At 44.5% G+C, this 72089-nt stretch overlaps 2 protein-coding genes across 2 annotated transcripts in view; both read left to right on the plus strand.

The window, feature by feature from the left end:
- The first annotated feature begins 2977 nt into the window (after nucleotides 1-2977).
- On the plus strand, nucleotides 2978-40666 carry LOC146195481 (uncharacterized). Its single transcript, XM_084596812.1, has 11 exons — nucleotides 2978-2986; nucleotides 4960-5044; nucleotides 14096-14166; nucleotides 15177-15254; nucleotides 19445-19532; nucleotides 20891-20937; nucleotides 27871-27948; nucleotides 31965-32052; nucleotides 35031-35092; nucleotides 37071-37148; nucleotides 40519-40666. Exons 1-11 carry the CDS (start codon nucleotides 2978-2980, stop codon nucleotides 40660-40662), a joined length of 828 nt encoding a protein of 275 aa, XP_084452938.1. The 3' UTR covers nucleotides 40663-40666.
- A 20637-nt stretch (nucleotides 40667-61303) lies between these two features.
- LOC146195482 (receptor expression-enhancing protein 5-like) overlaps nucleotides 61304-72089 on the plus strand; it is an 11169-nt gene continuing 383 nt past the window's right edge. Inside the window, exons 1-3 of the mRNA XM_084596813.1 lie at nucleotides 61304-61418; nucleotides 64315-64408; nucleotides 65710-65848. Coding sequence (XP_084452939.1) covers nucleotides 61304-61418; nucleotides 64315-64408; nucleotides 65710-65848 — 348 coding nt within the window. The remainder of the gene's footprint in view (nucleotides 61419-64314; nucleotides 64409-65709; nucleotides 65849-72089) is intronic.

Consider the following 72089-nt stretch of genomic DNA (forward strand, 5'->3'; position numbering starts at 1 on the left):
TGCTTTACTTCAGATCAATGTTATGAAAGTACTCGTGTTGAACGTTTATTCCTGTTTTGTCATCTAGAGCGACCATATTTATTGTTTCCTTTACTGGAGGTGTGCAACTACGCGACGTGAACAGTTCGACTGGAAGAATTTTTAATGATAAATTTTCAAACCCCGGATCAATTTATGCGCTATGAAGGCTTTCGCCACTTTGTTTGACTGTTTCGTAAAGCACATTATTCATTGTTTCTCTGTTTTGGGTAATGAAGCTGAAGTGCTTGCTTTAAATTTTATCTTCATGATGCTCCTTTATTTGCATATTGAAAGCAGCTTCATTGATAACAACCTTAGTATATCTGTGCCGCCTAAGCATATCGCTACAAATTGTATACCCGTGGTTCGTTTTCCGGAGATCACCCCCGATCATCCGTGCCAAAAGTTTGTGTGCTCCTATTTACCTTAGCACTCCACATTGTACATTTAGATCAAGTGCAGCTTACTGCAAGTAATGCTTTCCGGCTGCTGAGCGGCAAGTTACGGCTTTTATACCGCATTAGGTCTGATGTTTTGGTCGTTTCCTGACCTTGAACTCCGATTATGTGAATAAAATATGTTTACTCTAGGTAATGAAATATACGCTGCGCTACATTCAATGTTTGCATGGAATATTTTTGTTTGGGCATCCAATTTAGAACCTCACCGGCATATGAGTTCTGGATTTAGCGGACCTCTGTGTGACAGATTTTGTTGGCCGCTTCTCCTTTTTGCGTGATTTTTCCCGTCAGATGACTAGAATATTTTTTCAGGTCAACTTCATGAAAATGCTTCCAAACTTATTGCTACAAAGAAGTGCCCCGATCCAAAATGGATGACACGTACTGTTAGTGCCCTACTGACTTCTGCCCCAGCTTTCATAGCCTTTACTCTTATATATCAACAAAGTGATATTAGCTAAATGTCCAAAACAATGAAGTCCTTATTCAAACTATTTCCAATCCAGTCAAAGTTACGATAGATCCACATCGCGGTCACCATAAATGTGAAAGTTCCATTATTACGCACAATTTTCAGCTGTCAAATGTTCAAACTTTTCCTTCCAACCTTTGCTAAATTACCCTCAAAAACACAATATACATACAGAAAGCGTTACGATCCGTACTGTGAATATCATTTGTGCTCAAAAAGGAGAGACTATTATGCTTGCTAATAAGTATGTAATGATGCTCTTTTTAAACTGTATTAGGCATATTTTGGTTTCTTTATATGCTCAAGAAATCCTTGTATTTCTTATTTATTTTATTTATTTATTTATTTATTTGATACTGCCAACTGCCTCTTGGCAGTCCAAGCAGGAGTGAGTAAGTACAGTCGGCACTACAAATCAAGGTAAACAAGAATGTGAGTGACAAGAAAACATAAGGAAATGACTTGCAATACAGATTATTGCGCGGGCAAAAGCAGCTTATACAAAATTACAAAAAAGAACATTAAAAAGAACAAAAAAAAAAAAACACACACACACATCTGCAAACTGCAAAAACAGGAGTCTGGACACTCTAAAATTAACATACTTCATTGCAAAGAGTGCACAGCAGACGCAAAGGATTCGACCGAGGTCATATTGGCGACTTCTTGCGGTAGGGCATTCCACTCTGCTATAGTTCGAGGGAAGAACGAGAAGCGATAAGCGCTAGTCTTAGCCTGTGGCATCACAATTGTTTTGCTATGCTTGCCTCTTGTTTCTCTTCTCTTATTAAAATTGATGTAGATGTCGGAATCCATTTTTGTTTGTTTATTAACTATATTAAACAACGTTTGTAGGCGATGTAGTCTACGCCGAAATTCTAATGTTGGGAGGCCGGACCGTGTTCTGAGTTCAGTGACCGAGGCTCTTCTACTGTAAGTATTATAAATAAATCTAAGGGCTTTCTTTTGCACGTTTTCAATGTTATTGATGGCAGTTTTTGTGTGGGGATCCCACACAACATCGGCGTAATCGAGCAATGGTCTAATGAGTGTCGTATAGGCAGCGAGTTTAGTCCTACTAGTGCAATGCTTCAGCCGGTGTTTAAGTAGCCATAGTCTCCTTAGCGACGCCGAAACGACATATTCAACATGAGCATTCCAGGTTAGCTTCGAGTCAATTACTACACCCAGGTATTTAAATTTGTCAACCGGCTTAATTGCTACATTGTTGATTTTATATGTACAAATTAATGGTGTTTTCTTCTTTCGCTAGAAATATGATTTGCTTGACATGTTATGCTTAGAGAATCTGCATTATAGTTTATCCATATTATTGTAATTTCGTTGTTTTACATGTCAGTGTTCCTGCGTAAAAATGTATAAAAGCGGGCTCGAATCACGTAAAGTGATAATTTCGCTTTTGTTCCACCCCTTTCCACTTCGAAGGAAAATAAGTTTCAGTTTCACTTGTCAGGGTATTCATTCGCGTGACAAGATATATTGCTGAGCTCTCTTCATTACTATAATGTATGAGGGAAGCTTACACAAAAGACAAATTTTAGTACAATTATATTTTACAATCAGTCAAGATCGCTTGTTCTGCCTTAGTATATGCAGGGAATTAAAAACAATGCAAATTTTTATCGCCTTTGTATCGCATTTTGGATATAGTTCAGCTTACGTTTTGGTCTATCCTGCTTACAGAAGCTGAGGTTCCAAATTCTGTAGGAGAAAACTCATGTCCGAGAAAAACGGTGCCAGTGAACGAAAAGGTGAGATTTGAGCGTTTTATACAGTTATAATCACTCGGCTTGCTTCTAATACTGTTCATAATTTGCGCGTTAAAAGGAAATGTACAAACTAATCACTCCATAGCGCCGAGTGCATAAAACGTGCGGTCCTTCCTTTGTGTCCTTATGCTAAACGGCTATGGCTTGGAAACGTTTTGTGTTTCTGGTTCGAAATCTCCTGTTATTTTAAACAGGAGATTTCGAACATAAAATGGTAGGGGTAACAATACGACATGGCAAACGTGAGAGTGGGCCAGAGAAATAACTCAAGTTACTTACCTTCTAGTAAAATCAAGAAGAAGAAACGAGCATGGGTAGGACATATAGTGCGAATAGAGGGCGATCTATAGTGGCCCTCTCTGCAGATGAAGTTATGTGATGTTAGGAAGATAGTGAGCGATCGGAAAGCATGGCGCGATATGGTCCATAGGGTTACGAAGAGTCAGACATGATTGAACGACTGATTCGAACTGATCTATCTATCTATCTATCTATCTATCTATCTATCTATCTATCTATCTATCTATCTATCTATCTATCTATCTATCTATCTATCTATCTATCTATCTATCTATCTATCTATCTATCTATCTATCTATCTATCTATCTATCTATCTATCTATCTATCTATCTATCTATCTATCTATCTATCTATCTATCTATCTATCTATCTATCTATCTATCTATCTATCTATCTATCTATCTATCTATCTATCTATCTATCTATCTATCTATCTATCTATCTATCTATCTATCTATCTATCTATCTATCTATCTATCTATCTATCTGTCTGTCTGTCTGTCTGTCTGTCTGTCTATCTATCTATCTATCTATCTATCTATCTATCTATCTATCTATCTATCTATCTATCTATCTATCTATCTATCTATCTATCTATCTATCTATCTATCTATCTATCTATCTATCTATCTATCTATCTATCTATCTATCTATCTATCTATCTATCTATCTATCTATCTATCTATCTATCTATCTATCTATCTATCTATCTATCTATCTATCTATCTATCTATCTATCTATCTATCTATCTATCTATCTACCTATCTATCTATCTATCTATCTATCTATCTATCTATCTATCTATCTATCTATCTATCTATCTATCTATCTATCTATCTATCTATCTATCTATCTATCTATCTATCTATCTATCTATCTGTCTGTCTGTCTGTCTGTCTGTCTGTCTGTCTGTCTGTCTGTCTGTCTGTCTGTCTGTCTATCTATCTATCTATCTATCTATCTATCTATCTATCTATCTATCTATCTATCTATCTATCTATCTATCTATCTATCTATCTATCTATCTATCTATCTATCTATCTATCTATCTATCTATCTATGTCTGTCTGTCTGTCTGTCTGTCTGTCTGTCTGTCTGTCTGTCTGTCTGTCTGTCTGTCTGTCTGTCTGTCTGTCTGTCTGTCTGTCTGTCTGTCTATCTATCTATCTATCTATCTATCTATCTATCTATCTATCTATCTATCTATCTATCTATCTATCTATCTATCTATCTATCTATCTATCTATCTATCTATCTATCTATCTATCTATCTATCTATCTATCTATCTAGCTGCCTGCCTGCCTGCCTGCCTTGTGTCTGTCTGTATGTCGGTAGAGCGGTACGTTGCAATGCTTTGGTCTCTTATTCGTAATTTTCACGTCTCGACGTCGAATATCGACAAGGAAGGAGACGCCTTAAGCGCAGGCTTAAAAAACGAATTTTAAAAAAAGTGTATTCGTCTACAGCAAAGTACGTATTCGCAGGAACTAAAGCGCTCACTTGACCAAATATTTATTCCTCGCGCAGCATTCACATATACAGTACAGCGCGCATGCGCAGTAACAAAAGCTTTCGTCTTGTCGCTATGTGAATTCGTCGTAGCACTGTGTGAATGTAAGCATGAAATATTAAGTCGCCCTACCAATGGTCATCTACCAAATGTTGCCTGAATGCCGCCTACCAAGAGTCGCATACAATCCTTGTTGATATTTTTACCTAAATGGTATTTTAAGCTGTAGAAATTGGCTCTCTAGCATCCAGATCGGGAGCTCTGTGGTCCATGTTTTTATATAACCGTGCTCTCGAGCAGCAGCATTTTACCTTAAACTGCGGTAAATAAAGTGCATGTTCTTAAGGAATATCATCTAATATGTTTTAACAGAGATTTAAATCTCGTTTCTTATTTTTCAAGTACGAGTTGACATCTGCTGAGAGGCTGTCCACTCCGTGGGTTTTACGTACAGGCCACTGCGTCGAAGGTACTTGCCTAGAAGCAGGTGAGTTGTACAACAGAACCCTTCTTTTAACGTGTGCTTCAGAGTAAGAGTCGTTAGGCACTGAGTATGACCGAAAGGAAATTCAGTAGCTTTTGAGGCCCAAAGGAATTCTTCAGTTTAAAAAATACGTCCCGATCTTTTATCCATAATCTCGATAAAAAAAGCAGTGATAGAGCGCAAATTTTATACCTTATGTACGAACGCGGGAAATTCTCGTACGTTTCTGGGAAAAGTTATTGAACGTGATTTCTGCCAAACTTTCTTTGTTTTATATAAGCATATATGTATGTATGTATGTATGTATGTATGTATGTATGTATGTATGTATGTATGTATGTATGTATGTATGTATGTATGTATGTATGTATGTATGTATGTATGTATGTATGTATGTATGTATGCATGTATGTATGTATGTATGTATGTATGTATGTATGTATGTATGTATGTATGTATGTATGTATGTATGTATGTATGTATGTATGTATGTATGTATGTATGTATGTATGTATGTATGTATGTATGTATGTATGTATGTATGTATGTATGTATGTATGTATGTATGTATGTATGTATGTATGTATGTATGTATGTATGTATGTATGTATGTATTTGCATTACCACTTAGCATATCGCTTCAGAAAATCGTTGGGAATGCCACCTGGACCGCAAGGCTGTGGTGTCGAGCATGAGTAGGAGGTTGAGAATTCCCGCATCAGATATGATTAAAGGCTCGATGCGTGATAATGGATCGCTAATGAATTCTGGGAGATTACCGTCATGTTTTGTGAAGTTCGAGAGAAAAAAATTATTGTACGCATTGACATTATTAGCCATTTCATAAAGATAGATAGATAGATAGATAGATAGATAGATAGATAGATAGATAGATAGATAGATAGATAGATAGATAGATAGATAGATAGATAGATAGATAGATAGATAGATAGATAGATAGATAGATAGATAGATAGATAGATAGATAGATAGATAGATAGATAGATAGATAGATAGATAGATAGATAGATAGATAGATAGATAGATAGATAGATAGATAGATAGATAGATAGATAGATAGATAGATAGATAGATAGATAGATAGATAGATAGATAGATAGATAGATAGATAGATAGATAGATAGATAGATAGATAGATAGATAGATAGATAGATAGATAGATAGATATTGTTACGACGAAGGTTTGACGTCGGAGCGCTGCACACGTTGAGGAGGCTGAGAACTCAGAGAGAGAGAGAATGCAGCAGACAACTGAGCAGTCCCAAACATCAACGCGAAGCATTTTGTCCCCGTCTGGTGATATACCAGCCACTGCCAAAAACGCGGCGCTACCGCTTAGAGAGACTTGTTCTTTTCCCGGTGAAGCAGGGGAAGATTTGATGAGTGACTCACTCATTTTGAATGTGTGAGCTAGTTCAACCGCTGGGATTTGGTGAATAAACTCGCGAATGTGGTATTCTTGACGCAGACCGCCCTGATATGGTACGACAACCACGAAGCCTCTTTGACCACTTGGGCGGGTTTGTAGAAGCTATCAAAGAATGTTTTGCAATCTGACTGTAAAGTGGAGGGCAGGCTGAGCAGTGACTTGCTCAGAGAGCTCAGGCAGCAGGTGAGACTTGCACCGCATACATCGAGGCATTACTGAAATTATGCAAGACCACCGAATGTCGTATCATCGAGGAAGACAAGATAAGCAATCTGCTCAAGGGCATTGCAGAAGACGTCTAACACTTCCTTACTGGCAAAGACAACTTCAGTTCGTTCACTGACATTATTCGACACTGCCGGATATTTGAGGCCCTCACGGCACGCCGCATTACACCGACGTTTGGGCGACTGGCAAATGTCACGAACGTGGCCAGCGTCGAAGAATTTCCATCTCCAAGTCTCCTGAGCGCCATTCGTGAAATCGTTAAGAAATTTCACGAAATAGCTGCTTGCCCGGGTTCCCCCTGGCTTCGCGGATGAAGCATACGCTTTTCAGCCCGTTCACGGACATGCCCACCAACCTCCAGCTATATACCAGCCCATGACACCGACTTCGCCGTCCGTGAAGACCTGGACACCTCGCGACCAAGGCCCAACCAGAGTTAACCGCAATTCTCTTATCAGCACAGAGATCCTCGGTCCTACTCCAACCGCGCACCACGCCTACCACGGGAACGCTACGTTGATCAGGAATCTAGATTTCAATATTCGTAGCGTCCAACCTTGCAACAGGCCAATTAAGCGCAGCTGTTTGATCGACCCATTCCCGAGTGCGACTGGTGTGGTGTCGCGGGTCACATTTCCCGCTACTGCAATCGGCGCTCATAGTTAAGGAGTCCTCCGACGGCTTCCAAGTGACGCGCCGTCCAGCCCTACACAAACAGCTATCGGCCACAACATCCCTCCCGGAAGGGCCGTTTTCAAAACGAAGAGCTCCACAGCCATTCTCCTGCGTCTGACCGTAGTGGGGCACCGCCTCCGTCATTTCCTGTGCGCCGTTCCCTGTCACCACGGCGCCGAACTCCACCACCTACGCAGGAAATCTGCCAGCGCGGCCAATGGAGTTGAGGTCGCGGGACAATGTGCGTTGCTGCCCATTATTCCTTCGTCTGTGTGCATGTTAAAGAACAAGAATAATGTGCTTGTTGATGGTTTACCTATGATGGCGTTGGTAGACACTAGTGCTACAGTTTCAGTAATGAGTTAAAATTTTAAGAACCTTTCGAAGAACAAAGTTATGTTTGTTTGGGAGAAAACTGCCAATTTTTATGGAGTAAGTGGAAAGTTATTGTATCCGGTTGGGGTATGCAGCGTTAAAGTTTTTTTGGGGGGCGCAGTATTTCCGGCAGAGTTAGCAGCACTGCCCTGATCTAAACACGATATAATTTTGGGAATTGACTTCCTGCGCATGTACGGCGCTACAGTTGATTGCCGAACGGGCGAGCTAAGTGTTAGGTGTTCTCTTCCACGTAAACGTTTAGATGAGACGTCAAATTATGAAGACGTTTTGTGTGTTTGTGATGAAGTCGTCGTACCGCCACACTCTGCAGTGTGCGTTTAGGTGCCCTGCTCCCGTCCTATTACTGACTCTTTTGAGGTTACAGTGGCGCCTCTTAATTTACAGTGCATAATGAAAAATGTGTTAGTGCCGCATTGTTTGGTTGTCGTGAAAAAGGGCCGTATAGGACTGTGGGCTATAAATTGCTCACCGGAACCGGTTGGATTTCCAGCGGGCTCTAAACTAGCTTTATGTAGCGCAGCTCTCCCGAATTATGTGGCTCTCATTACTCCTTCCCTTGATAACCCCGCTACTAACTCACCTGCTGATGAGATGCTTCTTCCGATGATCAGCACATAGCTGAACACCTCACAACGACAGATGTTCAAGAATCTTATGTCCCAGCGCATATCCGTCTTTGATTTCGAACAATTCGACGGCACTCAACACTTCCCGCTATCACGTGCACGCCACAGGATTTACACGGGACCTGCCCGTCCAATCCGCCAGAAGCCGTACCGCGTGTCGCCGTCAGAGCGCAAGGTGATCACCGAGTAAGTTAAAGACATGTTGAACAGGGGTGTAATTCAGGAGTCCTCCAGTCCTTGCGATTATCCGTGATACTGAAAAAAAAGGACGGAACTTGGAGGTTCTGCATCGACTACCGTCGCCTCAACTCCATCACTAAAAGGATGTGTATCCTCTCCCGCGCATGAAGGATGCCTTAGATTGCCTTTTCTCTGCATCTTAATTCTCTTCGGCTGATTTGCTATTGGGGTATTGGCAGATTCTGATGGACTCGCTGACAAAGAAAAAAGTGCATTTGTTACGCCGGACGGCCTATTTTAATACAATATGGTGCTCTTCGGCCTATGTAATGCGCCGGCCACTTGAAAGATATATGGACACAGTACTGCGTGGCCTCAAGTGGGAAATCTGCATGTGCTATTTAGACGAAGTTGTTATTTTTGGCCGGACTGTTACAGAACATAACACGCGACTCGCCATTGTTTTAGATTGCCTGCAGAAGGCTGGCCTTGTCCTGAACTCTAAAAAGTGCCGTTTTGGCGAGCGTCAAACGCTGGTACTCGGACATTTCGTCGACTGCGCTGGAGTTCGGCCAGATCCACAGAAGACGGCATCAGTTGCAGCATTTGGATGACCCCAGAATCAAAAGTAGCTACGCAGTTTTCTGGGGCTGGGTTCCTAGTTTCGACGATTCATCCTAAGATTGGCCGACGTCGCTTATCCTCTGACGTCCCTTCTACAAAAAGACGTCCTTTCGACTGGACCTCAGATTGTGACGCGTATTTCCACCAGTTAAAGATTCTGCTTACGTCGCATCCCATACTACGGCACTTCAACCTCTCTGCTCCGACGGGTCCACACTGATGCAAGGGGGATTGGTGTTGGTGCTGTGCTTGTGCAACGTTCGGCAACCGGTGAGCATGTAATTGCGTATGCAAGCCGTTCCCTCAGCAAACCTGAGCGTAACTACACTATTACGGAGCAAGAGTGCCTCGCTGTAATTTTCGCTGTTCAGCGGTTTCATGGCTACTTATATGGACGCCATTTCACGGTTGTGACGAACCAGCATACCCTGTGCTGGCTTGTCAACCTTTGTGGTTCATCTGGTCATCTGAAACACTGGGCCCTTCGTCTTCACTTCACTGTTTCGTACAAGAGTGGCCGCAAACATGCCGATGCAGACCGCCTTTCACGCATCCCACTTTATACGACCGAATGCGACTCTGCTGACTTCAATCACTACATCTCCTCCGTTGTACTCGAGTTTCCTGACGGCTCGGCTCAGCGGACTGCGCAAGAGACGCGGCGCGGAATTCCACAGCTCCCAGCCCATTCTGCCTCCGTGATGGCGTTCTGTACAAAAAGGCTTACTCCAGCACGGGGACGAATTTTCTACTTGGGGTTCCCGAGAGTTACCGCTCGTGCATCCTGCGTGCCATACACGACGACCCCACTCCCGGTCACCTGGGCTATGCACGAACCCTACATCGCGCCCGCGACAGGCTTTATTGGCCGAAGATGCGCCAGATGACTGAGAGATATGTGACGAGCTCCACTGAGTGTCAATGGCGCAAACGTCCTATGTCCACGCCACATGACCTGCTGCATTTAGTGACTCCACCACATGGTGCATTTGAGAAAGTTGGAATCGACCTTATGGGTTCCTTCCCAAAATCTTCCGATGGAAATCGCACAACCGTGGTTTGCGCCGACTACCTTACCCGCTACTGCGAAATAACCGCTCTCTCCATCAGCTACCGCTAACCCCGTGTCCATGTTCTTGCTTCGTTCCGTCATCCTGCGCCATGGACCTCCGCGAGTGATCATCAGTGATGGAGGTCGGCAGTTTACGGTAGATGTCGTGAAGGAGCTTCTCCGTTTGTGCTCGTGACATTTTCGACTCTCCACACCATACTACCCTCTAACGAACCGTTTGGCGGAGCGCACCAACAGCACACTCATCAACATGCGCTCTATGTACATTGCATCAGACTACAAGAACTGATATACAATACTGCCGTTTATAACATTTGCCTTCAACACTGAAACACATGAGACGACCCGGTACAGCCCATTTTTTCTTCTCTATGGCCTCTATAGGTCGTCAGGTTTCTTCTCTAAGCCCGTGAGCCTCGGTATTCCCTCGACACCATTCTTCCCTATTCCGTCCATGAAGAAACTTGCATCGCCGAAACTCTTTGTCGGGCCGAAGAAGCGCGCCATATCGCCCGTTTGCCGATTCTGACTTTGCAAGGGCGTTCCGAAGCTCGGTACGACAGACAGCATCGCCAAGTGTCTTACGCACCTACCTGGTGACGTAGTGTGGCGTTGGCGACCTCTCGACAAACGTGGTGTAGCCCAGAAAACTTTGGCGCATTGCGCTGCCCCTTACGTTGTCCTCGACCGTGTCAGTGACCTGAATTACGAAATCACACGCATGACCGCAATTGGTCGTCGCTCAGCTACAAAGGAACTCCATCATGTCTCCCCGATAACGCCATGTCAATCCCGTGGGAACGACTAACTCCCCCACCAAGGAGGGCTTCAGCTGTCCCGGGGGTGAAGGTAGCAATCCTGAAGACGAGAAAACACATAGAAGAAGAAAGGAAAAAGGACGTTGAGAAGATCGAGGAGACTCTCGTGCCATGCCGGACTCGTAACCTTTGACCAGCTGAATTCTTTGCCTCCTCGACCTGTGCAGCGCTCCGACTTCAAACCCCCGTCGTAAGAAAATTTTGAATCAGACAATGTAACAGGTACAGGGGCAAAAGGCAGATAAACTCTGCCTGATGGGGACCAAGCACCTGACAACACAATGCTCAGAAGAAGCAGTAGAAGTGGGGGAATGGGGTTAAACTGCCTAAAGCGACTGATCATATGAGGGAGGCTATAGTGGAGGGTACCAGTCATTTCGACCTCAGGGATTTCTTGAGCGCGCACTGACATTGCTCAGCACACTGTCGCTCTTATTTCCTTTCCATCGAAAAGGGGCTGCTGCGGCCTCTACTGATTGCTTTAGCCGACATAAAAATCACCAGCTGCAGTTTGTTCTTCGGCAGGGTCCCTAGGTGTTCACTGTTAAATATCGCAACGCGCTTAAATATTTTTATTGGAAGTCTAACGTAATTTTATTACAAGGGCAAACGTTATGAGAAAACATTGGTTATTGATAGATGTGTTTCAGCTTTTCGAATGACATATTTGTCAAAGCATCTAAAAATATAGAGCAGTTTCGACACAGTTGCTTAAAACCTAGTTTTTCGAATGATATGTTTGTCAAAGTATCTAAAAATATAGAGAAGTTTCGACACAGTTGCCTAAAACCTACCTCATTGGCTTTCCATCGAAAGTCCTAATTACTTATTCGGGGTGCCAGGCAGGCTTCATTAGCAAACAATAAACTTTGGAAGCTCGGGCAATTTAAATGTCAGAGTGTTTAAATATCCTAAGATGTTAGCATAAAGCTGAATGTGTCCGTAAAGGTATCTAGTGATAATTTATACTGTCCTCAAATAATAAAGGAGCAGTTTATTGCTAAGGCACTGCCAACAATTCAACCACTCTATGGGAGCGCCGCGAATTTTCTGAAATTAAATATTTGCCACACATTGCAAATTTGAGCCATTTTCAGCAAAGTATATAATAGTGCCCTTAAGACTGCGGTGGTCCATTTTCATATGTTTTTGTGCATGCCGGAGAAAGCGGCGAAGATGGAAAGATGATGAAATTTTTAGACGCAAGCGCAGGCGATTGCGTAATCCTGGCCACAGCATTGCGCCTCCTCGCCCCCGTCGACATGGGAGAGAAAGCACGCCGGCCCATGCATGCATCCAACAGCGCTAGACCCGGTCCTCTTCACTTCGTGTCATAGAGAAGGCTCAGCGCGTAGGTGCAGTGCATGGCTTTGTGGTTTTAGAGAACTCCAAACTTCTCTAGCGAGCTGGAGGAGAGGAGTGTAGGTTTGAAGCGCTGGACTGTTTGCGCTCTTTTTCTGCGTCTAGAAGTTTCGGCGGCGGTTGAGAGCGCGGCATGTGGAGATCACCAGTTTTTAACGAAGCTACAGTAGCGGTAGCAGGCAGGTGCCGGCTTGGACGAAGGGACGAACGGAGTTATGAGTTCATGTTTCAAATAATGCACCTGCTGGCGGGGCAGTGTGTAGCGTAAATCAGTCTCTTTTGTCAAGGGTAGTTGCCTCTCTGTCGTTTGTAAACACACTTTTTTTGCTTGTCTCTTGTTCTTGTTATATAAAGTTTTTTCTACTGTTACTATCCCCCCCCCCCCCCCATCTCTCCCAAATTCGTCGTCCGTCATCTCTCTGTGTTTGAGCTTACACGTCGCCCGCCAAATCGACGAGCACCTCGAAGAGCTTCAGAAGAACAGAACATGAAGAACCCGATTTTACTGTGCTTGCAAACATAATTGCCTCATAATATATAAGGTGACCTGCACTGATTACCCTTCTTTGTATCTACCAAGAACTACATTTGTGCTGTGCTGCGGATATAGACTCCCAGCTGCAATAAAACCTGGGTTGGAGACGTCTTAAGCTTGCATCTCTTCATTTGATGCTTCCTTGTATACCTCTGCTCTTACCCTAAAGGCTTCATCTGCGTGTGTCAGTGTGCGGTCCTGTATGTTGCTTTTCATTGTGCTAATTGTATCGTTCCTTCAAGGGCAATGAAGAAATTATTTATGTTATGTGTGATACTGAAGCGTCCTGGGGAGCATACAAGTCCCTTATTAGGCGAGCTTCGAATCCCCTGAATGTTGCTGTTCCTTAACTCCGTTCAATGGTGGTCATCGGTTCCTCTACGCAAGAAGGAAATTTTCTCGTACATTTAATTCGATAACTGACCTTGTTATGAGGAAAAGCTATGCTACAAAAATAAGCACTTACTGTAATGATAAAAAATATTCAAAGCAGAAAGTCAGCGATAGACTAAAAAGTGAAATGCCTTCTATAAAAACTAATAGTAAGCGGCAGAGATATTGAAGTGGTTTATGTGATACAACCAACGAGGAGTAAATCCTTTGGCCTTCTGGCAAAATTCACTTTAAAATTAATGCTAAAAACGTTCTATTACAATCTTTGGCTAAATATTAATCAGAGCCAAGGCAGGTGACCGGCATTAGGTTTTGGGAAATTCAACTTAATTTGCAGCTACGATATTAGCATGCGGTCGCTTCTTTCTAGAGAGAGGGCTCAAATTAGTTCGGGATAAAAGGATATTTTTAATATGCTTTCATGGTTTCGTATATAATGTGAAATATCTTACAGATACAACGATTACACGTGCCTGCAATGCTTTATTTTGTGGCAGTTGGTTGAATGGGAGATTAATGTGTATATGAAAGCAAAGTTGTTATAACAAAAGAGGAAGAAACAGACATGAGAGAAGTACTGTTTTTCATGTTTCATACCCTTTAATTCGCGCTAATAACCTTTTTGAAAAGCCGCATGTCTGCATTGGAAAACATTATAGTGCTCACGCATACCGTGTCTCAATTTTCTCCAGGCGAAGAATCCCGTCAGAGTGCCGTGAACGCCTCTTGTATTACCCTACCACGTGAAGTTCTCGAAGACGAGGTGATGTATAATGCACATTTTTCGCCATCACCTCTCGCCAAGCAATATGTAACACAAATGCAGCCTTTAATGGGCTTCTGTTGATGTTATTATTTTACTGTCAGAGCAGCTTTAGATAAAATTGAATCTTTATGCCTTGGAACATGTCGTAATAAAGTAGAATAGCTTTATTTTCAAGTACTAGTCTAAGGCACCAAACTATACAAAAACTTTATTCCTTTTCTGCAAACGTATTTCTGGGCGCGCTCGACCCTGGCCAATTCTCCGCCGTGAGAATTGCATTGCGACTGAGGACATCACCACAATCATTTTCGTCCTTATTCCTGCCTTTATCATAAAAGCTTCAATAATAAAATTTAGCTGTAGTCTAGCTTTAGTTAACCCGGTAGGTTGCGCAAGCAAAGCCGACGTAGCTTCTCTTTCTGTTCTTTCATCGTCTTCTCTTTCTGTTGTTGTTGTTCTTCTTTTCCTTTTTTTTTCTTCTTCTCCTCCTTCTGCTGTTGCTGCTTCTGCGACTTGGCTTGGTTACTGATCGGATTTATCCGATGGCTTGATGAGAAGCCTCATCTGGGGCCGCTCTAAAGGTCAAACATGGCTACCGGCCGGGTTTACGCGACGGGCAGAAACCTGGCGTAGTATTGCCTACGTAATAATATTTCGCGGTCTGTTTTTATTTCTTTTGAAGTAAAGTTTCCATTTCGGCTACGAATTTATCGTAAAATTCGTACGTCATCTAATATGAAAGAACTGTACTCGTGTTCATCGATTCCCGAATGCAAAGAAGTGCTAGACTTTTAAATATGTTGGAAATAAGTATGTTTTCTATTCATAGCTCTATAAGGTATAATTGTAATGCTCAGGGTTGGGCTAGGTTTCATGGATTGTTTGAATAAAGCATTTTCTCACTAATTGTGGTCCAATATATACGGCATTAAATGGCACTCTATGATTAGCTTCAGCACAAAGAGTAATAAACGACGTACTTCATTTTTGTTTTTTCGTTTCTCTAGCACTTACTTCCCGTCTGTACCTACTTATGCTACAACACTGGGGAGACAAGAACTGCAGAAAATGGAACTCCGTGTGTTGTGAGTATTTCGTGCATTTTGCTTGTCCGTTTGTTCGTGTCAACATATAGAGGCTGCTAAAAGATCAGGCTCCTAATGCAAAGGATTTCAACACTACAGACAGTGCACCGAGAAACGCACGCTGGTGCACCGAAACGTAATATCAGATCAAAAATTAAATGTTAGAGCTTGTACGGAAGAGAAACTCAAAATATCTGAATGTGACCGCCAGTGAATACACTGCCTACCCTGAAATTTATTGTCGTTTGTTAGAGTTTTTTTTTATTAATAAGGTTGTGAATGCATAAAAATCCTACTTCAAACTTCACTAACACTGGAATATTTCGTAAACACTAATTTCATTCAGATTTGCTAACATAAAATGCTGAAGAAAAAGTAAAATGGGATCGCATTGGTCATACTATTTGTACGTCGAGCTATTCCTTTTTTTTTAAACGCGTCGAAGAAGGCACTAAAGAAAAGTTACCTTTTTTCAGGGAAATTAAGAACCAAGTGCTGTGTGATTTGTTTCTGTGCACTACGTTCTCCAGCAAGTTAGATTTTATAACAAAGGCCCCCTTGCAACGAAGCAGACGTCTTAAATCATAACATTTAAAGATAGTAGAATAAAACCGTAGAATAAACATCGTTATAGTCGTACGCAGCCCAGACTGTTATTCGGCAATCTGTGACCGGTATGATATTAGGCATATTACAGTCCACGCTCAAATTTAGTCTTAACATGCACATATTCAGCAATCTGCGTACTCCTAGGATCTATATGCACTCCTACTTATCTTTGTTAATCGCCTGCAGTATGCTGCAGCCTAAGACAAAACAGACGAAAACAGAAGATGTAATATTTTTCCAGATTGAGAATAAAGCCGCATAAACAATGTCACGAAGCAGAGAAAAATGCCTGTGAAGTGGACGGGTGAAAGAAGAAAATCCACTAAAATGGCGAGAATTGGGCCTAGTTGGTTATTCATAATTGGTTTCACCGCGCTAACACATTGAACGACAGAAAAGACAAACACCACGGAGCGCGAACTAACAACTGGTTTTAATGGATGAAACGGAAGTCATTTTATACACACAACGTGGTCGTCATCAAACAAACATAAGCAACGAGGAAACATGAGGAAACAATCATCGCAGGGAACAAAGGCATACAGCTAGACACACTCTTCGCGATAATCTAAGCAAATCAACTTCTTTCGCAGACAACGACAGTGATACGTTGCTGATACACATATCGGCCCTGACGGATTTGATTTTAAACGCTTCTGTGATCTCTCTTTCGGTTTTATTATCAGAATGCGAAATAACAGCGGTTTTTTCAAATTGAGGCTTACATTTGCAGTGCTGGCAATGCGCAGCCAGCTTCCCTGGATGCGCGATTGATTTGCAATTGATAGCATGCTCATTTAGCCTTTTGTTTATGCACCGACCCGTTTGGCCGACATACTTCAATCCGCATGAGAGGGGAATGGAATAAACCACGCCTGTATCGCATTCGACGTGTTTCCTCTCATGGTTGGTGGTGCAACGAAGTTTGGGTGTTTCATCGAGTCTGTTTATTTTTGCGCACAACCCCGATAGCTTTTTGTGTGCCGTGAACACCACGGGAACTTCGTGTCTGCCTGCAATCTTTTTTAGACCGTGCGGTACTCCGTGTACATACGGGATGACAGTCGGACGCGTGATCTTCTTGGAACCTCCAGGGTCATTTTTTTCTTTATTTTTTTGCGGTCAATGTTTTTAGGATTTTTTTCTGAAATCGAGGCCAGGAGAATATCAGGCTACCCGCTATCTTTTAACCTTGCAACCTGTTGGATAATTCCTTGCTCTACCTTATGCACGCATGACTTCCTGATGCTCTGAATTATACATGTATTAGCGATGAACCGTTTGATTAATTTTGAGTGTCCAGAATCATACCTTAAAATCGCTTTCTCTCCTTTTGTCTTGTAAAGCCAACACGTGTGCTCTAGGCCCTTATGAATTTCGAGGTCCAGAACCCTAATCACCGATTGTTCAGGCAGTTCAAACGAGAATTTTAGTCCCTTGAACGCCGTTTCAAACAAATTAATAACGAAGTTGGGGTTTACAGTACTGCTTGCATCACCAGAAAAACACACCAAAAAATCACCAACATAACGGAAACATGCAAGCACTCCGAGGGATTCGAGCTGGTGCTTCAATGCCCTATTTCCTTTTGCCATGTACAGGTCAGACAAAATCGGCGCCAAGCAGGAGTCGATGCAGATCCCAGTGCGCTGCTCGAAAAGGTTCCCTTCGAATTCGACAAACAGAGATCCCAAGTACAACTGGAGCAAGTCTAAAAAAGCACGAACACTAGTACCGCATTGATTTTGGAATTTTGTGGGTCCAAAGTACTCCACAGCCTCCTCGACGGCGGTCACGGCATCAGGTTTTGGGATGTTGTAGTACATGTCCTGAACATCGATGGAGAGGCAACTAACGTTGCGGCCTTCTTTAGGAAGTCCACGACTTTTTCAGATCCCTGTATTCTGTACGGGTCATCTACTTCCAAAGTACAGAGATGCTGTTGCAGGTATCGTGCCACGCTCCTTTGCCAGGTTTCTTTGTCTTCCACAATCATCCGCAAGGGGTTGCCATCTTTATGGATCTTTACTGTGTAGAATGGTCGAGGACAAAGTTCCCTTTTGATTTCAGTTCCCTTGCTAAGCTCTCCAGGCCAGATTTTTCGCAAAGGCTAACCGCTTCTTTTTTCCTGCTTTTAACCTTTTTTGTCCCGGATGAGATCCTTTCAAAGTTCTTTAAAATTGCCTCCTGTGCCTTGTGCACGAACTGTTGTTTTGTTAAAATGACGAACTGTCCCGTCTTGTCCGAAAGGTGAAGCGTGAGGTTATTGTCTTTGAAAAAATAAATTGTTTCCTTGAAAAGGCGCCCACCTTCGTGAGGCCGGGAGTATCGCCTGGCTACCCCAACACCTTCATCAATCACGGCAGGTCTAAATTTTTCCTGTACTCTATTTGCGACAGAATGAACCATGCCCAGGAGCTGGGTTGACGTTGCATGGACCTGCACGGCAAACTTAGGACCCTTGTCAAGGGTATCCTTCACTTTTGTATTTACCTAGATTCCGGACAGGTTGATGTGGCCCTGTTTCCCATTCTTCTGCATTCCCTTCCTTGGAAGCGCCGCGAACGAATCCTTCCAGTTTTTCTCGCCAAGGAACTCGGCGAGGCCGAAGAAAGACCAAGCCATGGACTTGCACGCCCTTTTGTCCAGAGTCATTTCGCAGATCACTTGAATGTTCTGTCTGTAGAACCGAATCTGTCGCCAACTTTCGGCCTGAAGGATTTTACACAAGCGTCTGGCCGTCTTCTCTGTGGGAGCCATTCTTCCAAGAAGCGCCTCTAGCACTGGTGATGCGAGTCCTTGCTTCAAGGCGTACGTGAGTGTCATTGTGCGTGACCTTTGTTGTGCGATGCAGTGGACAAAATAGTAAATGCGGGGTAAAAGAGGAAGGTTAGGAACAGTAAGGCCCGATGTACTTTTTTGTCGTTCTTGTCTTTTCTTGCCTTTTCTGTCGGTCAATGTGTTAGCGCGGTGAAACCAATTAAGAAAATCCAAACTGCAAGAAAGATGACTCTCCCTCTCTCTTTTCTATGTTTTGGTTTTGCTTCAACTTCGTCATTTTGTTTTCCGATTACATATTCTTTTTTGTGTTGTTTCTTAAGACACTCACTGGCAATACCAGCGTTCTCGATAGCCTTGATAGCGCATTTCTTCAAGTACTCAGCTAAAGCATCATGCGCGCGAACTCGATACTATATAGCATAACATGTTAGAAAACAATTCGACATTTTGCGGCACAGAATATAGGCCATAGAGGAAATTATATCTAGAATAGCATCTGCAACCGACGATGACTGAGTGTTTGATTTCGCTGCAATCACAGATTTAATCATTTTTGAATACGGGGCAACGTAACGGAGCTACATATATTCTGTAGTTTCATATTAGTGGTTTTTAATTTCTAGTCCAAAGGGTGAGCTTCCTCCTTTGCTAATTGAACTCTTGAAATGGAGAGTCATTATTTAGAAGATATTCCGAATGCCGAGTAAAGCGCTGACACTGACTGAAGTTACTGCTCTTTTTTGCATGTGCTGATGTCTCAGGCTCTTCTGTAAATATTTATTGAAAGTTCTTTCCTACAGCTCCGGCGCAAATGGTTTGGAGAACTTCTTACAGGATATAAAGCACCAACGCGAGCCGGTATATGCGAGAATGGATCCTGCGTTGAAGGTGAGTTTAAGTAAGGTCATTCATTTTCACCACTGATATGATGCTTCAGGACCTAAACGCCTGAAAAGCGGAAAAAAAGAGGAGAAGAAAGAATTGTCGAACACAAATCACAAAAATCGAAGTACTCATCTGCAGCCACCAAATTCATATCTGCTTGTCTATTCCATCGTAATTAGTGAAGTCCTTGTAGCACTCTGGAGTGCATGGGCGCCTTCGGCTGTCAGTGTGGAGGCGCCATCATTTCTATCGAAATTCGCTTCTTTGCTCACTTGTTTTACTTTACCATTTTGGTGTGGAAAGCTAAAGCATGATAGATTGGCATGCGGAAGCTGCTGTGCTCTGTTTTGCAGAAGCTAACTAGGGTTATGATGCTTACATTTTAATGGTAGTTTATAGCTACAAGTGTCTATGAGGCCTGGCTTCCTAAAGTCGATTGCCGCGTTTCCATGCCAACATAATAGTTTGAGAGATGCGCAAGGAGACCCCTTTCATTTCAGAGGTACATAAAAAGAAGTATAGAGCTTATGCTTTGAGGCACCTATGTTACGTCTGTCCTCTATTAAAGCGATTGACGTGTGACTGTCTCCTGTCGACAAATTATGTATCTTCATGGCAAGTACATGCACTGCTAGCCAGCTAATGGTGGAGGGAGTTAAACGTGCCAACATATGCCAGTAATGTTTCTGGCCTTAGACTGCTAGACGGTTAAGAAATATCGCTTGCTGGGGCTTCAGTCTTCGGTGGCATCTGTATATATTTAATGCCAGAAGGTTACTAGGATCAAAATATACACAGATGCTACTGAATACTGATGCCCTGCCCAAGAAAGTTTTTAACCCTGTCAGCAGTCAAAGACTTCAAATGTTCTGGGCTAATGTTGCCGTGTTTAAGTCACTTGCACCATAATAGAATGCCTCATAAGATAGGCTGTCAGCAAGGAATAAAAAGTTGTCGAAACCCTATGCACCTTTGCCGCCCCTTCCAAAATTACATTTGTCCGCCAATTAACATAAAATAAAACTTGGCTGCACCGCTTGAACAACTTTTCTTTACTGTACATCAAAGGTCATTCTTTTTTTATTAAAGAGCCTTATATGAATGGACACCTGTCTGAAAAAGAGGTAGAACCTTTTGTTATATATTTCAACAATGACTCCATAGTACGCTCATATATTGAAAGATGAATCGTTTTCACAGTGGTCTTATATGCTATTTGGGCGAACGCACATTCTGGTGCTACTCGCGCGAATGAATGCATAGGTCTTTAAAGGGTTGTCAGTTTTTTACTTTGGAAGCAATAACAGAAGCATTGACATTTGGTTTATATAACAGTGGTACTCTTATTTTATTTCTTGCAGATAAGGCACAAAAATGCAAGCCTAAACTGATAGAGGCTACAAAGCAGGTATGTTTGTATTTTTTCATTAATGGTTTTCAAGGCTATCTCAACTGCATTTCCTGTTATAATGACGAAGTGGGTTTGCGCGCACGCACGCACGCGGAGAGAAAGAGAAAAAGGATTACAGAACGGCTGTAGAGCAGTCGATTGCTGCGTGCTGTCTTATTACGGTACAAAATATTTTGGCGATAAGGATATCAACTTAAATCAGGGCCTTGACTTGGACTGCTGACAGCTCTCATGAGCTTCTCGAGACTTCAACCGCCGCCGCCCTTCCTGCCGACTCCCTATCGTCCTCCCCTTCCGTGGGAGCAATGGTAGCGGGCGTACCACAATTACATGCTGGCGTCTGGGGCCTCTACACTTTTTCAGACCGGCGAAAGGCCACCCTGCTTAACTACTTGGGACTTGACGGTCACCGAATTTATATACATTACCGCCATCTTACCTTTCAGCGCCGACCGCTGCTGCCTCACACGCCATGACGAATTCAACGAGGCAGTTTGCATACTAGCGACGCACTACAAGCCCTTCGTAAATGTGATCGTTGCACGCTACCGTTTTGGCGCCGAGTACGAGCTACAGGAGAGACAGGTAATGAGTAATTCACTGCTCTTCGCAGCCTTGCGGGACTGGGAACCTTGCGGACGACTTGATTCGAGACCAGCTGTTGGAGAAGACCACTAATCACCATTTGTATGAACGCCTTTTCATAAAAGGCTGTTATTTGACTCTGTCGCATGCTGTGGCCCTTGCTTGACAGTGCGAGCAATCTTCTCATGAAGCAAAAAGATCTTTGAAGAGGTAGTTCCAATACAGTGTGTAGGATGCGAGCGCACATCCGAAAGGGCTCCTCTGACCTCTGGCAGCAAATGCAATTACCTTCCTGTGTACTTCCGGTGCACTCGTGCTATCACTGCCGGCCTACTACCCACCTTGCGAACAACTCTGTATGCCGAGCCCGCAAACGGAAGTGTCATCATTGCGGCGCAGTGGGCCATTTCGATTATATCTAAGTCGTGCAATTGCTCCGGTCAAGAAGTCGAAAATTATTCCTCCATCAGGGCTACAAATCTACAGGTTTCCACTCTTTTTCTATAGTGCTACCTGTTGCTTTCTCAGAAAAGCCTAGGGATAAACATACAATTGACATCATGAGACCTTTCGGCCAAACTTCTAGCGACTGTCGCTTTACGATCACGCGCATTGAGTACTACGGAAAGTAGGCGGAGATTTCTTTTACAAATACTATCACAACTGCAATAATTAAAAACTTCTTGGCATCTTCGCTCGTGAGAGTTACTGTCAAGAGATTTTTAGATCATGGACTGCAATGTGTATCCACTGATTTTCAAATATTTCTTCATGAACGGGGAATACACCACTGCTACTCCTCGATTTACCACTCTCAAGCCAGTAAATTTGTGGAGCGATTTAATGGGGTTTTCAAGGCATATCGAGCTCACTCTGTGCGAGCGACCTACCTTACGTACAGCTATCATCGACTACCTCCGTGTATACAGCTGTACGCCACATGCCACGAAAGAAATCGCCCCAGCTATCCTGCTTCATGGCTGGATGCCCCGCAAGAATACAACGTGGTGGGCCTGCCGGATCAGTGCTTCTCGAATAGTCCTAAAAGACGCTTAAGCTCTTACGCCAACGGTTGGAGGAGAATCAAGGCACGTACAAGCGTTACGCAGACCAGCGGCGCCAAGCACCAGGACTTTCAGATTGGTGACTACGTGCGAGTTCGCAAGCTGACCGTTCGCAAGCGAGCCGCAAGCTGGCGGTTCGGTTTCGGGAACCTCGAAGAGTTGTGGAGCGACATGGGCCCGCCTCATACCTGCTGGATGACGGACGTGTGTGGCACTCATCAAAATTTATGGCTGTTAGGCAAGCAGTTGTTCAGCGCTAACCTTCATACTCCGGCGGCTGTCTTCGCTGAAATTTTTCCGCCAACAAACTGCATTCGAGTGTCGACCAGTTCACGTTTCGGAAACATGGACCAAATTTCAACAACCCCATTAAGCCTAACCTCGCCTAACACTAATTCTGCTCATGTTAGCCCAAATGCTCTCTATTCCTTGTATTCGGCTTCGCCCTGTATAGAACCAAGCAGCACTCTTCAACCCACATGTGCCTCAACTGTAGCAACGTCTACTCTTCCTGCGCCCCGCAGAAGCACACATGAAAAATCAGACTTCCCGTAAGGTTCGAGTACTATGCAATGCTTTAGAGGGCTGTAAACATTCGCCAGAATTTCTATTGTTTTTAGTGCGGCGGAATTCTGATAAAGACGAAGCGTGTTTGCATGCTCGCGCGCGTAGAAAACGAGAAGAATCAATACAGAACGGCTGTAGAGCAGTAGAGTGCTGCGAGCGGCGTTATACCGATACAGCAATTCGAAGCCCAAATTTATGGGGCGGCACGATGTCAGGTGGGTTTATGAGGTTTGGAAGATTGCGGATGAAGTGAATGCAGCTGGCACAAGAGCAGGGATATTGAAGGAATACGATAGTCGCCTTCGCCTTGCAGAAGGTGAAGTCAGGCAGTTGCTGCTGGTAAAAATGAAGCGCCGTCCTTGCGTGAAGCCTCTCTGGGTCAAGTGCGATGAATTTGTGTGTCGAGTCAGAAAGGATTAATTTCGTATTCTTTAGTCACAAACTGTGAGGAGTGCGGAGAGCATTCCGTGAAATTTGCAGAACATAGTGTCTTCAGGGTAATTAGATTGTAGTTTTCAGATACTAAGCATATTACGCCCGTACAGGATAATGCGAGTGCTGCAGTGCATAATACTGATATGTTTGGTTGCAATGTGCATACCATTGTTATGCCTTAATTTCTCTAAACCTCACGTAGCCAAAGTTGTAAGTTGCAGCTATTCCGATAATTTCAAGAATGGAGGGCCCATATTTGAACTGAGGCACTTTTAACGCCGCAATAGAGGGCCGATCTTCCAAAACTATGGTGTTTGCGTTTCATATAAAAGACCACGGGCTCTGGAAGGTATAGTAGCTTACAGGTAACAAAACTGGCACTGAGTAGTCCTTTGCTTGAGGCCGTGGGCTTGGTCTATTTGGCAGAATTGAGTTTTCAACTCGGGTTTCTCAACTCAGATGTGAGGCTCAGGAGAATAAAACTGTACAGAACCCTTGCACTCTGATTCACATCTTGCTACCTCTAGGCCAGGCAGGCGCGCTCGTACGACTTGGTTAATCTGGGTTTTTAACCATTTCGGTGGACCCTTGGCAGAGAAGACTGTGTACTGAATAGTCCTTGTGAGATAATATAGACAAATTAGGAGATTTGGGTGGAATCGTGACGCACCGCCTAGACCTCTGCTTATACAAATCTGGATATTAGGCATGAAATGCATAAAGGTAAAAGTTTTCGCGTAGCGCAGTTGACCATGATGAAAACCCAATGGAAAACAGAGAATTGAATCTAAAAGTAGTGTATGCGTCAACAACACCGTGTTTTAAATCTGAGGTACCGCTATTATTTCGCGTGTGTTTACCGCCCAACTTGCCGCAGCATGCGATTCAAAATAAATATAGTGGGGTTCAACACTGTCCAAATTAGTTCATCGAGCGTACGTTCTCTAATATATTGTTTGGTAATGACTAAACAATGGCATGTCTATAATGCGCTGGTCAGTAGCCATACAAATTTATACTGCACAATTCCCCATATTTGAATGATAATAAATTGCATTAAATATTATCCATAAATGATTACCTAAACTAGCAGTTTATGCTTTCTTTCACCAGTAGCAGTCCAGTGATATACTACACAATATATTTTTGGTTTGCTCGGCTACCAAACCGATGTACCTAGGCTCGAACTGAACCGCCGCCATGTCAACCGCAAAGGCCTGTACGAGCTCTGCGATGTTAGTGCACGTTAGATATCCCCATGTGGTAGAAATTACAAGGTACCCCTCAAATACGCAGCTGTTTTCTTCTCTCTTTTACTCCCGTTTTCTCCGCTTTACTAACGGCGCGGTCAGGTGTACACCCAGAAGCATGACAAGTACTGCGCATTGCCTTTCCTATAATGCTTTAAAGACCAGCAATGATCTTTGACGTGAACAAGATGGGACAACCCTGAAGGCACCAGCCTGCGTCAACAGGGGTGAAAAGGGGTTAGCGCCTACAGTACTATATTTAACCAAAATTATGAAAACTGAATGTCAGATTTTACAGTACGCCTTATACGTTGTCGCTCTCATTGAACAACCATTAACATCCTAGAACGGACTGTAAATTGAAATCCCGTTACAATGACGGAGTATTTCCCAGGTAGCACAAAGCGGGCTATGAAGGGTGGGCCCCGGTGGGCCCGATGTAGACAATGCAGGACAGCCCCGGTGGGCTCAATGTGGGTGCTGCAAGAGGGGCCGACGTAGGCCCGAAGCGGGCTGTCGACAAAGCCCCAATTGGCCCCACTAGGGGCCGATGCAGGCAGCCCTTGCGGGGCTGCCCACATTTTTCCGGCATTGTTAAAAAGGCACGTCCCGCCAACTCCCCGCGATGGTCCTACTTTGGACCGATTTGGGCAGCCGCTTTGGAGGAACATTTTTTTTTTTATTTCAGTTAGCCCCTCAGAAAATGACATAGGACCAATGCGGGTTCTATAGCGCTAGCCACACTTGGGCTTGCCCACATTATTCTCATAGGGGTCCGACGTAGGAAATTGATAGAAAGCCCTAGTCCAAGTTTTCCCAATCAATATTTAGGCTCATAATTAAGTAATTACTTTATACATGTCTGCACTTTCTAAGCAGCCACAATATTAAATTTTACAATAACTCATAACATTCATCTAGCCGAAATGACTCCATGTACATCTTGTTCAGGCTATGGAGATGTGTGTTCTGAACAGTAATATTGTACTGCGAGTTGCAGGCTGTCCAAAGCAACCACATAAGAGGCAACAGTTAGCAATCAGTTTGTTTTAGTATATGTAGCGCAATTTGCACGAGCGGGAGAACTAAAGCCATGTAAATTTCTAATCGACTAAACATGGCCACAACTGCTATACAAATCATCTATAACAGTAATTTAGGGCAACATCTAATGCAAATAAAAGTTGGAAACAATGATTACGCAATTGCACGCACGCCTTCTAGCCCCATTACGGCCGATGTGGGACCTATAGCGGTTTTGTGTTGGCAGCCCCAATTGAGCTGGGTGTTGGTTTTGAACCTAAAGCCCACTTGCTATTGCACGTGCCTTCAAATTCCCCACAAGGGACCAATTTTGGTTTCATGCGGGCCCTCCCGCCTTCAAGCCCCATTACGGCCCATGTGGGATGTAAAGCAGTTTTATGTGGGCAGCCCCAATTTGGCTGGACGTTGTTTTTGAACCTAGAGCCCACCTGCTGTTGCATGGGCCTTCAAAGCCCCCACAAAGGACCGATTTTGGTACCATGCGGGCACGCCCGCCTTCAAGCCCCATTACAGCCTATGTGGAACCTAAAGCGGTTTAGCTAAGGCTGCCTCATTTGGGCTTCACGAGGGCTTGCCCAAATTGAGCCTTTATTCATATTTCACCTGCCCTCAAGTAACCTACAAGGAGCCGATTTGGGCAGCATGTGGGTATGTCCGTTTTCTTGCCCCACTACGGCCGATGTTGGTCCCACAAAGATTTAATGGGGGCGGCCTCACTTCGGATCTATGAGGGCTTTCCCATAAAATGCCCACATTTAGGTTGGATTGCCCTCAAATATCCGGCAAGGGACCCTTGTGGTCTGGATGCAGGAATGTGCTCTGCATTAGCCCAAGAAACGCCGCTATGGGACCCATGCAGGAGGAGCAGGGGCAAGCCCAAATGGGGCTTGCCCACATTTGCCCCATCGGGGACCGATGCAGGTTTTATGATGGTTGCCCCAGCCCCACATGCCTACATCGGACCTACTGGGGCCCCACAGTCTGTGCTACCTGGGTTATAAAACGCCCTGAAAAGAGGGCTGTATAAGGGGGGGGGGGAGGAGCGCGACCAATAGCAAGAGAATAAAGAGTCATGAAATTGATTTTCCGGTTTTAGAGAACACCAGTAAAGACCACCTTTAGTTAAAACTTATTGAATGCTTGGAAACTGAGCGACACAGAATATGCTACGCCATTTCGAACCAATTATTTAAAACGACCTTATAAACGTGTTGTGAAGCCTGAATTCCCTTCGAATGTCTATAGGCAAACAAAGAAGGAGCAAGGCTGTCCATTCCAGAAACAAAGAAGGAGCAGGGCTGTCCATTTTCGAGCTTGCATTCGTACAGTATTTGTGCTTGCGGTTCTATAGGTGTGTCTCAGCTGCGTTTTTAACCATGTGATTTCTGCAGCTGCCAACAGGTACGCCCTGGTGACAAAATCGGCTTTCAATGTAGTCTCTTCAGTTTTGTTGTATATATTTAAAAATTAGCGAAATTGCCTTTTCAGCTTGTGTGCTTCGCCCTCAAATTACAGGAAAAAACTGGAAAGCCCTAATAAGGGGTAACATTTGTTGCCTTTGTTTAGAGGGTGATAACTCTCCTGCATTCAAAATAAAACCTCTCAAACGAAACAAATTCATGCCCCCATGCTTTGCGCCTGCCGTTCTAAACCATAGCTTCCGATTGCAAGCGTGCACTGTCTGACCTGAATGTGGACAGTAAAAGAAAATGCCCGAGCTTTGCGGGCGAGAGGGAAAGTGGTGCCTGAGAGGTAGCCCCGTTCAAAGCTGAATGTAGCTAGTAATTTTGTTGCATATATCGATACCAACCTATAGCTATAAACAGAGTTCGTAGTATCAGCGTGGCTTTTAAAATCTTTCGCATCGAGTCTGCCGTTTTTGTTCTGAGACTTATTGCTTAGATTTTTTATTATTGATTTCTCTTCTGCTTTACCGGCGAAACGCTTTTCTTACAGAGCATGCAAAAACCTTCTTTTTGTTACAGGTGAGAGTGGTCAAAGAATGCACCCTCAAGTGCCCCAATGGAACTTCTGTGCATGTGCCAAATGGAAGGCAGTGTGCGGTAAGTCTGCCTCAAACATACATCACTTTTTAATAATTGCATCATGAGGTTGTAACTATACAAAGAAATTCAGAAATATATAAGGCATGTGCCTTCCGCGTTTGAATCACGCTGTCTGCTAACTTTTGTTTGAACACCTCTTGTATCCACTGAGGCATAAAGATTTGTGATCAGTTGTATATTGGCGCTGGCGACTTCAACGCTGATCAGGCAGCCGAGGCGGAATCGCAGGAATAACTGGCGAGCCAATGAGCTCTGCTGTCTTTGAGGTAGGCAAGGCTTCTAGAAACAAGGTGGCATAGGTTGATTTGAATCACACATCTGGAGTGTTAGATGCTGGCTGATATTGTTGAGATGACTAGTGGTTTCCTAGCAAGGGAATCAAGTCGACGCCCCATGCCACTCATTAGGGGAAGACTTTTCAAACTGCATCGTTGATGCCGCGTCTCCTGTCCATTCCGAGGGCTGCACTTTTTGGTAGAGCGCGGTAATTCAGAGGGTGGGCACTTGCGTTTAGTACCTAGATGATCTCTTATATTTCAGCTACATAGTTCCAAATAGCGCTCTCCCATGGTTTTCATGGGAAAACACAGTTCTTCGAGTACTTTATGCTGCCTTCAGCACAGTGTCATGTCTAGTCTATAGGCTGATAAATAAAGGCTATGCTACGGTAACACTGCTAGGATTATTTTATATGGTGATCTTTTTTATTTTCTTCTTATTACAGCTGCTAGGGTTACAGTTATGTTTAAACGTAAGTGGATAGCTAAATTTATATGATACATCAAGACTAGTAATTGTTTTCCATATTGTGAAGAAATGCTGCACATAAAAAGTACGCATCAAAAATTGACAAAAACGAGTGGAATACGAAAAGAATATAATACCCTCTTTTACCTGGCGGGGGAATATTTGCATAAAATCAAAATTCATGTTATCAAGACAAGCTCTGTAGCCGGGGCACTCTGGACATTGGCTGGACATTTCAGTGCTAAAAAATCAATATATTACACGAAGATAAATTTATAAATTTGTTGTTGCCTGCAAGTAATCAGTATCAGCGGAGATCAAGGGTAGAACTGGAGAACAAAAATGACTACACAGTATGAAAGAGCACTGAACAAGGCTAGAAGGGGAGCCTCATTTTGCAAGCAGAGCCAACGTTTCGACAAAAGGACTTGTCTTCGTCTGGGCAGCGTGATCATCACTGGCGGGGATTTAAATATAGTTTTCCTCCTGAAGAAGGAAAGGTATGGAGGGGGGTAGAGAGGGGGAAGGGTGCTACACGTACTCTGCCGAGTAATGTGTGTAATTGTTTTCAGTTGGCTATGTTTTAGATTAACTCAGGGAAACACTTTATTGAAAGGTTTCTTCTCCCTTATACTTTGTGTACTTTTGCACCGAGTAATAAATCTAATAATTTGTTCTGCTCGGCAACGCTTTAGATTCACTGAAAAAAAAATTCATTTATGCCTGTCCTTTTCACCCTCATGTATTCTGAATGCTTAATATCAAGCGCAATCGCCAAATATGTATGTCTCCATTTATATATAATGTCGGCTCCTTGACTAGTCTGCCGATCAATTTGCCAGCAGTGTTCCAAAAAACAAGGCTTGGGCCGATTTATGTGGTTTAATGTCCCAAAGCGACTTAGATTATGAGAGGCACCGTAGTGGAGATCTCCAGAAGTTTCACCCGCTTGGGGTTCTTTGACGTGCGCTGGTAACGCACTGCATACGGGCGCCTTGCTTTTGGCCCCCCCCCCCCCCCCCGAAAAACTGCCGTCACGAGTGCGATTCGATCCCGCATCCTTCGGCACAGTAGTCGAGCCCCGCCCTAATCCCTACACATATAAAAATAGATAATTTTGCTTGCTGACTTTTTGCTGCTTAAGACCGTAAGGGCTGCTTGAATGTTAGGCGGTAAAAATGTGTGCTGCCCTTTCAAAAGAATTTCTGATATAACAACCATGGTACATCCGCTCTATGAGAGAACACCAAATGCATGTCAAGCCAGTGTGTCAGTAGCATGCGTTCATTTATATGCGTAAATGCCCTATTTTATGCGTAGAACACGTAAGGAAAGTTCGTATAGTGTGGAGGCTTCCTGTTCGATGCAGTGAATCAGTCATGATTGCAGAAGAGAGAGAGAGACAAAAAAGACTAAGCGCAGTATTGAGTACTGTGCTGACAAAGGGACGATATAGTCCCAGTATAAGGCTTCAGGGTCGTTTACGTTACCACACCACTGCATTCTACTTTACCAATTTCGCAAAAACAGCACCACAGTCATATAAACGCAGTCTAGGTCATTATGGCAACTTCCGTTTTATAGCTATTTAGGCTCACATCAAAGCACCTTGTCATAAAATGCACACCAAACAGTTTCGCCCTAAGATATTGATCTCTATTGGTAGGCGAGCCTAATGAACAGCATTCTATTGAAAGCCGTTTCAAGGGTTCAGCCAAAACTATTACACGTTTTCGTTCAATCCAACTAGCACATGCTTCTCCTTTGCGTGTCTAACGCCTCATCAAAAACGTTTTCTGATAAAGGGCATACACTACAAGCCCTGCCAATTAAGTAAATGTCATAATCTTGCGTCACCTACCACCGCTGAAATATGAGGCGCCCGCGAAAACACCCAGATTTCTTTTGACAGTCCTGTACTTATGCAACGCAATGGTAATACGGCAATCATTGAGAGCTTTAGTGTGAAGGCGGTTACATGCACATCGTTGTTGTAAACTGGCCTCTAATCACTTATTCGATTACGTGTCGTGGAAAACTCACGCCGTTCACGCAGAATACAGCAATAGAACCTTTCATGACACGGTTAAAGTAGACTGAGCACTAAAAATGATGTTAAGGCGAGTCAACGATCACATCCAAGTTGCTAGAGTTTTATTATAAACTAAGGTAGTAGCACGCAATCCAGGGCACAGCAACCTTAAATAAAATCTTCATTGTCATTGGCGATAAATATCACTGTAAGCAGTGCATATATTAGGAGTAGTGTAGGAAGATATACATAATTTATAGTGAAGCGTCAAATGCATAATACTTAATTCAATTTTCTTAAGTAACCTATACTCGGCCAGTGGCTATGAATGATGTCTGCTTTTTAGTGCCTCCGGTAAGAGGCATTATTAACATCACCCAGTGAGGCTTTGGCTATTTAGGGCAGTCTTTCTTCTGTTCATCAGCGACTTCCTACCGGTTTACTTTCTGACCTAAATTCAAGAAAGAAAACTACAGGCATATTGAGAGCGACTAAACTAATCTTCTTTCAAAACATTTTCTCATTGTAATGAAGACGAGGAAGCCTTCAATACTAATTTATCTTTCATAAGTCAGCCAATTGCACCATTTTGTAATTATTCGTCGCTGACGCAGGCCATTTGCACATGCATTCAGGACTACGTTAGCAGCGGTTTGCAAAACAACGATAACACATGGTAAAACTTTTCCATTTGCTTCAGAACTGTGATCAAGGAGAACATTCAGGTCAAGGTTTGAGGGACTAAAATGCAACGGCAAGAGGTGGTTTTGTCTGTGACGCAATATCGTTTTTAAAAATTGGACGTGAAGAATGAAGAGGAAGCCACTGTTTCTAAGAATAAACGCTGTATTGTAAGGAAACAAGCGTCTGCGTAAGACTTGTTGCGATTTACGCCTTCTGTGTCCACGTGTATAACTTTGATCGCATAGTCAAGTACCTTTGGCTTAAAGTTTATGCCTAAGTTTGAGCATTTCCTTCAGTTTATTAAGATCTCACGCAAAATAAAGCTTCACGTATGTAGTTTCGAAGCCGTTTTACAATTTACAGCATCTCCAACATTTCGTTGCGCTTTAAAATCGGAAGTGAGGGAGATATTAATTTTGAAGTTTTAAGCACGTGGAGTCCTATACGCAGAACATGCAAACGATGCTTTTCGGACTGTATTGTTTTATCCTTCGCGCTTAAATTTGTTTTCGGAAGGATAGCATTTCAATGTGCTTCTCTGTCTGCGCAGTTAACAACGAAGAGACAATGGCTCCCTCTTTGGAATTTGTACGCAACTGCAACTGGAGTATGCAATGATGGCTCATGTGTACCCTACCGTAAGTGAGATAATAGTGTATGCGCGGCTTCGTTGCTAGCTACTTCATCACTAATACACTACACACAGCTGTGCTTTGTACAGGGTGTTCGTTTTTTCTACAATGATTGTGATTGCTGTTCTTCCTCTCATTCTTAATGTCAGAAGTATTACTCTTGTTTGTACGCAGGGTACCAGTATAATAAGAGTTGCAGTCTTGATGTATAATTTGCTTTAGCTCATTTGGACAGACACTGCTTTCTCAATCCAGCACGCGCATGGTGTAGCCGAACATGATTGAAGTCCTGGATCAAACACTTCTTGCATGTCAACACCAGTCTTCCTGCACGAAAATAACTATGATTTATTCTAAAAAAGCAAATGCGATTTTTTTTTCCAGTAGTGACAAGCTATATGTTGTACACATCCACAAATTCGCTAATTCTGGCGCTTTGTTCTTGGCGAAGTAACATGGCAGGATTCACGTCGCGGGTGTCAAGGCTGATATAGCCTTTGACCAAGAGCACAGGCCTCCTTTTTTCCTTTATGAAATAAAATATGTGCCTTATTGTTGTGACTGGAAATGGCCTTATTAAATAAAGTGTTTATGTATATCAGCACCTTCCAGCCTGGAACTTTCAATAACATGGCGGTTCTTATATCGCACTTTGATTTCAGTGTTTGTGTTGGTATACAGCACAGGAAAGCGCTATTCCTTATGCATGAGCTGGAAGTTTTCTTCCCTTGTTTGCATAGGGGTTAGGGGCGTTGTCTTTCGATGCTATCAGTTAGAGGTTAGAGTATATTATACATACCAGACTATATTTTCGTTGTAATCCGTATTGCTAAAACCCTGTATTTTGAAGATATTGCTACAACCCGGTCTCATGAGTCGTCTCTTTTAGAGCGCGTGAAGGAACATCGTGAAAGTGTTAACATCACAGCACAACAGGCATGATTTTGACTTTTATGGATCACTTTTATAGCTAACCTTCGCTGCTAATATCTAAGATTATGACGGCGCTTAAGCGTGCCATGTGTGACCAGCTTTGATTTAACGCCAGCTTAGTCGAAAAAAACTACAGTACTTTGTCAAAAATACGACAAAATGTCCTGTAGTTCTGTCGTAACCATCAGATTTTTCTGTAGTTCTGTAGTACTTTTCTGTAGTTCTGTAGTTTTTATGTAGTATATTTCTGTTGTCTGTAGTTCTGTAGCACGTTTCTGTTGTAACTACAGAAATTTCTGATGTTACGACAAAATGTTGTCACAACAGGTTTTCCGTCAAAAACCGCACAGAAATTCTGTCGTAACATCAGAAAATTTTCTGTAGTTTTTTTCGACTGCCACATCAATAGTCACTTCGGAGTTTATGAACGTCAGTTTCGCAATGCATAGTCATAGGTTTGTGAGAATTAAAGAGGAACCATTTCTCCTGAAACGAATCGACACCTAGCATATTTGGTGGCGAGTGGCACCGTGAGTGGCACCACAAGTGAAAGCGAAGAATACTAATGCGAGGCGCCTGGCCGCAATTACTCCTATAGGTGTATTTAGAAAATGGGTGTCCTGGAAACGCTCACGTGTGATCGGTGTGCTACAAAGCGATTAAACAGAGCTTAGCTTGAATTAGCTCTTTGAAGGGCTGTATGAACTACCCACACTGATATAGTAATTGATTTATTGGTGTATTGGGGAGCATATTGTGGTTAGCATTTAAGCCATTCAGGAAGGTAACTCAGTTTGCCGGGAGTCCTTGGGCCCTGATGGCATCCATAGCTGAAGTCACTGTCGCTGCTTGAACAGCAGGGTTAGAGCTTTTCATATTCGGCTCCCTCCGCTATATGGTGTGGTTATAACAGCGTGGGGCTTATATTTGCGGAAATGTTCGCAGAATTGTGTTCAAGTTTGCTGGTTATTTTGCAGACCTTACACGTAGTTAGGTAGCGTTTGTTACAGATGTGGTTGCTTAGAAAGAGGCGTGTGGCGACGTTTTGGTGTGGAGGCGTCACCAAGCATGCTCCAGGAATTTAGATAGCGTCGTGTGTTCCGCCAGGTGTTGGCGGCGGCTCAGCTTGTAGGCCTGTATTCTCTTGTTTTATTTTAAGGCTTTTGCGTTATTTTTATACGTTACGTGGTCTTTTTGTGCGCTAGCCAAAGTGAGGGTCTGAGGCTCTGTGAAGCTGCCATAAGGCAGCATTTACTTCAGGCCCCCACCATCATGTACACGGTGATGAAAATAACATTATTATTATGATTATTAATATTATTACTTGGATCCTGTAAGTTTTACCCACTTATCGGAAATGACATATTTAGACATTCCTTTGAGCTCAAAGTCATTCTCAGTAACGAATTTTCTGGAACAATGCACTACATTAACTTGGGATTATGAAAAAGCCAAAACATTTTATTTTTTATATAATATTAGGATACTGAATCAGAAGAAAGTTGACTACAATCAATGACAAGTTTTGCCTTTGTTTTCTTCAGTGTATAACCCCACAGTGAGATGTCTGATAAAATAAAAAAATAGAATTCGTCACGTGGTATGCAGCATTTCTGGTTATATACATCTCCAGCTGGGTGCGGAAGGTAGCAAACGAACTTCTCTCAGGGAAGATTAAAGCTGCATTCTTAGTGTGCGCAGTATTTCATTATGCCATACCGAATGCTTGTAGTTCAGAAAGTCGTTAATGCAAAACCACCAAATTCTGACTCCCGATTTCTAAAACACCAGTAATCTGTGGCACATCGTGACCTCTTACTTAATCCTCTATACTCTTTGCGGCATCCAATATAGAACAAATGCCTGCCGCGTTTTTTGTTTGTTACCTCTGCTAAGTTCTCTTCAGCGAGGCTAACAAGCCTGGGTTAATTAACCAACAAGCAAAATGTTTTTCTGAAATATGAAACATCTTGGCTTCACGAGTCGGAGCATTATTGAAAATACAGCATTCCCGCTCATTCTTATTGGCATATTTCTTTCTCTCCTTTCAGCAAATACAACAGCAGCTGAGAATCCAGATTGCACCGGGCAGAAGGTTTCTGTGAATGACGAGGTGATGCTTCCCCTACGGTGCATTATTTTTCTTAACACCACTTTCATAATAACTGTCACGCAGATTCAGAACTAATGGTAAGGCCACCTGAATTCACAGGAAGCGGGTAGCTGTGTAAAAAGAGTAATCTGTAAAAATAAAAAAGGGCTAGACAGTAACTTTTAAGCAGCATTTGAGATCAAATACGATGCTTCTCCAACTCAACAATCGCATGGTTGAAAAGGAATGTGACATGTATAACCTAATGCCGCAACAGTGCCCAACAGCCTTGACTACACCTTTGGTATAGGGTACGCTGAGCCGTTGACGCCTCAAATATTTTCGAATAGCTTTTTCCGGGCACTTATAAAGTAATGTTTTCTCTGAGCATAATTTCAGCGAGCAGAAGCGTGCTGAGGCTACGCAGGCTTCCTTAGGTACTCATGTCATTCACAGGGAAACTTTTTATTGCCTCAAAATATTTCTCAAACTAGGGTACCCTTGAGAAACCCATTACAGCAAACATCCCACGGTGAGATCTCTGCTTTATATTAATTATGTGAGATAAAACTGCAATGCCCTTCTAGATGTATGGGGTATCTGGTGCAGTAGCATTGAATTCGTGTTCAGACGTATTGACCAATGTTAGTAATGTACACTTAATTCGCGCTTTTTTTTTCGAACAGTTTGCCACAAGGCATAAGTTGAGCAAGGGGGAATGGGATGCAGGAGATAGAAAGTTAAAAGAAGGAGTGCAGTCCAGTTGTGCTTATGAATTCGAGAAGGTTGGCAGTATAGCGATTGTCCATTGTCCATTTGTCATAATCACTATCGCGATTGCGAAACGATAGTCGGCAACTGCTCCTTTACTCTCCACGCTGACTTGATGTGCGAAAGTCAAGTTGTTTCTGTCTCTACATTTTTAATTTAAACAAACTGCATGTAATTTTCATTCTTGAATTTGCTTAGAGACGTACAACATGGGGCTTAATAAAGCATACTAATACAGTGCGACAAGCAAGCATTTGCTCTTGGGGGGTGCCATAATTTCTTGAGTTAGGTCTTCGGAACGTAGCCAACACGTATAAGAAACGTAATATCACCAGGGTTTATATGTTCGGCTAATGCAATCGACGTTTTCAGCTATTGCAATAGTGGACGTTTTCTTCCAAGTCACTGACCACCAATTCGTCAGGCGTACGGTGGAATTGCTCACAAAACCGCCTCTGCTCCTCGCACTGTCTTGAATCTTATAGCATAATACGGTTCGAAGTGTCATTCCATGGCACGGCTTAAAGGAAGCCGTCATACAGTATTCCTATCTGAAAGAGTTTCAAGACTGAGGAAGACGGCTGCAAGGTTCCTAGTGCTGATAGTGACTGAACGTCTTAGCTCCCTGCGAAGCGACGGTTTTTATTCTGGACGCATGCGCTAGAGTGCGTACCTGTAACGTTTTTGCCCGCCGAGTGAGAGGAAAGAGATTTTGCGACGGCAATGAGGCAGAACTCCTTGTGTAGTATTCTAAGTACTGTCCTGCTGTTCTTCGAGACAAGTACAATTTGCTGCTAGCAACCATGAGTGCGTGTACTGCGTAAATATTACCTATTATATTTTCTTTGCTGCTTATCTACGTTGTGCCTACCACGATCGCTGGACGGCATATCTCTAAACAGCTTTTCTTATATGTCAAACAGCCCATTTTGAAACATTTATTGAGCTTTGTGAAACAGTACTCAATTGTTAGTCCAGGAAATGCTCAGTAAACGATAATTTATATCGCATGCAATTTTTCTGTTCTTTGAGTTTTGCATAGGTACTCTCAGCGCTGCGAGTGTCTTTCCAGCTTAAGTCCTTGAAAAACGGTGGCAGCGCTGCATACTGACAGCAAAACGTTGCCGTCATCATGAATATCAAACACTACCTTTTCCTAGCAAAGACAGCCTTTTTAGTGTCTCAATGAAGAGAATTTTTATATATTACATTCTTGCTTCGGTTACAGGTAACGCTGGCTGTTGGCTGCCAAGTTAAATGCAAAGATGGCAAGACTATTAACAGACCGGATGGAATAGTATGCTTGGTATGGAAGGCAGTTCCGTTTTTACAAATAGGAGGACAAATCGGGGTAGAAAATCTGAAATATAGCGGTGTCGACCGCAACGTTATACAACTGCAAAAGTGACATAAGGGACGCCTACCTCTAGGCTGGCGAATCATTATCGACTTCTCCTGGTGCCTTTACATGACCTGCAATCTTCAGTGCACGCTTAAAGTTTCACAATTCGTCTCCATTATTATGAAGTAGCCGGGTGCGATCTTTGGTCCTGCGGTATGTGGTATTTAGTGCCCGAAACCCAGCGCTTCAGCAGAACACTCTACATGCCAGGCAACATCCTGAAGCGTCAATCACAAAGAAATCAGAAGATCAATACTGAACTTGGAAGGAAAACGTTTTATTGGTCGTCAGTGGTGTTATCAGGCGCTATATCTGACCACTTGTAGAGTGCACCTTCCTACATGTCACATGAATTCGTCCGTCACCCTATTCTCAACGTATTACACAAGTCCGCCAAAAGCATCACTTAAATTTTGTTTCCGCTGAGTGCAAGTTGAGGCCAGCGTATTTGGTCGCATGCTGCATTTGTGGCTAAAACTGACTAAGAGTCAATGTTTGTTTATTTGTAATTTCTACCATATAGTACATAAATACTACAGAAAGTAAAAAAAGAAGACGGTTGCACTTTCAGCTGAAACCTTGTCAAAAACCTTGTAAGCATTGTAAAAAATGAAAACGAAGAAAACGTGTCATAAGAAAAAACTAGATTTAAGAAATTTGAGCGAAACATATTGTCACGTATTGGTGACAACGACGTTGGTAAAAATTAGGAGGCTTGAACTTGACTTGATAAACACTTTATTACTTATTTATTTTTATTTATTTATTTAAAATACCCTCAAGGTACAGATGTACGTTACAGAGGGATGGGGCGCATACAGGATATATATATATATATAAGAACAGAAGGTTAATACAATAAGAGTAAAAAATATCTGAAAACCAAAGCACATAAAAAAGAACAACGAGGTACATGGGTAACTTAGGACGACGGCATAGGTGTAAAAAAATAATATAAAAAATACAATAAGCAAAGCAGTATACAGTGAAGATAAGCAAATAACCATACAATAAGTTTTAATACTATACAAGAAAGTTTGTAGCGCGGATTTAAATTTTTCTTCTTCGGTTATACTTGTTAGGATGAAGACAGGTTATTCCAATAAGTACAGGTGCGGAGAAGAAGCGAGTTAGAATAGGCAACTGTGGTGGGCTGACTTGGGCCCGCAAAAGAAGTAACCAATCGGCGGCGGCCATAGCAACAATCGTGCTCGGTCGTCGTCGAACAAAGAATGCCAAAGAAGCCTGCAAACAAGGATCCACATAAATATTTAAACAGCGACTAGTACATTCTAGAACATTGCAGAAATATACGCAAGTGGCCGGAATCTTCGAGAAACATCTCGAAGCATCTTGCGCGACAAAAAAACTAATAAAGCAGCGTCTCGCGGCTACAAGCATGATCAAACAAAGAACATTTAATTGATACGCATGCCAGAATCAGAGTGATAAGGCCGCATCCCTGCGGCTGTCGAAAAAAGAACAAATACAGACTTGTATGGTTTGCAGCAATATAGTAAGATATATGCCAAATGCAATAAGTGTTGATGGCCTTACACATGAAATAAAAGTTCCACTAGGAGGAGCTCAAGGTGTAGCTGCCATAATTACTGCACATCCAAAAACTCTACACAATATCACAATATCTGTTCTATGTTCACCGCCGCGCTTTAACGGTGTGTAGATGTTTTGACGTCATGCTGGCCCACGAGCCACGATATCCATGTCTCCTTGTCTGCCCCTCCTTTACGGTCTCATAAGCGCTTGATGAAATAACAGCAGGGGTATTCTGATTACAGTGCCTCCAAACACATTGTTAAATAAAGTACAGCTTCACCAAGCGGAGGAAAGCTAGATGTAGGTTTTGTAGCGAAAGCTTCATTGCGCTAGGTTTTCAGGATGTCTGCCTGGCCCCGGGCCACGTATCCGTTGCCTAGCAACTGTCACGTGCAATAGACCGAGAGCTTGGCCAGGAGTTGGAGGAGGAAAGGAGAAGGAGAAGAAAAATAATAGCAAAAAGGAGAATAAAAAGAAGACGAAGTTGAAGCAGAAGAAGAAAGGAAATAAAGGAAGAAAAAGAAGAGAAAAAAGAAAAAAGAGAAGAAGAAGACACAATTAGGTAGTCGGTAGAGGCGAACGACAACAGCAAGTTGGGACAGAAGGTTGGTTGGAAAGTTGTGACTGCTCTACATTAAATCCAGTTGTCCGCAGAAAATTTCGCTGCAACAATAACAGCTTTCGCTCTAGCACTAGATTCAAGCCATGTTTAAACCCCCAAATTGTTCAGCGGTATTGATTATCGGTATTTAGTGCTAAACCTGGCAGGCAAATTCGCTTATTGTTGAAGCTTTACTCAGAAGGCTATAAACAATGACGTAGTCGTTTCGGTGGTGGTGATGGTTTAGCTACTCCAAGTGCGGCTATTCACACTAAAATAACGGCAGTGTAAAGCGGCTTCGAACTAGCCGAATTCTAACCCGAGTACTCAGGTTCAGTAGCCGCGAGTTCTGTCACCTAACTACTGAGCCACTGCGATGGGTTATTCTGCTTGTAGCAATAAAGTTCAAACGCGAGTAAAACCTGCACCATCTTTTGCGTCAAGCAATTCTGAGAACCCCCGCCTGAGGACCATTTTTGTGGATACAGTGCGTTCCCAAAGCAAGCGAATGCGGGCGCAGCGCGACGCAGCGCGATTTCAGAACGACCAAGTGAGCTGCAGAGTGGTGTCGCGTGGTCGTCGTCCCAGCAAAATAGCATCCTGTAAAGTTGCCGCATTATTTCCAGCGTGGCTTACCGGACTCACATTTCAAAGTGTGCCTTTTGAGCGCTTCGCGGCATTCCGCAGTAGACTACATTGAGACATACATGCTTCGAAGCCTGGCTTCTCGAACTCTGATTTCGGAATAACCTTTACAGTGTTTCGCGGAGGAAAGTAGCATGCTACAGTACGTACAATATTTTGAGACATACATAGTACTAGGCTCGGCTCTGATTTCCTGTTTCAGAGTTTTGTTTACAACGTTTCGCGGAGAGAAAACAGCGTGCCACAATAGGCTTATCATTCCGAGATATTCATGGTTCACAGTATAACACAATATTTAGAGATAGGGTAGACTGAAATGTTCAATGAATTTAGTTCCATTTGCAGTCTCTTTCAGTTTCTAAGAAGAATGTTTCAAATATGGTCTTTTATGTTAGTGAATATTTCTATTGGTCTCTGCTGTGATACCTTGCACTACACGTTTTATCTGACATTGACCCACTTTCCTTTTAGTTTGAATACAAGCTGCTAAAAAACGGATGGCTCAACTGTCTGGAATCATATCAATTCGGCCACTGCAAGAGTGGCGTGTGCGTTTCTGGACAGCATCCCTATGTCATCACCGTAGGCGCAAAGCCGAAGTACAAGCACAAATAAAATTATGCTGATTGTATTTTTGATCGTGTGGTCTCAACCGCGCAGTTTTTGTGTAGACAGCTCTTTTTACATCACAAGGGATACATACTGTACGTGTGTGCCAAGCCTTGAACACCTTTATTTCACCGTGTACTACCGACTAAATAGGAACAATTCTTTTATTTTCATATGGAGATAGTCCAGTGGATGCAATGCATGCTTTAAGTCATTGTTGCCAATCAAAAAAAGGCATTCTTAGCGTCTTTTCTAACGCTGTTTTCCATTGTCCTCTGAAGGAGCAACTGGAACGTTGAGGTCAAAAACATATTTGTTTTCCGTGTCTCTTGAATAGTATATAACCCTATTTATTATGATGGAGGTAAATGCATAGTTCAGATAGTCTTTGTCAAAAGTGAAGAGTCCGGGGTATCTGCTTTTGTGCCACTTCGTGCAGATTGTATTGAATTTTCAGTTTCCGAATCTCTTTATGGTGAGGCGATTATTTGCCCTACTCTCTCCAATGAAAAAGATCTCCACTAATGCTGTATCAGCCTCACTACGCGGCCCAGAAACAAACCGCCTGGACTTTGCAATTTTGACAAGGGCTGTACGTTGCACATTTTTCTGTCGCAAGTCCAGGCATTTATAGCTCCATTTACCAAGCTCATGAAGCCGCTTTTCTGAGTTAGCCTTCCACTCTTCTTAACATTTACCTCACGCATACATAAATAAGTTTTTTAGATAATAAGCAGTACAGTCGAATGGAGGAGAAAGAGAGAAAAAGTTTATAAGACTCTAGTTCTGCTCGTCAACTCTTGCCTGTGAGTTGTGGTCTATATATATCGCCTAACATATGTGTAATAAGAGCACCGAGATGTGTTTTCTATTCAAACCATATGTATAACTACGTAGTCTCTATAGTTGCCGGTTCTAATGCTATTTGTCACACACTATATTGTAACGGATGAAATGGTTTTAATATAGGTGAACTTCGTATGAAGGACAGACGCACACGGCTCAGAAAAACCCGTATCAGTCTGCGCGCGCCTCGCTTCCTCCGCTTCTTCTTCTGCTGCTTCTGCTGCTTCTCAGTGCGCCGCTACGCGGCGTAACAATTCCCCCCCGGGCAAACGATTCTCGTCGTCGAGAAAATTAGGTAGATCGAAGATGGCAGCGCTTCATGCGAGCCACGTGAGCAACTTGTGTCTTGCGAGATCGGCGGTTATCCGTCGTGACTTTGGCAATAACGTACTTCACGCCATTCAGTTGGTCCAACACAAAGAAAGGACCATCGTACTTGCAGAGAAACTTCGCATATAATCCTCGCTTGCAAATAGGCGTCCAAAGCCAGACGTAATCTCCAGGAGAGAAAGCAACTGCACGATGATGCAGATCGTAGTGGTCTTTCGAGCGGCTTTGAGGAGCCAGTGTGCGTAAGCGGGCTATACGATCGGCTTCTTCGGAACGGCATAGTATCTGGGAAATAGACGAATCGTCGTTGGGGGAAATTGGCAAGATGGTGTCTAAGAAAACGTGGGGAGTTTTTGCATAGAGTGAATAGAAAGGAGAATAGCCGGTAACTTCATGATTTGTAGTGTTATAAGCGCAAGTCACATACGGTAGCACTAAATCCCAGTTGCGATGGTAAGACGAGACCCACATGGACAGCATGATTGTCAAGGTGCGGTTGGTGCGCTCGGTGAGACCGTTTGTCTGCGGATGATAAAGGTGTCGAGTGTCGGTAGTGTGAACCACAAAGTCGGAGCATTTCTTCCACGACATCAGCAGTGAATAGTCGACCACGATCACTTATAATAACATGGGGTGCGCCATGGCGAAGAATAACGGAATGCAAAAAAACGACGAAACATCATCAGCCTTTGCGGCAGCGAGAGCAGAGGTCTCCGCGTATCTGGTAAGATAGTCAACGCAGACGATAACCCAGCAGCAGCCCTCTAACGTTTTTGAAAAAGGACCGAGCAGGTCAATTGCAATCTTTTCAAAAGGTGAGGTAGGTGGCTCAACTGGTTGTAAAGGTCCGGCCAACGTGGTGGTGCGTGCCTTAAAATCGTTGGCATTTTTCACATGTCGCAACGTATTGCTTGGTGGTCTTATAAATTTGTGGCCAATAAAAACGCTGACGAATGCTTTGCAGGGTACGATAGAAGCCTTGATGTCCAGAGGTAATATCATCGTGCATAGCATGCAAAACTTGTGCACGGAGACTTTTTGGGACGACCAAAAGGAGGGCAGCACCCTCAACTGAGTAGTTCTGGAACAAAATACCATCTTCGATAGTATACTGCGTTGACTCTGCTCTTCCTTATCCTCTTGTATAAGAGGCTGTTGTGACCGGTCGTTGCGTTGTTCTCGTCGACAAATCACCATACTAGGAAACGTCGACGCGATTGAGGCTAAACCCCCATTGAAGCAGTCTTCATCGTTAACGGAAGTCGGCAATGGATGCCGTGACAAGCAGTCTGCATCACTGTGATGTCGTCCACTCTTGTACGCGACACCAAAGCTGTATTCTTGTAGGCATAATGCCCAGCGCGCCAGACAACCAGATGGATCGCGAACTCCGATGAGCCAACATAGCGAATGGTGGTCAGTAACTATGGTGAAGAAGCTTCCATATTGCCCCGGGCTTCCGCCGCCGCTCCTCCCCATCGCCACAGCGTTATTCTCCGCCGATGCGTCGTGGCAATGCTGACGTTGGCGGACAGCGGTCCCCTAGCCCTCATCGGGGAAACTAACAGCCGCAACCTCGCGAGGGGAGGTAGCACACAGTCTAAATGTGTCAAAACCCTTACCACCACCGCAACTGCCGACAGCCCGTGCTTCTGACGCTGCCGTTAGTATTCACATTGCCGCACTACCGCCGAAAATGCCGCCTACCTTACCACATAAAATGCCGCACCAGATGAGCAGCCCCGACGAAGAAGCTGACACTGCTGACCTTGCCGCACTTCGCCGAAAATGCCGAAAGAGACGAGCCACACAGATAACGTTGTTAGCGCTGACCTCGCCGTTTCCATTGATGGGCTGGAGGTACACGCTCTGGTGGATACCGGGGCGGATTTTTCAATTATTAGCCAGAAACTGGCTGACATGCTGCGTAAATTAAAAACCGAATGGACTGGGCCAGTAATAAGAAGTGCTGGGCGCCAGCTACTGGCACCGACAGGGAAATACACTGCCCGGATAGGAATAGGAAACGCGGTGTTTGTTGGCAGCTTCGTTATTCTCCCTGACTATTGCAAAGATTTCATCTTGGGAATGGACTTTCTGCGTCTTCATGGGGCTGTAATCAGCATTCGTGACAGCGTCGCTGCCTTCCCCAACAATCATGAAGACCTTGGTTATGCGGAAGTACCACTGATGCCCTTACGCGTCGCCAATGAGACAGTGACATTACCTCCGCGATCATGCTCTCTTGTTGAAGTGAAGTGCGACATGGCGCATACCGGCGATGGTATCGCCGAAAGGGCAGTCGCCCTGGTACTAAGCCGAGGTGTTTTTATAGCTCGAGGGCTAGTCAACTTGACCAATGGACAGACCGAAGTGCTGCTGACAAACTTCAGCGACGAGCGTCAGCAAATTCCGAAAGGCACAACTGTGGCTTTTTTCGACAGCCTCCCAAATGCGCAGCACTGCTTCTCACTGCAACAGGAAGGATCAATGTGCAAGACGCCCGTAACCATCGTCGATGTGAGTCCAAATTTGTCTTCTTCAGAACGGGACCGTCTTTTGGATCTCATAGATCAATTTCGAGACTGCTTTGCTTCCGAATCGCGGATCGGCCAAACGCCTTTGACAAAACATCGAATCATCACGGATGACTCGAATCGCCCGATTAGACAAAATCCTTACCGTGTAGCTCCGAAAGAACGTGCAGCCATTCAGCGCCAGGTGGCCGAAATGCTTAGAGACGACGTCATCCAGCCGTCACAGAGCCCCTGGGCTTCCCCCGTGGTACTTGTTAAAAAGAAGGACGGCAGCTTACGATTTTGCATAGATTACCGCAAGCTCAACCAAGTAACTAAAAAAGACGTGTACCCTCTTCCTCGCATCGACGATTCCCTTGATCGCCTACGAAACGCACGTTACTTCTCATCAATGGACCTGAAAAGTGGATATTGGCAGATAGAAGTAGACGAGAGAGATCGGGAGAAGACAGCATTCGTCATTCCCGACGAATTGTACGAGTTTAAGGTCCTTCCGCTCGGTTTACGCTCAGCACCAGAAACATTTCAGAGGTTGATGGATACTGTGCTCTCGGGACTTAAGTGGCAAACATGTCTGGTGTATCTTGACGACGTGATTATGTTTTCGGCCACATTTGAAGAGCATCTACGCCGTCTGCTAGCTGTATTTCAGGCCATACGATCTGCGGGCCTCACACTAAAACCCGAGAAGTGCCACTTCGGGTACGAGGAGCTGCAATTCTTAGGTCACGTTGTTAGCCAAGAAGGTGGCCGGCCTGATCCTGAAAAGCTTTCCGCAGTCGCCAAGTTCCCGACACCTACGGACAAAAAGACATTGCGGCGTTTCCTGGGTCTTTGCGCCTATTACCGCCGGTTTATTGTTAGTTTCTCACGAATTGCCTGGCCATTACCTTCGCTGACGCGTGACAACGCTGTCTTTCACTGGGGTGAAGAACAGGAACAAGCGTTTAATGAGCTGCGGAGGCGTTTACAGACACCACCTGTCCTGGCGCACTTTGATGACGACGCCCCTACACTGCTTCATACGGATGCCAGCAACGTGGGCTTAGGTGCTGTGCTCGCAAAGCGCCAGGATGGTGTGGAAAAAGTAATTGCTTACGCCAGCAGGACCCTATCTAAAGCAGAAGCGAACTACTCGGCAACCGAAAAAGAATGCCTTGCAGTGGTATGGGCGGTTATGAAGTTCCGCCCTTATTTGTACGCTCGCCCCTTTCAAGTCGTTAGCGACCATCACTCGCTCTGTTGGCTGACGAATTTAAAGGACCCTTCAGGGAGACTCGCGCGTTGGAGCCTTCGATTACAAGAATTCGACATGGCAGTTATTTACAAATCTGGAAAAAAGCACAAGGATGCTGATTGCCTTTCGCGAGCGCCGGCCGAACCTTCCACTATGACCGATGAAGACACTGCGTTTTTTAGGTGTCATAGATGACGCAACGCTTTCCCAACAGCAGCGAGAAGACCAGGAATTGGTCCCTCTTATTGATTTCTTAGAAAAACGAACTACCGTTGTGCCTAAGACTTTCACCCGAGTAATCTCTTCATTCTTTATTCGCAACAACGTACTTTACAAGAAGAACTTCCGCCCTGGGGGAAACAGTCATCTACTCGTCGTCCCATCTGCTCTCCGCAGTGAAGTTTTGCAAGCGTGTCACGACGAGCCAACCGCCGGTCACCTAGGCTACACCCGCACGTTGGCTAGAGTCCAGCACGGATACTACTGGCCAAAACTGCCTGCGACAGTGAAACACTATGTACGTACGTGCATAGACTGCCAGCGCCGTAAGTCACCCCCTGTAAAACCAGCTGGCCTACTCCATCCTATTCAAGTGCCAACAACACCTTTTAAGCAAATCGGCATGGCCCTCCTGGGACCATTTCCGACGTCGACAGCCGGAAATAAATGGATAATTGTCGCCACCGATTATCTAACCCGCTACGCGGAGACCAAGGCTCTGCCAAGGGGTACCGCCGCCGAAGCACCTCGGTTCTTCGTGGAGAACATTGTCCTGAGGCATGGCGCTCCGGCGCTCATTATAACTGACCGAGGAACTGCATTTACGGCCGAACTTTTGGAGACCGTTCACCGCCTCAGTGGAACCAGTCACCGTAAAACTACAGCCTATCACCCCCAAGCCAATGGGTTGACGGAACGCCTCAATAAAACCATCGCAGACATGCTTTGCATGTACGTTGACGTGAACCACAAGAATTGGGATGAAATTCTTCCCTACGTCACGTTCGCCTACAATACGGCACGCCAAGACACCACTCGTATGACACCATTCAGCCTCCTTCACGGGCGACCAGTAACAACTATGCTGGATGCAATTTTGCTCTCGAATGCCGACTCCGACGATCTCGATCAGGACGCCGAGGAAATCGCTCAGCGTGCCGAAGAAGCCCGCCAACTAGCGCGTGTGCGGATCAAGAATCAGCAAGAGCATGATGCACGACGCTACAATCATAGACGCCGACATGTCATGTACGAACCTGGCGACAAAAGTGGGTCTGGACGCCTATTCGCCGCCGTGGACTCTCCGAAAAACTATTGCGGCGTTATTTCGGGCCATATGTTGTTCAGCGACGTTTAACCGACGTCACTTATGAGGTGGTGCCAGACGGGGTGTCGACCTCAAAGCGACGCCAGCAACAAGCCGACGTCGTACACGTTGTACGCATGAAGCCGTACAACTCGGACTTACCTTCACCTCCTACTCCCTTTTATGCTCATCGGAAAGATGCTTCTTGAGGAGGGGGGCAAATGCCGCCTAGAAGACGACGCCAAAGATGATGACTGGCACCACAAGCGCGAGCCTGGAAGAGAAGGAAGTTGGAGCGCAAGACTCGTCCAGGTTGATTATTAAACCCGTCCTATCTTTGGGTCCTCCTTGGCGTTCTATCGAGACGTGGCAATATAGGTATGGTCGGAACTTGTGCACAGCGAACACAACTGAGAGGCACTCCAATTCGGTAACTGTAGTTCTGTTCACATTTTGTCAACGTGCGGCTGGCATATGCAACAACGTGTTCAGCCCCACTATGCAGCTGCACAAGCACCGCCTCAAGACCGACGCCACTGGCGTCAGTGTGGACCTCCGTCACAGCAGAAGGGTCGAAGTGGCGCAGCAGTGGTGCTGAAGTTAGAGAAGACTTGAGCAGATTAAAAGAGGATTCGCACTCTGGGGTCCACACAAATTGCGAATCCCTGTGCAGTAGAGAAGTAAGGGGGTGGGCAAGTTGCGCAAAACCAGCATTGAAGCGACGAAAATAAGAAGAGAGGCCAAGAAAGCTCCGAAGATTTTTCAGGGTGCATGGAGATTCGAAGTCGTGTACTGCAGCAATCTTCTGTGGATCCGGCCTAATACCATCCTCGTTGACGAGGAACCCAAGAAATAAAGTTTGTCGCTCTCCAAAATGGCACTTCTTCGAATTCAAAATGAGGCCCGCTTTGCCAATGCATTCAAGAACTTTATGGAGCCTCTGACTGTGCTCTTGGAAAGTCCGAAAATGATAACATAATCAAAGTAACACATGAATATTTCCCATTTGAGGCACGAATGATAGTGCCCATAAATCGCTCGAACGTCGCGGGAGCGTTGCAAAGGGCATTAGATTAAATTCGTATAAACCATCTGGTGTTACAAAACCAAGCTTCTCATGGTCGGATGGATGTAGAGGAATTTGCCAATAGCCAGATCGCAAATCAACAGAGGAGAAATATGATGCCGAATGCAGACAGTCGGCAGCGTCATCAATGCGAGGTAACGGGTATACGTCTTTCTTTGCTACCGCATTCAAACGACGGTAGTCTAAATAAAATCGCCAAGAATGGTCTTTTTTTCGCACCAGGATCACAGGTGCGGCCCACGGACTGGAAGATTCTCGGATGATTACATTGTGTAGTATTTCGTTCACCTGTTTTTGAATTATCTTGCGCTCTGTTGGGGAGACTCTGTAAGGTTTTTGGCGAATTTGGGGTGCGCTTCCTATGTTAATTTTGTGCTGCAGCCGAGAAGCTGGGAAATGGCTTCCAGATCCGTTTGAGGCAAAGTCGAACACTTGGGCATGAGTTGTCAAAATTTCTTGCAGAATACGACGTTCACTAGATGGGAGCGGTTTGATGATCATGCCCTCAAACTCAGCAAAATATTCAGACTTGTCTTTCGCGGCTCCCCTGCAATCGGAAATAATTCCAATGGTATGAGTCACATAATTGTCAAATCTCGCGAGTGTCAAACCAGCTCTTCTGACACGTTCACAGCCCAGAGGTACGGGCGACCATTCTCCGCCTCCACAACGGAGCGTGGCACCAAAATATTTTTTTTTTTCGCTCCATTCGAGACATCCGGCTCGACGACAATTTAATGTTTACCCATGAAGGATTCAGATGACTTCACGGGGACAAATGTCGCCGCCATCGCAGGTAGCGGCACATCTTCCTTCAAGGCAAGAACTGGTTGATGACTCTGAGACGTTATCTACTAATGCGGGGATAATGTTCGGCTGCAAACAAATTTCACCGGCACTAAAGTCTAAAGTCGCACCACACTCGCACAAGAAGTCAACACCCAAGATAACGTCATGCATGGCACATCTAAATACAACGAATTCTGCCCTATAGCACTCGTAACCAATTACAACTGAAACTGAGCACAGGCCAACCGGAACTAAAGTTTCACTCTCAACTCCACAAAACGTAGTGTTTTTGTCCCACAGAAACATAACTTTTTGTCCAAAGTGGTTCTTAAATGAAATACTCATAACTGACACAACGGCACCTGTGTCAACAAAAGCATCCGTTTTAACATTGTCTACACACACTGACACTATGTTCTTTAGCATGACGATAGGTGGAGGTATGTGTGAAATTGACCGTCCGGCGACCTTACCTCCATCGGTCGCACCACATAGCTTCACAGCAGTGGAGAAACAAAGCGGCGACGTGGGGATGGCGAACGGGGTTGTCGCTGCGGTGGGGGAGTGATGCTGCGATCGGACACAGGGGAGTCATTCCGTGCGTGGAGTTCAGGGGAAGAGTGCCGATAGAAGGTAGCGGGTGACTGCTGCTCCCACTGGGCACCATTCGTGAAGCGCGGTGCTCGTTGGACAGGGGGTCGGGTAATTTGACGACGCGGGCAAAAGCGGAAGATATGTCCGCTGCCCCCACAGCCGTAACATACGGGTGGCTGGCGGCTCTGGTAGTTCACTTCAGGTTTCCTTGGAGTCAGAGATGGGGCGACAGAAGCGCGACGAGGAGCACCACGAGGCACTTCATCGGGATGGGCTGGATGCTGCTGGAAATAAGGGTGCGATGTTGGTTGCAGGGTGCGCTCCAACCCATTATTGTAAAATGGTTCGCCGTTATTTTGGGCAACCCATGGCGTGCGTTCCCATGGTGATACGCACCTCGATGTCGGGTGGTAGGGTACATCGAAATTTATACGTTGCCGCTGAATATCCAGCTCCTCGCGTATAATCCTCCTGACCATAGAAGCGATGTCTTCAGCCTCCGGAATGTCGATACCGGCAACAGTTGTCACATTTGAAAGACGGCCAAATTTGGGAGCTATCCGACGTGCCTTTAACGCCTGAAATTACCTGCACTGCTTGATGACATCTGCAACTGTGGCAAGGGTGTCCCGCGAAATAAGGATGTTGTACACATCCTCAGCAATCCCCTTGAGAAGATTCCCTACCTTGTCTTCTTCTTACATCTGCCGGTCTACAATGCGACAAAGTTACAATATTTCTTGGATATAACATGTGCAAGTCTCACCGGGCAGCTGGGCTCTCTGGCAAAGCTAATGCTCGGCGCGTTCCTGCTTCGCAAGGTTATCCCCAAAGAACAATCTCCAACAAATCGGTTCTTCAACAAATCGGTTGCAGGTCGTCAGGATTTCTTTGTGGTTATCAAACCAAGTATTAAACCAAGTCAGAGCCGTGCCAGAGGGGAAGAAAACACATTTTACAGACGTGCGATTGAGTTCCATCGGTTGTACTTGCTGCATCTTTCGTAATGTCGGAGCCATTCCTCAACGTCATCTTCGGGCTCACCGTGGAACGTACGCGGCTCTCGTAGGTGGGGAAAGGCCGTCGTCTCTTCAGGTCGCTGTTCATGAGTCTCCGTCGTGCGGGTGGCAGCCATTGAAAGGTACTGTTGAGGAGATAAAGGTTGCAAACCTACTACACGACGGCTGCGACGAGGTACTGGCGGCTCCAGAACGTTTTTACACAGCGCCTAGCACCAATTGTAATGGTTTCAATACAGGTGAACTTCGTATGAAGGACGGGCGCACACGGCTCAGAAAAACCCGGATCAGCCTGCGCGCTCCTCGCTTCCTCCGCTTCTTCTTCTGCTGCTTCTCAGTGCGCCGCTACTCGGCGTAACAATATTATTAAAAATACTTCTATTCGGAGCACGGACAAAACCTTGCGAAAGATCCACTTCGGTCTTACATGAGAATGTTATATGACAACTCTCGGCTACGCCGTCTGTACTTAGAGCTGCCTCCACCTTATTTATTTATATCGGAATGGGATGGCTCTACTCTGCAGAAAGCCTATATATATTCGAGCGAAAATCAGAGAGCCGAGATGTTATTTTAAATAGTGAATAACATCTAAACGTTATTTCAAAATGCAAAACACGAGAAAGAGTGAATTAGTTTTTGCTCATTGGTTACGTCCTTAATTTTAAAGGAAAACTCGTAGACATGTAGCACAGAAATTAAATTAATATTTGCAAACAGCTGTGTTCATGGGGCGTTTTATTATAAGCCTCACATGTGACGTGTTTCTTTTTGAAAGCCAGCCGATATGTATTTGGCCTAGACGTGTCCTGCTGATTCAAGAGTAACACTCCTTAGAAGTGTGCATTTGTTGGCTAGAGCTGTGGTGACAGAATATCTGCAGGTTTGTTAAGCCTCAGTGGGAAGAAACTGCGTTCCATCACTGCATATTGATGCTAGAAAGTGTTCCAACCAACATTATGTAAAAACACATCATGGTCCGCTTGGAATCGACTAATAATGCCAAACTTTCTTAACATGGTGTGAATTAAGAAGCAAATTGGAGCATCACTTCTGTAGCTAAAGTGCTCTAATTATTGCATTGCTTATCAACGAAAGGCTTAGCAGAGGGGCTGCTGTCCCCTGAGAATATTTAAGTTATTTTAAAGCGTCGCCATAAAGGAACTCTGCATGTTAGAAACAGCCGTGGAAAGAGGTGGATTCTCCTATATGAATATCAAGTTTGGAAAACATTTATTGTGAAAGACATTCCTATATAATATTCAAAGAATCGATAATCATCCCAACAGTAGCGAATAAAGCATTGAATACATGTCCCGTGCTTGAAAGGAAAATTTAAATCTGCCTTAGAAGGCTAGCTGAGTGAGGTCTGCCAGACTTAACAGCTCGAACCCAGAAGCGGCCCGAGAGAGAATCCTTGGATGCATTGGTTTCTATGAAGCAACCCTGTTATATGCGAAAGCAATATGACCGGAAAGAATATTGACGTTGACATCATGTACTCCTTCCCATTTCTCGGTAAGAATATAGTTTGATGCTGCACTTCGGCAAGACGCTTCAGCTTATGCGAGAAACCTAAGATTACAGTAGGGAGACATGTGAATAGCCGAGATCGAGACATAAAAAACCGGTTGCCGACTTTCACCCTGTCTGGATAAGGCTCGTGGAGCCTGTCTGAAGAGACCGGAAGTAGAGTGCTGCCTGTATTAAGGGCTCTCAGGGATCCCGGTGCCTCGGCGACATACACACCGGCGGGGCGCGCTCCACGACACCCATTAAGAATGTGCAGGCCCCTGTTCCTGTCTCTCAGTAGATACCCTCGATTTAACCTGATTTACGCAGCCTATAACAAGAAGAATACGATTGGGATGGGCCGCATTTGGCAAGCACTCGCAGATTATGACTAGCAGCTTACCAGTATCGCTCAAGAGGAAAGTATACAACAGTTGCATCTTGCCTGTACTCACCTATGGGGCTGAAACGTGGAGGCTAACCAAGAGAGTTCTACTTAAGTTGAGGACAACCCAGAGGGCTATGGAACGAAAAATGGTAGGGGTAACATTAAGAGATAGAAAGCGTGCAGAGTGGGTCAGAGAAATAACTCAAGTTACCGACATTCTAGTAGAAATTAAGAAGAAGAAATGGACTTGGGCAGGACATGTAGTGCGAAGAGAGGATAACCGATGGTCGCTGAGGGTAACAAACTGGATTCCAAGGGAAGGAAAGCGTAGCAGGGGGCGGCAGAAAGTTAGGTGGGCGGATGAGATTAAGAAGTTCGCAGGGGTCAAGTGGATGCAGCTAGCACAGAACCGGGTTAAGTGGAGAAATATGGGAGAGGCCTTCGCCCTGCAGTGGGTATAATCAGGCTGGTGATGATGATGATGATGACGCAGCCTTAACACATATAAAACAAAAGTGAACGGTAATTTCATATCGAGCTGTCGGTGGCCACAAGTTGGAAAACATGTCACAGTCAAATAAAGGTCCAATGAGCAACCAGTGTCAGGGAGCCCAGTTGCTATGAACAGAATTGAAAATTATAAATAAAAGTATGTTCAAAGCATTTAGGGTAATGCTACTGGTAGCCGAACGATAAACCAGCAACTGTGAACCAGCAACGTCGCCCAACATTTATTCTTTCATTTAGTCTCTCCTCGCCAATGATCCGTGAATTATATCGGCATACTTTGGCACTGGCTAATACGTCAGCTGAGAGTAGCGCGTTCACCGACAGCGCCTACCAAACACATACAATGTCACGTTGAGGGTTTAGCGTAGACGTACGTGCTCTCATTTGTAGGCTCGTGGCTTGGTGTAACATATTGTGAATTCAGGGAACCATGCTTTTTTGAGATCAAGCTACCGGATGGATAACCTACTGGCGCCTTAAATAAGACAATGTGGTGGGGCTAAGGAGGGCTCCTTCCCTAAGTATCCAAGAGAGAAGTGAGAATGTTGTAACAATTTATGGGAAGCTGGCTCCTTTTTCAGAGGTGACTGCGTCATGTACAGCCGGAATGTTAAGAAGTGAACCAGAGAAAATAAAAAAAGGTGTCCTATGGCGTACAATTCCCAGGGTGAAACCTAAGCGGAAAGTGGGCGATGAGCTTTATGGCAAAAGCAATGGCTCAAGGGCATCGAAATTGAATACATGTAAAACAATATGTTGCATACCAAATAGACAAATCAACTTTGATTTCATTTATGACTACACCAAGTGTATGTAGATGAAAGGTAGTGTCAAAAGGAAACGTACAAACACTGATCAAGGTGAGTAAAGAGCAGCGGTTCTTTATGTGCACTTGACGATCTCACTCGAGTCCCAAGAACACTGCGAGGAATTAGGAGGTAAAGCCTTTGTCACAATGCTGAAACCCACTACCAAGAACTGCCAAGCGGCTGCGGGTCGAGTGGGGTCGCTGCCGTTCCACACATGTACCTGCTGTGAGGATATAAGTTCCTTCGACCATGATAGATGAAGGGAGCCGCACTGGCTTCCGAAATAATAGTGTTGCGTTGGCGCTGTCGCTTTATTTGCACGAGGGCGCTTGCACCTAGCCGAAGCTAGCTGAAGCGCAGCGTCATCTCCGAGCACCCCGAAACCGACGCTCACAGGGCAAATACGCCAAGTTGCAGTGGCAGTTCAAACGTTATTCATCACGTTGTTTTCGTGGTGCAATGGCTAAGCCGTAAAGAAACCATCGCGGTTTTCGCACTCTGCAGACAAAATAAACACATAAGTCATCTTGCCGCTATGTGACGTACGTTTTTATCCTGTATGGTTACATGCACTTTCTGGCTTCCAGCTTTTAGGCACTGTGAGCTTATCCAATGCTTACTCATCTCTCCACGGTTAGAGGCCGTTGTCTCAAGTTTGGGCGCAGCAGTGACAACGTTGGGAGAAGCAGCGTTGGATTGCAAAGTGGTGATAAATTAGGACGCTGTTCTGTATCTTTTTCGATGGGAGTGTCTGAGCGGGAGCACTAAGCGTAGCCAACGGCGCACATGGACGTGATGCTGGGGATGAAATATTTAAATCAACAACATTCAGTCGCACTGCGTCACATTGGGCAGGGCATTGGGCAAACGCGCCTTCTAGGTGTCTTTCATCTCGGTGTACGCAAACTGCGTGATCCGCTGCTTTGTTTCAATATATTATTTCTGAAGGAATAGCTGGACAGCTTTCGCCGTCTATCATAAGGCTGGCTATTCTCAGCCTAGTTTCCATGTGAATCTAAGAGGGCTTGGTGCGAACTCACAAGAGGCAGCCAAAAAGCTACCTCTACCACTTCAGGCTCCTACTTGGCCAGTTTATACAACTATAGCGGGACAACAACACAAGAAAAGAAAAAAAGACCGCATTAATGGACAGGAAAAAGTGCATCGCCTCAAAGGTAATCCAGCTCTTGGCAGATGTCAGAAACAATCCACTGATGCATCGCAGCCACACTGAATGTAAATATTAAATTAACACGCTCGAAAGGCTGCTGAAAGTTGGGGTAATCACTGAAGTCAACCTGCGTAGCTGCTCATCTGCTCTGCAAAACCAAGTGGCAAGCTTAGTTTCGGTAAGTAAAAATGCTTGTAGGCAGCAGTACAGCAGAGGGCTAGGCTTTATTTTCCTTTAGGCGAATTGCCAAAGAACTCGACGACTACAATTTAGGCAGAGGGCGGGGGTGATGTTCGATATATCCTATCAAAATACCACAATGCTGAACGATCGCACCGCTGAATAATCTCAGACACGCAGTACCGGCGAAAATGAAAAGCACAACGAAAGCAAATTGATGGCTAACCTGTGAACTGCGGGTGTGAGAATCGACTGCCATCAAGTAATAAATACAGCAAGATTGTACATCCTTTCAATATGGCAGTACGTGTGTGCTGGTTTTTTTAATTCTTGCAAAGGAAGATGGTTTAGTTTTTCTCACTCCTCAAGCTCTCAACGTTTATTGACCAGGGCGACGCCGCGCGTGTGACTAGCACTGTCACGTACTGCCACTTGCTGGATAAGGAAAGATTCGATAAAACTTTATTTTCCGCTCTTCTGTAAAAGCTGGATACACTTAGTCGCAAAAAAACACAATAGAAATGACACGCCCGAGGGAGACAACCTCACTGTCTATATATCGTACGGGAGAAAATTAGGCGCAAAGGAGACAAACACAAGAGAGGAGAAAGTACAACGCGCTACTGGCAACTTATTCTTTTATTGAAGTTCACACACATTATCTACATACATCGTTACACCTCCTATAAGCTCCGTACATGTCAGAAGGCAATATTATTATCTAACAATAAATTCCATGTTTAGCATAGGGTGACCTAAAACCAAACAAACACCGATTACCCTTTAAAAACAAAATGACACGTAGTGTATAAGTCCAAAGCAACATAAAATAAAACAATAAACGATAAAATCCACGTTTGCCAAAGGGTAACTAAAACCGATAAAAACACCGATGACTCTTTAAAAACAAAATGACACGTGGTGTAAAGGGCCAAAGTAACATGTTGGAATGAATACGAGGAGAGCGGAACTTAAAGGTATAAAAACCAACCTCGAAACCCGACAAATCATGTAATATCCATAATCTTCTTCAATGTTTAAGCACTAAGTACGTTGTGCAGCCACAAGTCAGGCAAACAAAACTTCTATGATGATGAGACCCAGTGATATGTTGAGAAGTGAAGACCAAATAAAAAGCACGCGAAAACATAAAAACCAGAAGAAGCACGTGTAACAGCTTAAGCATTCACCAACGGTTTCGTCATCTAAATACACACAATATATAATAGCACAACTCTTACTCGTGTTCTTTGTTCAGCCCAATGTTTCCAAAGAAACTTTCCTCACTCTTATACAGGGAAACGGTGGCATCGCTTACACACTTTTGGCCCTTTTTTCTAATCCAAAAAGCTATTTAGTTCACTTTCAACATATTTGCGCCTTCGGTCCAAAACCACCGTCCTTTCTAAAATTGGTTTGCACTGGGGGAGATCACAGTCCTTGCAATGCAGCGGCAGATTAAACCCCGCTCCAGTGCTCATTGAACGTTCATGCTCCATTAACCTTTCATTCAAACAGCGTCCCGTTTTCCCAACGTACGTCTTACCACAAGTGAGAGGAACCTGACAGAAAACCTCTTCATTGCACTCTACGTATTTATGCCCATGCCTTGTTCCACATGTTCTAGTCTTTCCGTTTCTCTGATATTATACGAGGACACAACGCGGCCAGTTTACAGGGGGCAGAGAAAACTACTGGTACCTTAAACTTGGAAACTACTTTTAGAACGCAGCTCTTTGGCGGCCGTTCCTGGGTTTCGTGGCGGCGTCGGCGTCGGCCTCGTAACCAGTTCCGCCCCCCTTTCAGCCCCCTCGTTCGTGCCGGCGCTTTGGCCACCGGAGCCTCGCAGGAGGAGGGGGGAGGGTACACTCAGCGGCGAATGATGGGGGCAGGAGCGCGCGCAGCTACCGGAGCACATTAGGAAAAAAAAAGGGGGGGGGGGTCGCCAGAGGCAGCGCTAGCAGCGACTGACTGACGTCGCTAGCTAGTCAACACAACGTGCTGCGTAGAACACCGTCGCCGCCATGCAGAAAAAGGAGACCCCCCCCCCCCCCCTCTTCCTGAGTGGAGGCGAGGATGCTCTCCGGTTGCGGAAACGCCGACCCGCTCCGCAAGTATGCGGGCGCACCGAGACGACCGGTACGGAGGGGGATACAATAGCGCTCGCATCCTTAATCCGCAGAAAGCAACCGTACAGCGGCGGATCACAGTGCGTGCATCCCGTTCTCACTCGCTTCCAGGCTCGCTTCACTCGCTAGCGGAGTGAGCGAGTCGAGTCGCTGCTATCTGTTCGTTGCGCAACGTTCCTATGGACCCACGCGCTGCCTCCCGCAACCTCCCGATAACTCAATTGCTCTCTTGACAGCCAAGAACTGTTAGTGGAGTGTTTCTTGAAGGAATACGTGTGAAAAATTAAAAAAAAAAGGAAGTATGTAATTGTGCTTATGTGCCTTGCTCGAAATCCTTGCCTCTTTTTTTTCTCTATTGGTTCACGGGAAAGGAAAGGCGCAGTATTTGTCACATTTGTTCTGTGGACACCTGAACCGCGCCTAAGGGAAGGGAGGAAGGTGGGAGTGAAAGTGGAAAGACAGAAAGGGGAGCCGTAGTGGAGGGCTACGGAGTAATTTCGACCCCCTGGGGATCTTTAACGGGCCCTGACATTGAACAGCACACGGACGCCTCTTCGTTTTGCCTCAATTTATCGAAAAGATGAAACAGCTTATGATAATAATAATAATAATTGGTTCACAGGAAGGGAAAGGCGCAGTAACTGTCACACTTGCTCTGTGAACACCCGAACCGCGCCGTAAGGGAAGGGAGGAGGGTGGGAATGAAAGTGGAAAGAGAGAAAGAGAAGCCGTAGTGGAGGGCTACGCAGTAATTTTGGACCACCTGGGGATCTTTAACGTGCGCTGACATCGCACAGCACACGGACGCCACTTCGTTTCGCCTCCATCGAAACGCAGCCGCCGCGGTCGGGTTCGAACCCGGGAACTCCGGCATAGTAGTCGGGCGTCTTACCACTGCACCACCCCGGCGGGGCTGCTGCGCTCAAATTTCGCATTAGGAAGTAACATAAACGTGGGCATTTTTCCCTTCCCTTACGGCGCGGTTGAGGTGTCCACAGAAAACAAGTAAGACAGTTACCGCACCATTCCCATCCTATAAATCAATCAATTAGGCAACGAAGGTGACTCAGCTACAGAGCCAGTAGCAGGACCGTGCATTTTCTTTTCCTTCTTCCTACATCCGCAACAAGAGAAAATAAAGAAGAAAGAAAAAGAAAACTGAGAGAAAGACGCGCGTCGCATAGCCGTCGTCCATCCACCACCGAAACGGTTGCGGGTGCAATGACGGCCTACAACAGATAAGAATATGGTGGCAGGTTAGCCCCCGCCGGAAGCGGCAGTGACCTACGAGTCCCAGCTCCGTAGGGCTAGGAGCAGCCACCTCTCACAATTCTCCGCGGGCGCATGTACCACGCTGCAAAGAAAGGGAGGAAGATGTGAGTGAAAGGAGTGAGGTGTCCTAGTGAAGAGCTACGATCCACCGCGCTGTAATGGCTTTCGCCTTATCACACTGCAGTTGTCTAAAGTGCCCTCAATGATTTTTGTATGCTTTTTTTACGTACAGCCGCCCTGATTGTCAACAATATAGCACGAGCGTCGACCAAACTGTTGCACAGCGCCTTGTAACGGCGATAAGCGTGCAACACAGCGAGAGTTCGCGCACGCGCACGAAGAGAGAGCGTCTTCTGCTACGCTATTCGGATCACAAAGACACACGCCCTGTCACAATATCTGTTTGCGACGTTCCACATTTTTGCGCATGCACGAACTCTCGCCGTGTTGCACGCTTATCGCCGTTATAAGGCGCTGACCAGCAGTTTGGTCGATGCTCGCGCTATATTGTTAAAGATAAGGGCGGCTGTACCCTACCCTTATACTGTCTTATTTTCGCCACTTCCTTTCCTTCCCACCATTATCGTTTCATTTCTGCCGGCAGCAGCCAAGCTGCTAAGAAGTGCGGCGGCTTTCAAAATGTTCTTTGTTTTGTTGTTGGAATTACCAGGGGAATAACAACCGAAAACAGATAGCTAATAAAAGATAAAGCGATAAACAGCGCTGGTGCGCGTGCCTGTTGCTGTACGCTATTTTAGTTGCAGCTATTTCAATTAGGCGAAGCCGAGCTGCCTCTGAATTGCGAGCACCAACCGAAAATGTTTCGCCTTGGCAGCATTTCATCGAGTTCCGAACGCTGTCCGTAGAGAACGGACAGGAAAAATTCAATACCCGTGCTACAGGCGGTTGATATTCTTTGCGAAAAAAATTTGCGAGATGCCGTCTGGGGAAGAAAAACTAGTTCGACGCAGTATTCACCTGAAATTTATGTAATTATGAAGCAACATGCATGTCCAACTTGAAGACTACGATGTCAAATAAATTGATTGTGAACTTAATATTTAGTCAAACAGTACCACCATCTGCTTTTTAAAAACACGCATCTCGCAAGCTTTTGCTGCCGCTAATCAATGTTAATTAGGTCATAGGAGCGACAGTCATTCCTTAAATGAAGCAATCTTGCGACAACAGATGATATATAAAATAATTGTCCAGTAAAGCAACTTTCACTGAGTAGCTGGACCGTAAACATCACAAAACCAGACCAAACCAACCAAGTCATTTGGGAACACTATGCCAGAAGGTTTGGCATTTTTCGAAAGCGCTAAAACAACATGGACGGAAATGAAACATACAGGGACGAGCGTAACATCCAAATGCTTATTTCTTGAAACCAAAAATGCTATATAGTCCTAAAATGCTTCGATGACACAGTTGAAGTCTGCATCTGAGCGATAACAAAGTGTAGCTGCTTGGGCTGAAGGAAAAAAGAAGACGTGTGCAAGATTACGTAGATACGTCAATACACTGTTTCTTCGTTCTCGTTGTTGTTTTAGCGACCTTTACCAACTAGCCTGATCCGCCACCCTTTCATAAGGTCACTGTTCCATAAGGATCCATTGCAAATTTTTCTCTTTCATCCGCCAGGCGTCAGCGTGACGGCACCATCAGACAAACGCAGCTAGGGGACCGTCACAGATATTTCAGGATAGCAGCTCTCTCCTCCGACGATCAGTCATCACCGCTGTCTGCAAGCAATAGGCAAACCGGTGGCAGAGTCATGCAGGCAATGCTAAAATCCCATCGCCAGACAGTCAAAGCTACCGAGCTTGAAAGTCGCGGTTTTGTTAACCGACAGCAGTTAACTAATGAACAGAACCCCGGTGGAGTTGTGGCAACTCCTCGCAGTAGCCGCTAGAACAGTAAACAGAGCATATGCATGATCAGTTGGCGCAAAAAATGTGGTGCGAATAGCATTGCTCCTAAAAATGACATGAAACAGCTACATTCTCTTGCTTTCATGGCTCAAACTATTTGGGTAGCCCACACGTAGAAATTATTCAAGAAAAAGTAGTTCGAAAGCTGTCCTGCATTGTTTGCTTCATCGCCCTCGTGATCAAAAGTGCGTCCCCGCCTCTTTACCACATAAAAGCTACACAATAACCGCAATTAAGCTTGCAGTCCTCGACGGACCATATCAGGCGCATATAGTTCGGTTAGTTTTGTCCGAGTATCTTGACTGCTGTAGAAAATCTTTTTTTCTTTCAATCAGTAATTTCAGGACGCAAACATTTGCACACGCAAACTTGCCTCGTGTACCGCGGGTGCGAACGCACATACCAGCATGGCAGTTGATCTTAACTTAGTCGCTACATGGTGCTAAGTATATCGGTATCCATGAGTATCAATATCCACCTTTACATCTAGTTTGACAGTTGAACGATCTCTGGAAACGTTTGATTTCTCCTCGCATTCCCTTCGCTCAAAACCTCTCGCTACATATATCCTGACATAGCCGGCCTAACCCACAGCCAGGTTTTTACTCGTCTATGAAAGCCAAGCTGTTTGTTCTAGTTACATAATTGGAGTATTAGTAGGGTGAAATAAGCAGGTCACTCAAAAGTATAACGTGCTATTCTATCTTGCAAGATAAATACCACGCATTAGTTACTGCCCTTATATTGCTGCATATTTAGTACCCATGTCACACTACATTCATCAACAGGATTATCAGCTATGTAGGGCTGGGCATCATGAAGCTGAGGAGTACGCGTTTTTAAGCTTGAATTGAGATAATGACTGGCAGATAGCTCGCTCATTTGATCTCGCTCCTTATGTGGGTAATGCTAGATTTCCACGAAACGACACCTCCAGCGCAATGGCAGAAAGGAACCGCCTTAGCAAAGAAGACAATGAAGAAGATCGTGAAAAATGGCCGAGGTGCACCAGGAACTGTCCGCTGTGCTGCGCGAACGAAGCCTGCTGTCCGGCGTCCTCGACAAGGTCGAAGCCGTCACCAAGATCAAGAGAGAACTGCTCGTTTACTGTGAGTATGTCGAACATAGAACCCCACTCCGTTATCAGCGCAGAGATTGGCGAGTCAATCACCTCCCGAGGTTAGGATGCGGTTGTCTATCAGATCATTTCGTATAGGATCGTAGGTTTTTACGATTACCGCCTGGCGCCGCATTGGCTTATCAACCGTCTTGGAATTTAGTCAGTTAGAGACAGTTTTTTTTTTAACTGGGTACAAGCGCGAGACAGATATCTGACGCAGCTAGCCAGCTTTCGCCTACAAGCTGTTTGATTTCAAACCGGAATCTAATGCGGAGACTCGCAGCTTGTGTGTATCCACAGTTTTCCTAATATGTATTTAGATAGCTAGTGCTGATACGATGTTGTCGGTTTAAAATGTTCTTGGAAGACAACGCTGTTAGAACGAAACACGGAGAAGTGTGAAGCTACGGTCGTTGTACCCTTGTCGTCGATGGATACCATGGCATCCTCTAAAAGTAACTTTATCCTTTTTGACTCTTCTCGCAACTAGTCTACATTCACTTTGAATGTGACACATAACAGATTACAGGTGGAATGCACGACCTATGCTATCTCATAGCGAGAATAAGCGCCTTGAAGAAAATAAGGCAACTGTAATTATTTCGCGAGTATTTTTCGCTCAGCAGGCTAAGGTTATTTATTTATTTTATTTACAAAATACTGCGGACACTGAGTCCAAGCAGGGTGGGTGAACAAGTCAATCAAGGTACAAAAGAAAACGCAACACTTCAAAAAAAGACAACACAGTATAGCAGGAATTGGTTAAAACTCATGGGACAATGGATTAACTAGCTGATTCCAATCTGTTATTGTGCGTGGAAAGAACGAAAATTTGTAAGTGTCTGTTCTAGCGAATATAGGGGTTAGAGGACTGGGATGGTGTTGACGAGTTTGTCTGGTTGGTGCCGGCGTTAAGTATGATGACGGATCCAAACCGAGTTTGTTATGTAATAACTGATAAATAAACTTTAATCTAAGCTTTCTTCTTCGATGTTCAAGTAGTTCAATTTTATTTGTCTCCATTAAAGTGGTTGGGGAGTCAGACCTTGCATATTTATTAAAAATAAACCTGACAGCTGTTCTCTGTATTCTTTCCAGATTTTTTACGTTAGATTTAGAATACGGGTCCCACACTATGCATGCATATTCGTGTTTAGGTCTAATTAATGAAGAATAACAAAGTAGCTTAATGTTAGAAGGAGCATTTTTTAGTTTATGTCTTAAGCAGCACAATTTTCTAAATGCAGCAGAACAGATATTGTTTATGTGCAAGTTCCGCGATAGATTGCTACTTATGGTTACTCCTAGGTATTTGTAGTTGGATACTTGTTGAAGAGGGAGAGAGCCTAATTTATATGTGTAGCTATGACGTATGGTTTTTCGGGTTATCGGCATATAAACACTTTTATCAGCATTCAGAATCATGCCCCATCGGTCGCACCATTCGAAAACGTTGTTCAAGGCACTGTCCAGGTCACATTGATCTTCCCTATTTGTAACTTCTCTGTATAGAATACAATCTTCAGCAAACAATCGAATTTGCACCGGTGGGTTAACAACTTCAACAATATCATTGACATACAAAAGGAATTACTAGCGTATTGAACGAATTTCAGTGTTTGTTTTTCATAGTTAGCCATTTCTTGTTATACTTGGTCCAGCAAAATAATAACACAGTTTCGAAGACCAGGGCAAATGGTCCATTCAGCAATATGAAACTGCACAGCAGTAGTGCATATTCAACCACCCATGATGTGACGCGGTGCTAGCTAAAGTAAAGCCAAATTGTGAGAACTATTCAACATTACAGTGCACTGTTCACATGATCAGACATCGCTTTGCGAAAGTGGCTGGCTCAGAAGCGCTGTCAGCGGCAATCTCGACATAAAGAAGGCGAGACCTTGCATCGCCTGATGAACGGTGCGCGGTACAGTAGTGCATATTCAACCACCCATGATGTGACGCGGTGCTAGCTAAAGTAAAGCCAAATTGTGAGAACTATTCAACATTACAGTGCACTGTTCACATGATCAGACATCGCTTTGCGAAAGTGGCTGGCTCAGAAGCGCTGTCGCCTGATGAACGGTGCGCGGTAGCCCGCTGAGCGCCATGTTGCGGAAGGAAGTGCGTCACCAAAGTCTGTTCAACGTAGAAAACTTCCTGATAACATACAAAGTTTCCCTATTAGCATTTCATTTAATTAAATATCAACGCAGCACACTAATTTTGAATATACTTTGATTTCTATATATCTCGGTCTCTCTGTGTCGTTTATCTATGTCAAGCTTTCTGCTCGGTATTTTCTAAATAAAAAATATTTTTCAGTGATATCGAAGATTACTCAGTGTTGCATGTCATGCTCAGTTCAGGACTGTTGGCGATCCTTGGAACTGACTTCACAAGGTGCACGGGTCCATCACTTATGCGAACTTTAGAAATGACGTGGTTATCAGGGATGGTTATGAGCATCAATATAACCATCATCACTTCGCTGGCACGTAACAAATGTGAAGTTTGGTGTTGTCCACCGATGCCCGTTTAGATGCAGGCAAGGTGGTAGGGTTGCTCCGAAGCAACGGTGGACGCTGACCCGGTTGCTTTCTAATTGTCCTTCATGCTTAGTAAACTTTAGTCCGCCATATGAATTCTTACGTCGTACGTTTCGCGCATATACAGTGCCCCGCAACACGTAAAGTAGAAGTAAAGTTTGTTCCGAAGATCCAGTTATTTGCTGGCTCAATGGTATTCTATAACAACGGCCCTACTCAGAAACCGTTTATGGCTTTTTGTGTGGTAATAATGAGCCAAACGTTCATAAAAATAGGGGCCAACATACGATCGAGCAGAATAGCCTGGTATGAAACTATTGTGTGGCTTTTGCGCAGTGCTAGCAGGCCTGGTCGTCATCCTCTTCCTGCTAAATCTGGCCGGGGCGAGAGTGACGCACCTCATCACCACCGTGTGGCCTGTGCTGGGCAGGTGAGTGGCGCACAAGTGACCGCTAACGAGCAGCGCAGCATTACAAGTCGGAGTTCCAGCCGCATCTCTCGGTGAAAAACAGCAAACGCTACAATTTCTATGCGCCGCTTTACGAACGAAACATAAAGAAAATAAAACGTTTGTGGTAGACGTTTACATTGCTCGCTTGCTTCTTTACTTATTCATTTTTGAACCAGAACAGTACAAGTAATACCCATTGGAATTTTAAGGAAAGAGGAGAGGGGAAGAGAAAATAATAAATATCGGAGCTTTCATTGTGTGCTGTCGATGCTTGTTCAAATAAACACCTTCTAGCACAGAAATGTTTGCAGCCATAAAAGCTCGCTTCATACGAAAGTCGCTCCAGTTTCAGTCCAGTTGTGATACTGCGCCATAAGAATGGACTAAATTCAGTAGTCTATGATAGTTCGCATTACGGACGGCATTCTGCTCAGCTCAGGGGGCCTTTCTGGATATGTGAATGTTTCGATAATAAAGCGCGAAGCCAGCCTTAATATGCCCTTTTCAAGCTGTCCAAGAATACCTTGCGTGCGTGTAGCTCAACTTAGGAGGACAATGTACGCGACGTTGGGCAAGCCGTTCGCTGCGCTTTTCCTCGAGGAAGTAGTGGTCGCATCCAAGCTGTCCAGACGGAATCGAAGGACACGATGTACATCTAGCAAATTTTTCTTACTTTTTTAAAAATAATTGCTTTTAGCTCGGCGACCGAAACAGAAGCAGCCTTTATTCACGCCATAGGCGTAAGAAAAATGCGCGAACTCTCGTTATTCGCTAACCCAGTAAGCCCAGGTAGAGACAAGAGCCAAAATGTGATCCTTGTCGACTATAGCTAAGCAATAATGAATTGCAAACACAAGTGAAACATATGGTAAACGCAAATTTAGTCAGAAACCTGCACTGCTGTTGCCACAGGCAAGTGCGGCTCGCCTAGTGTCTGCTAGCAGTGCTGAGGAAGGCGTCGCGTAAATGATTGTATCATCAATTGTATTATCAATTTGAGACCACAGTCAAGTGAAAATGTACTACAAAGTAACTACTTCCCCTCACTATTTCCTGCTCCGATGGGAAGCAGGCAATGCGTATCCTCCATGAGGGCAGTGAAAGAGCAGCGCATTTATTTCCTTGGCGCGTAAGTGGGCGTCGCCATTGCGTTAAGCGCTACACTTGCGCCTGCAGGATCCGTAGGATGGTAGTTTGTGGGTGGAACAAGCAACAAACGAACATCGTATACATATAGTATTCACTTTAATATTTTCGTGTTTCTTTTGTTTGCCTCGCAGCCTCCGAGCCATGGACAGACAGTCGGCCGACTTGCAGGAGAAGTGGCTCGGATACTGGATACTGTACACCTTTGTCAACAGTTTCGAGTGGCTCTTCGTGAGGCTTCAAAGGAAGATAAAGCGAATATACGTTTTGAAGGTGAGGCAAGTGGTTCTCTTAGCCGTGCAGGAACAACAGCTAGACTGGCTGTGCTATGACAGTTATGCGGTGTCTTTAGCCGGGCCTGCTCTCGGGCTTGTCGTCCTAATGCTGTTTGCAATGATAACGAGGAAATACCATTGCTTAAAGACCAGTCGATTTTGTGCATGCCTTCAGCTATATTATTCGAATTAATTGTCTGCAATATATGCTTCTCATTATAGGTGTGTAAGAAAAGTTGTGAACTTACATGATGTTTAAATACTTCATTGAAATCACATTTGGGGAAACAATGAATTTGTACAGATCGGCATAGCACATGGGCTTTGAGGGTACATAAACGAAATGCATTTAGTACACAAGCTAATCAGAAAATTCTTACCTCAGGGCTGAAAATTACTCGCACTGTGGCAAGTACAACACTATGAATGGGCTGCACATGCAGCCGTTGTCCATTTTCTGTATGCGCGGTTACGCCTCATGTTTTAGTACTTCGATCAATATTTGTTCCATTCTATATGCATGATATTAACGCTGCGTATGAAAGCTGGTATAGAATTTCAAAAGAGCGGAAAGTGCTATGTATATTTTCTTGGAAAATATCTATTAGTCTAAGCCATTCTGATCGTTACTATAGCGCAGTCAAACAAATTACAAGCATGACTGTGAAATGAGAGAAGTGTAGTTTCTTACTGAGGCTTCAGCGCAAATAAAACACAAAATAGATTTTCAAAGAAAGCAACAGTGATGTCTCACAACTAATTTAAGCACAACGAAGGGAGATAATGTAGGGCATGAAAGAAAATGAAAGCAGCCCGGCTATAAATGTGTCGTGTAGCATAAATTAGCGCTACAGAAACAAAAACAAACAATATTTCCTAGATAGATTTAGCATCTGAGCATTTTAGTGCGATATTTCAGCTTGTCGCTTTATGTCCAAATGAGGTGTATACTTTAGACATCCATCACGTTCTCGATATATTTTTACATTTTTTACCCTCTGGCATGCTCCTGTCTCGCATTTTGTCAGAAATTAGATTTTTTTAGGAGAGGGCAAATATTTGAATTTTGCTCATAACGGAATGAAGGCTGTGAGTGGTATACAATATTTGCGCCGAAACTACAAGAATCATAAAGCAGCGTAGTCCCACTAACACTGTAATTGCCAAAATGAAGTTGTATACATTTTTTGTTCCTGTATTGTGGTGCATGATAAAGAACGTCACTAGCGCATGCAGCAACTTCACGACGCCAGATGTGGTGATAGATTCGGGAGCGATCTCATATAACTGACTATTTCCATATCACTCCAAAGCCTGTTTTACCGGAACATACCATGTCCTGTATCAATCTAATACCGGCGCGGCTGGCCTTGAGTACAGAGTTTGAATGTCCGGTATAGCGTTCATATCGGAGCGAAGAGTCTGGTGTGGAGTTTGTGCTGTTGTGCGCTGTCCTATGTAAAGCTTGAACAAGTATATGTGTCCCGGTATGAAGGAGACGCCCCAAAGACGATGTACGGTTCATAGTTATTTCAGTGCACAGATAAATATCAAACACAAATACTTTACATTATATCATTTTAGTATATGCGTGATTCCTGCGTTTTTCTGTTAACGCCTCGAACCCATTACACCAGCGATGCGCGTCCCAGTCCTTAAGTAAGCTCAGCTCAACGCCTGTTCTGCGTTCGTCCCCTCTGGCGTATAGTTTGATTGTTAGTTGCTATCACTGCCGCTCGCCCGGTCTATTTGTCAACCTTCATATCTGTGGCTGAAGAATAGCTTGTAACGCGGAAGTGCTTTTGACATCGGTGCGTTTCGATTTCAACATGACACACATGCTCCAGCATAAATTAAACACATTAGTGAGCATCGTATTTGCACTGATAGATTTAGGGTACGCAATGGACGAAGTAGCTACAACAAATACGCTTTGATAGAACGACCGATTTGAAACACCACAGCAAACGTAGTTGCAAGAGCATGAATTTCCCAATTTCTTAAGTATTTGTAGTTTGCTTTTAAAGTTCTCAGTATGTAATAACAAAAGTAATTCAGTAACGCTTCCTGAAGGTTTCCCACATGCTCAATGGTTACGAAATAAAACAGCGCAAGGAACGGGACGAACCACGAAGGAAGGGAGACAAAGACACAGCGCCTGTGTCTTTGTCTCCCTTCCTTCGTGTTTCGTCCCGTTCCTTGCGCTGTTTTATTTCATTATGCAATACCAACTAGCCCGGCATCTTGCACTTCTGAACTAAATGCTTAGTCTGGATGCAATTATCAGCATCGCTGCTCAGCTGACCAAACGTGTAGTGAAATGATTGGTTTGCTTTGGTTTATTGGGTTTAACGTCCCGAAGCGGCTGAGGCTATGAGAGACGCAGTATTGGAGGAAATTTCGACTACCTGGGGTTCTGTAACGTGCACTGACATCGCACAGCACACGGGCGCCTTGCTTTTCGCCTTCATCGAAAAGCGGCCGCCGAGGCAGGTATTGATGGAATATGATATATGTAATGGCACCTGATGCTTATGTATGCCGTAAGATTCATTGATTGAACGTCCTTTATTGAATAGGAGAATAGGAAGGCTCATGGTTAAGAATGGGGGTAAAGGGGAGTAGAGAAAATCTTAGTTGTCCTGCTGCCCATCACCGACAAGAGCGAATCCCTGATATGACTGACATATACACCGACACTTCAATTAATACCGAATTTGCATCTATGGGCTGGCTGTGCTATAATAACCCTTCCTTTCAAGCGCTTATGCCTACCACCTACTTCACGGTACCCATCTTTATGCTGAACTCCTCGCGATTTGGGGAGCCTTGTCAGGAGTGCCTTCCACCGTAACTGATTCATTACGTGTTCTTATTGATTCCTGAGACCTAGAAGAAAATCGCTACTCCGGGTTTGCAAGATGCAACTGCTACGTCCATACAGCGCCTCTTTAAACGCCACGAACTCGCGACCAGAGCTGTCGCTATTCACTGGACCCCAGATCACTCGAACGAATTAGGGGGCAATGCGGAGGCAAACTCCGCGGCTGCCGTGGCAGGTGGGATGTCTACATTTGCTTTTCCACCCCCCTTAATTCATCCTTATTTGACCTTTGGCGAGCAACACACCCCTTCCCTTGCCCTTATGCACTATACACGGACCAGTCCTTGTAGTTTCAGTATGCATCGCATGCAGGTGGCCACACCAGACCCACCTTTTACGCGAAAAACCCATCTCACCCGAAGTCAAGAAGTCTTCTTGAATAAGCTCATCGCCCATGCGGCTTACGCGCCACATATTATGGCCCGCTGGCGTCAGTATACAGAGGAAATGAGTACGTGCCCCTACTGTACGTCTCTAACGCGCGGCGGCATATCTCATCTGCTCTGGGATTGCCCTGTTTTTTTCTACTGGAGGCTCCGAGATTGAACCCTACCGCCTGAACTACCATTCTCTTCTAAAAAGTGCTGCTAAAAATAAATAATATTTGCTAGTATGGCTTCCTTCGTGGCCTGGTCAGAGCAATTAGATTTGAGTGTTGGCCTGATAAAACAATGAAGATTCTGCTGTAAGAATTACATGAGTCTCAATATGATGACAAAACAACCAGCATTGGTAAGTTAAGATACTGTGAGATATGTTTGCAAAAAGACCTAAGCGCGGTGAAGAAGCGGGGAGTTGATCATCCTCATCATAGCCACAAAAATATCTAGCATTCTGGAGAAGGAAACGGCTAACTATAACTACAATTTCGGCAGTTGAGGATATACGAACGTTCGAAAGTTTTGTTTGTGGTGATTTTGCAAGCACAAGAGCGCATTTTTGATCTAGATGTCAGGGCCGACCACTCATACAGGGCGGTCGCCCATCGCAACCCCTCCCAGTTTCATGGCAGGTCATTTTATTATAATACCGGTATACCGAATCTCTTATCAAATATATTGTAACGTGGTGACAAGCAGAGACGGCACAACGTGGTGACAGGATGAACGATGATATTATGGCTGGCCTAGCGGGACGGCTCCTCTCGCGCCACTGCAGATCTTCTTCGCAACACTTCCCAGGGCCACCGACCGATCGTCCCGATCGGTTCGTTGAAGTCGATGGTGACGTGATGGTGGTGATGTTCAAGAAAAGATAGAAGAAAATGATGCGCTTGCCCCTAAGATGACGATGAACACGATGATGCTTGGGTTATCCGCCTCACCTGGAGCTGTTCAACCATCCGTCACCAGTGTCCATGGGACCGATGGCTCGAGGTCACGTCGGGCGGGTGGGCGGGGGCTGCGTGTACATGTCTTGTTCCTTTGGGTTCTTCGGGTGTTTCGGGTCGTTCGTTTCGGTTCTGGTTGGTCTGTCTGTTCTCCTTGTCTTCAGATCCGGGCTGGGGGCTGGCGGTGGTAGTTGGTCGGCACTGGGCAGGAAGGGCTGGGGCGAAGCTGCTCGGCGATGTCCCAGGGCCCTCGGTCGATGGTCCCGGCGCACAGATGGCGTCGATGCTCCAAGGCGAAGATGGCGATGACGTACCCCGCACCTTCAACCAAATGTTACGTGGTGCCAAGCAAGAAGACGGCACACCAAGGCGACAGGATGAACGATGATTTTATGGCTGGCTTAGCGTGAGGGCTCCTCTCGCGCCACTCCCGATCATCTTCCCTACAATATAATATAATTTTAAGTAGCGCGCTACACCTTCAACAAAACGGGAAAATGGATGTTTTGCAACAGCCTTTCAATAGTCTATTTGTATACCTTGGAATCATATGCCTTTCCCTGTCGGCCTTTGTTCTAAATTCGAGGTATAATGCCCCCTTACATCATCAGGTGGCAATATTTGTGCTGCCTCTGGATGTCTGCATTTTTATGTGCGTAATATAGCTCAATATTTTTGTTCTGTTTTCAAATAAAGGAAACTATGACACAGCGCTCATGTGAGAATTTTCCCTTTTTGTAGTTTAATACTTTGCACTTTTTGTAATACCTATGTACTTTAAAACTATATGCAATCCTCGCTTTGATACACACTTCTTAAGTGTGGCTCTTACGTTGTCCCTTTGCTTTTTGGGCAATAGTCTCATTCAACTACGCCGTTGGATCTGTCAACGGAGAGCCAGAGCAGACGACTGTGCTGCATTTGGCTGCCCATTTGTGTGCATATGCAACATACTTCCACCGCCACTTGAAGTGCCTATTCTGTGGGTGAAGATCTTCGCCCGGAGAACACTGTGCAGTGATCCTTTAACAATGGCAAGATGTCTTATTCGCTTTTGCTCTTCTATTATTGTATGGCTACCGCGACCCCCGGATTTCAAGCCAATGCCGCATTAGCGCTGAAGCCCCTAAAAATGGCTCTTGCGGCCACTATAGAAGTACAGTTGACAATACAAGTAAACGGACTCTCTACCGCGATTGAAAGAGTGAAAAAGGTTCCCGAGCACAGACGCGAACGAGCTCTTAGTGAGCTGAAATGGGCAGCATACGAGAGTAGATGTTATCCTTCTGTAGGTGGTACTGTCATTGTGATCCTCTTTGTTCTCAAAATGGCAAGGCTTGTGGGCACAAGAGCTGTGGTAGTCGTTTGCTGATATTAACACATATTTTAATGAGCTCTACTATACGTTAGGACTAATTCTTCGCGTGAGGTATAATTTGGTAGAAGACGAAGTTATGATTACCACGAGGTTAAAATCTAGGCCATCAGCCTTTCTGCACATTAAATCTGAGACTGATACGGCACAGAAAGCCCAGTTTCACAAAACGTCACCAATGCCTTTTAAATGGTCGTCTTTGATCATTTTCTTTGTTGAAGTTCCCAATCCAGCACGGTGCAGTAAAAACATCGAGATGTTTTTAATGCTAGATGTACACACTGAAATAGCATTGTAGATCTAGTCCACATGGTCTGGATCTGCCCCTCCAATAACGACAGGAATACAAATGTACTATCCTGCGAGAGCGTATTATCAAACTGCGAAGCAGAAGCGGAACGCAGTCATGGTCCTCGCCCTGACTGTCGGCGTATCGCATTGAAGGGGGGTTTAGCCTAAGGCCTTTTCCCCGTAGCGTTTGACGGGTGCAAATAAAAGTTATTTTTCTTTCTCTCTTTTCATGGATCTAACCCTCACGGCGGAAAGACTGGCACTGTGCCTGAAACCCATCAGTCATTAACCGTGTGGTTAGAATGAATATAATTGGTCCCAACGAGCATATAACGTTGGTTAACATTTCAATGTGTCCG

The sequence above is a fragment of the Amblyomma maculatum genome, chromosome 3, assembly GCF_055883805.1.
Source record: "Amblyomma maculatum isolate TAMU_Amacu chromosome 3, ASM5588380v1, whole genome shotgun sequence".
NCBI lineage: Eukaryota > Metazoa > Arthropoda > Arachnida > Ixodida > Ixodidae > Amblyomma > Amblyomma maculatum.

What these genes read in the sequence shown, in the direction of transcription:
- LOC146195481 (XM_084596812.1), top strand. An exon ending in AGGTACTTGCCTAGAAGCAG is followed by an intron (nt 5,045 to 14,095) that starts GTGAGTTGTACA and finishes AATTTTCTCCAG; the next exon opens with GCGAAGAATCCCGTCAGAGT. An exon ending in AGGTTTCTGTGAATGACGAG is followed by an intron (nt 35,093 to 37,070) that starts GTGATGCTTCCC and finishes CTTCGGTTACAG; the next exon opens with GTAACGCTGGCTGTTGGCTG.